This window comes from Dreissena polymorpha, chromosome 3 (assembly GCF_020536995.1).
Source record: "Dreissena polymorpha isolate Duluth1 chromosome 3, UMN_Dpol_1.0, whole genome shotgun sequence".
In the NCBI taxonomy this organism is placed as follows: Eukaryota; Metazoa; Mollusca; class Bivalvia; order Myida; family Dreissenidae; genus Dreissena; species Dreissena polymorpha.
In genome coordinates this window covers 62,729,726-62,801,814 of record NC_068357.1, presented here as the reverse complement: position 1 = coordinate 62,801,814, position 72,089 = coordinate 62,729,726, and the positions used below count along the sequence as shown (strand labels likewise).

Genomic DNA, 72,089 nt, shown 5'->3' with positions numbered 1-72,089 from the left:
TGTTTTTATTAACGCTAAAACAAATATGCATTTTTCTCTAGCACGTATTATACAACAATCAGCCAATTACGAGCCGCGCATGGCTTACGTCCGACACCCTGTATGTCGACGGCAAACCAGTGCAGTAGAAGTAACGTTTGTTGGAGAGTGCTTTTAAGATTCTTGTTAAGAACTGCGACGGTCTAACTAACGATAAATATACTGAACAAGAGCTTTTGGATTTGATTACAAGTGATACTGCTATTCTTTCTAAATAATGGACTAATAATTATTCCGAAATATATATTGATGATTATTTATGCCATCATTTATATCGCAAGTTTTGACACAGAAATAGTGGAGGCATTCTTGTTTTTATCAATAAAAAAATACACCGATTGTCTATCAAACGTAAAATATAATTTTGATACTATTGTTTGGCTTGAAATAGCCAAAACATTGTTCTTTTGTAATTCTTATAAACATATATCATAATGTGGGCTGTATTTACGGGCTGACGATTAACCTTTTGCCTATAACCTATTGTCGACAGCGACCTGTTTGGTGTTATATATAACGGTGTGTTTGATTACGAACAGTATGGTAAAGAACTAATTGAGGGTATTAGGAATGTTAGAATGTGTGATCACTATGATTATTTTCGATTCAAGGTTATCAGTAGTGTTATTGATAATGATTCTCAAACTCCAGATATTTCCAGTTACTGGGCATCAGAAGACTTTATTTGGAATTTTCAGGTAAATTTAATGTTCGATGTTTGCACAGCGGCCTCGCTACGCATAGCTTACTGTCAAATCGGCGATACCGGTTCGTTTATATATTTTAGTTAACAAACCTGTCGTAGAACATATCACGTGGTTTTTATTGAAAAGGATTGCTCGCTTATTCACATTATATAATGCTTTGCCATTAAACAACTTTGGTGACCATCCGCCATATTTAGAATTTATGCAAACTTGCTACACGTACATAATTTTTCAAACGTTACACCTGTAATAGGTTACGCATGCTCTAAATGGTCTGAAGAACATCAGCTAAAATCTAAACGGTGTACAATTTCAATATAACCTGAGTTTAACGGAATTATGTCTACCTGAGACATATTAGACGGCAAAGGTATTGATAAATTTGTATATAGTTTTGCACCACTAATTGAAAACTCGGCCAATCCATATTTGTGCCAAAGGCAAATACCGCAAGTTAAGTGTTTAATAAACAAGTACAAAGACAGGTTTGATTCTGAATGCGCGAACGCAAATTACCATTATTTGGTTGTTTTGAACACCTTCAATAAAAATAACGCCTGATCGAAAAGAATAGAAGTTAAACAAATTAATTCAGTTAAGGTACTTGTACGGAAAAAGAAAAACGCCAATTAAAACAAATAAGTCGCGCGAGTTATGAGATCTTCGAAAACACAAATAAAACAGTTCTGGAACAAGTCTCGATCGAAATGTAATACAGGATATAGCGGCAAATAACAAAACGAAACCCGAGAATATTTTCCCGTTTTTACGCTTCACGTTTAGATGATGTGGCAAGTGTTAACGTTGCGAATAATTTCAAAGTTAATAACCAAATGTTCCTATCCTTAAATGTTCTTATTACAACGGGTGAAGTTTTATGGGCACGTCAACGTTTCAAACGTAACGATTCTGTATGTAGAGTTGATACTGTACTCATAACATATTTTAGATGTCGGGGATACTAATCGCCCTGACAATTAAAGTGCAATACTTATGCATAGCCATTTTGGTAAACAATTTACCAGCCCACTTAAATGGAGATTGAAAACTTAAGCCGAATAAATTAAACGATGTAAAGTTTGGTTTTGATCCTGTTTGTGCCCTGTCGACGCCATTTGTTATAGTACATTCTTTTGTTGAATATATTCTATCCTACATGTATTCAACAGTTTGTCCAAATAATAAAATCTCCATTATATAGTTTGTATTCAGAAAATGTGGTTGCTTAAAAACGCATATTATACATCAAAGGATATAAGCCATAGTCATATAAGGTTTACACAATTTAAAAAGAGATTCAGTTTATCGACGTGTGAACAAATTCCTTTAAATAAAGTCTAAACGAATCCGTGCAAATATTTTTTACAGAAACCTAACCCCGACATCGACTCTTGTATTATATTAAATCAGAACTTTATATCGATACACAATTTAATAAGATTTACCGCCGCGCCTTGTCTCGCCTTCGATTATCAACGCATAGAAACGGGTCGATTGGGTTTTGAAAGACTTCCGAGAGAGAAGACATGCTAAATGTGCATGGTATTGGGGATGCATTGCACTTATTCACAAATTGTAACTGCAATACAGAATTACGCCTTCGCTTTTTGAAAAGGTATTTTTATAAAAGGCCGAGTATGTTTTTTATTCAGCTAATTTCAACTACCAGAGCATCTGAACTCGTCGGACAGCCTTATGTATATATATTAAGTAACAAATACGCATACAATTGACTATATTAATGTGAACTGGTTACATTACGTGTCTGGTGGATGTTGATCTTAATCGTCGATGTGCGAAAGTCATATGTTTTAAATAAAATTTCCGCAATTTAATTCCACTAATATTGTCAAATGTTATGTAGCGAATTCTAAAGATTGTTGTTGTCGTTCATTTATTTTTATAAAGAATTCTTAAATGTAATTTAGCAGTCGTAATATACTCAATTATCCAATGTGTTACTTAGGCTTCAAGTATTAAACTCATGTCGAATATGTCATTAATATTCTCCGTAAGTACACTAAATTATGTCAATGACATTCCCTTGGCATGCTTTTTCATTGAAATTTATGTTATATGAATATGAAATTTTAATGTGTCTGTAATTAATTCTTAACGGATAGTTTTCCATTTAGTGATTGTAGACTGGTAAATATGTTGTCTCTCTTGTGCTATTTATTTTGTCTAATTGATATAAACTTGACATATCACGAATTTTGAATTTTCTGTAGCCTTTCTGCTACGGTCTTATAGACGAATGTTAATTTATCTATCTTCCAGATCTTCTAGTCTTCTGATAATATCCTCGACATTCTCTGAAATTAATAGAGGATTTTTGTTTGCTTTCGGTGTAGTGCCGAACAATATTTGTACAGTAAAGTGAGACAATTTATTGACGACCGCATGCGAGTCTAAATGTGGAACATTTCTTACTTTCTGATGAATTATTTGAAGCTTTTACATCAAAAGTAAACATTTTCCTTCCATATAACGTTTTTCATTATTCTACTCAAATGTACTACATTTACACATGTACTTTTGTCAGAGTTACGTGTTTTTTTTAATTTCGAGCTCGACCGTGGACTTTGTTATGTACCGTAGATTACATATAGGACCATTTACTGAAACTACAAAAAGCCGCCTTAATCCGAGCTGAAGCGAGGCATAAATTAATCTTTACTGGACGGTATTTTACATGAAAACAAAGCCTTAAAAGGTCAGGGTCAGATAATAGAAACGCAGATATGTTTCCTACAACAAGTTATGCACATTGCAATATTATCCTTGATATCTAAAACTACCGAAAATGTACGAAAGAAGAAAATACTGAAAAGGATAACTGACAGATATTAAGATTTCTCTGCTCTGTTTATTCTGAAATGCCAACTTTATTATATTGGAAAGTAACAGAACATACGAAGAGCAGAGCAGGAAAACATAATTAATTTAAATTACAATGTATTTTAACAAAACGTTTGTACCGTGATAACCAGCTAAATGTCCCGTGGTTTTAAAAAGTACCTCAAAAACTGTCCGAATGTCAGTATGACCCAATACAACCCTTATCCAAGTGGATTTAAAATATACATCATTTAAAAAATAGACGTTGATGATTTCAAATCGATTATTAGATATGTCGAGCATGTGTGAGCAGAGATATTTTAAACATTTACTGCCGTTTGTAAACATTTTGTGTCATTTGTTGTGACAATTGGTGACCAGAAATAAAAACAAATTAATGAAACATGTATAAAGCAGTCATTTATCATGTTTTTGAGAAATCATTGTATGAATTTGTGCCTGTTTTTTTTCAATACTTGTTTCAAAATTATGTTAGTGTCGCCTTTCCGAGTGACCCACCGAAATTGCCCATACCAGATTTTTTCCGGATTCGGCGGTGGTAAAATATTTGTATTCTGATTATATTCAGATATTTAACAAAACGCCATTGTACACATCTACTAATTCTTGGTTCCCGGTGCGTGTTTACCACACACAAAAGCAGTGGCGCAAAAATAAACCTGTAGACAAGATAGAGGATTACGTCACAGTCTGCTAAGGGAAAGCATCGGGAGTCATCATACGAATTGAAACTGTTGATATTATCAAGGAAGCAGCCACTCGTTTGGGACTGAGAGGTCTTGTTAAGGAAGTTATTTGTTATGTTTTAGGGACTCAATATAAAAACCTGAAGTTTTTGTATAGGCTGTATTTTAGTTTATAGTTCCATATTCATCCTTACTTGCCAGAATTGTATCGTAATATATCGTACAATATTGTCCATTGAAAATCTAGCTATAGTACATGTACATAGCGTCTAGGAATTGAATCTTAATCATATGTAGTATATATTCATTTGAGTATTCAAGTACAAAATTTCAATGGAAAAAAAAACCTTCCTACCTACCCAGCCCAATTTTTAATGGGTCGGGTTAGGAAAACATACCTATTTTATTTTTGGCCTTAGAATTTGATAAATCGATCTTTAATGTGATCATATAACAAGTGTATTCAAATAATCAAATCAGACAACAGTAACTGCTTTGATATATATAGCATAATTCACAACAATATTTGATTAGAGTTTAATGGCTTGCGAATAATCTAGACGGACCTATTAAATAGAGGTTTCACAATACGCATAAACTGATATATTGGCCGTGCTCTGTGAAAATGGGGTTTAATGCATGTGCGAAAAGTCCGTCCCAGAATAGCCTGTCCAGTCCGCACAGGCTAATAAGTGAAGACACGTTCCGCTTTAATGATGTTTGGTTTTGATGTGAAAGTGTCCATTCTCCTAGCAGAGTTGTCGTTCGTGCCTCAACATACATAATGAACCGCAGAGTAAGAGAGTGGAAAGTGTCGTCCCTGATTAACTTGTGCGGACTCATATACCACTCTGGGAGGACACTTTACGCACATGCATTAAACCCCTTTTCACAGATCACGACTAATATATAAACTAATTTAAAGTCCAGATTGTTGGAAAAGTACACATGTTTAACCAGAAAGCAGCTCGTCTTACGTTAATAACATGCAGTAAACCTTGTAATTGCAAATAAGAAAATGCCTTCTATTAAAAGATGAATGCATACAAAATAAATGTGGTCGTAAAATCGATTAATATCTCCGTTAAAAGAATTGAATACAGATGTTCTTCTTTTCTTTTACTTAAATGTATGTGCTTTATTAACTTAAGTGCCTTGAAGCATTGTGATAAATATAAAATCTAGAAACAAGTACAGATAAAAATGTCTTCACATAAGAAAATCAATATAACTCCATGTACCAGATTGTCAACGTTTTTACATTCAAGGCTATTTAACGAGACTCACACTGCCCACAAATAGAGTGATATGTGAGTATTAAACACTACTTAAAAAATTCCACGGAGCACATATTAAGTGATTGATTAAGCAACGCAAGAGTGGGTCACGGAAACTTCACTGCTTTAATGTTGTATATTTCCCTTTAATCACTGAAGTATGGCATTATTTTCTATTCAATCAGTACGAAGCAAATATACACATGATGGTCTCGGAATAGAGATTTATAAATTGTAAATGAACTGATTGTAACAATGGAAACTGTTTCGTGTAATTCTTCACAACCATTGATTTAAGGACACACGATGTACATTTTGAACATCGCATGTGGTATTTATGTCGTCTTTCAAAATTTCTTATCAACTATATGAATTAATATGATACCACAATTACGTGTACATAATTTTCTTTTCTTATTAATCTTAAGGAAGTGTGTGTTAGAGTATAATTGTGATTTAATACTTTGCATTATGCGTAAAATAATTCAGCTTTGAAGTATATCTTAAATATCACATTGCATGTAATAAATATTCTAATTTTTCTTCGATGTAAATACTATACACGTTATTCCTAAATTCTTTAATTTGTATACGCTATATATTAATTGCATTTTTGTATGAAACATTACCAGTAAGTTCCTAACTTCGGTCCATAATCTACAGTTCCATTTAGTCCGTGCAAAGGCGCACGTTTTCCAAACAACATAATGTCAATAACACGTCATCACTTTGAAACATGAGAATGTGCGTAGGCATCGTAACAATATCAGCAAAGTCATGACATATGTTAAAAATGTTACTTAAAGGGACCCAAAGACTTTGGCGTGTATTGAAAATTGTCATTTAATGCTTTATATTATTAAATGTAAACATGGGATCTAAAACTCTCCAGTAAAAACGAACACTACAATTAAAGAAAGAAAAAAAGTACCCTCATCTGACCTCAAACCACTTACCCCTGAAATGAAAGTCTAACGCTTAAATCACTCGGCCATCCGTGCTCATAGAAAAAAATTATGTATGCCATACTTGATATAAGCAATCCTCGTAGTGTCATAAATGTAGCGACAGAAACAGAACTCTCCAAATTATTCAATCGTTTCGCGCTGCAACGCTTTATAATTTGCAGGTTTTTAAATCGTCAAAAGATGCATATAATGGATATTTTAGGGTTATTTAGTGATTCAGATTTTTTTTCAATTTCGTCAATTTACCAAAACGTGAAAAAGTCCCTTTAAGTTAATGGAGCATAGATTGTTTATGTTTAATAAAAGCATATTTATATAGTGAGGCAAAGAATCTGCTATATGTTTTTATACCAAGCAAATAAAGATGTCTGTATTCAACACTTTCCTCGTGTTATATTTATCTTATTTAAAAAAAGTGTTTATTTTTTAAAGTTAAAAACAAGAAAAGGAAAACAAAAGAGGTTTTGACGATGTGGCAAGTGTAAACGTTGCGAATGATTTCAAAGTAAATAACCCAACTGTCCTATCCTTAAATGTCCTTGTCACAACGGGTGAAGTTTATCGTTTAAAACGTTACCAATCTATATGTAAAATTGATATTTTACTGCTTAAATGCATTATTTAGATGTCGGAGATAAGAATCGCCCTAAAAAGTATCCATAACGCTAAAAAATCAACGAACATTTTGTAAAGTATTTCGTAAAATAAAGTTAACACCTAAACAATCAGTGTTCCTTATAGCAATAGCCACAATTTCAACGCTAGATGTGGTATGATTGAATAGGTTTTTGTAGATACAAAATGCTCGTCTTTATTTATTTGTGACCACAATAAATTCCATGTTAACTTCCTGTGTATATATCTATTGATACGACACACTAAAATGGTACCATGTTAAAACCATATTAAAAACGAGCATTTTGTATCTACAAACATCTATTTTACCAGACCACATCTAGCGTTGAAATTTCGACAATGGCCATAAGAAACAATGATTTTTAATTGTTTAGCTTTATTTTACGAAATATTATACGAAATTTTCGTTGATGTTGAGTAGTAATGTTACTTTAAAGGGGAATAATTATACTTAGCCATTTTGGTAAATTATTTACCAGCCCACTTAAAAGGCGATTGAAAACTAAAGCCGAATAAAATTAATTACATTTTGATGAACAGTTTTGTTTTGGTCCTGCTTTAGAACTGTCGACGCCATTTTTATATTACATTCTGTTGTTGAATATATTCTACCCTACATGTATGCAACAGTTTGTCCAAATACTATTAATAAAAGTCACATAACATTGTTTGTATTCGGAAAATATATATTGTTGCTTAAAAAGCATATTATACATCAATGGATAAAAGTCTTGGGCCTTTAGGTTTACACACTTTTAAAAGAGATTGGTTTTAGCGGCGTTTCGGCGTAACCTTTATATATAGCCTTAACAAATGTGTGCAAATATTTTAAAATTTTTCGCAGAAACCTAACCCCGACATCGACTCTTTTACTATATTAAGCTCGATACACAATCTAATAAGACTGACCGCCGAGCATTGTCTCTCCTTCGATTATCAACGCATTCTTCAAGGATAGAAACGGGTCGATACTGTTTTTAAAGACTTCCGAGAGAAAAGACATGCTAACTGTGCAACAACCCCAATGCATTGGGGATGCATTCCACTTAATCATGATTTGCAGCTGCAATACCGAATTGCGTCTTCGCTTATTGAAAAGGTATTTTTATAAGAGGCCGAGTATGTTTATGCAGCTTATTTCAACCACCAAAACAATTGGACTCGTCGGACTGTCTTACGTATATATTCAGTCAAAATAAGAATACAGCCGACTATATAAATATGAACTAGTAACATTATTGTTAGGTGGATTTTAATCTTAATCGTCAATTTACAAATGTCATGTGTTTTTGTAAAAATGCCTGCAATTTAATTCCGCTGATTTTATCATACGTTATGTAGCGTATTTTAAATATTGTTGTTGCTGTTTGTATCTTTTTTGCAAATGAATGCTTAAATGTAATTTATCAGTCGTAATATATATCCACTGTTACACTTATACTTAAGTTTCAAGTAACAAACTCACGTCGAACATAAAAAGAATATTTTGCGTAAGCACACTAAATTCTGTCAATCACATTCCCTTGGTATGCTATTTTATTGAAATATATGTTATATTTATATGACATTTTATTGTGTCTGGAATTAATTCTTAACGCGAATTTTTCAATTAAAGTCTTGTAGTGTTCTTAATATGTTGGCCCTCATGAGTTGTTACTTTTGTCTACTTTATATAAACTTGACATAATCCGAACTTTGAATTTGATGTTGCCTTTCTGTTTCATGAAACAACAGTTACGTTCTTCTAGACGAATGTCAATTTACAGCCTTTCAGACCTTATAGTCTTCTGATAATTTAATCGACATCAAAAAGAATTCCCGCAATTCCCTCTGAAATTAATAGAGGATCTGTGTATGCTTGCGGCGTGGTGCCAAACAATACTTTCGCAGTGAAGTGAGACCATTAATATTTTTACGAGCGCTTGCGCGAGTCTTAATGTTGAACATTTCTGTCTTTCTGAGGAAATATTTGAAGCTTTTACATCGAAAATGAACAGTTTTTCCTTCTATATAATGCTTTTCATTTTTCTACTTAAATGTGTTACTTTCACACCTGTACTTTTGTCAGAGTTGCGTTTTCATAATTATTCGAGCTCGACTTTGGATTGTTAATGTGCCGTGGATTATAAGCGTTACATGTAGGACATGTCACTTATTCTACCAATTGCCGCCTTAATCTGAGCTAAAACGAGGCATTAATTAACTGAACGGTAGTGTTTACGAAAAACCCTTAAAAGGTCAGGGTAAGAAAATAGAAACGCAGATATGTTTCCGTTAACAAGATATGCCCATTGCAATATTCTACTTGAAATGTAAAACTACCGAAGGTGTTCGATAGAGGCAAGTTCTGAAAAGTATAAATGACAGATATTAAGTTCTCTCTACTCTATTTATTTTAAACGTCAACTTTATTACATTGGAAAGTTGACACGGAACATACGAAGGGCAGAGAAATAAAAGAAACAAGCAAATTCGTTGACTTGATATCCCTCGCCAATATTCTTCTGGACACAAAAGTGTGATATTTGAAACTCAAAAAAGCATTTTTTTCAAGATACAAAAGGCCATAACTCTGTTATTAACAGATGGTGTACAATGCCATTTGGCGTGCATCATCCTCTTATCCATATATATACTCATACCAAGTTTCAATGAAATTCGCCAAAGCACTTCCAAGATATGGCTTCGGACGGACGGAAAGACGGACAGAAGGACGGAAAGTCGGACGGACAGAAGGACGGACAGACAACGCCAAAACAATATCCCTCCGCCTATGGCGGGGGATAATAATACTCCGTATTTAAACAAAACGTTTGTACCATGAAAACCAACTCAATGTCCAGTGGTTTTAAAGATTACCTCAAACATTGTCTGATAGTCAGCTTGACTCAATACGACCCTTATCCAAGTGAATTTCAAAATATAAGTAATTTAAAATAATTAAATTTTATTATTTTAGTACATGAATTTTGAATAACACAAAACTAAGTTAAATAATGTATAATTTCTTTATATTCCTTTCCTTAGAAAGCAATAACAAATGACTAGAAATATGGACTGGGTCAAATGATCAAACTTTTTCAATAAGTACAAAATTTGAGTTGGAGGTATTGAGCCACAATATCAAATACAGAAAAATATATATCAGGAATGCTTACTCAAATTGCCTTCCTGATTTTAAGTAACTGACAGTCAAAGCAAAATTATTATTATCGCAATGTTATTATCCAAATCCGCAAAGTTATGCAATATCCACATCCGCAAAGTTATGCAATATCCACATCCGCAAAGTTATGCAATATCCAAATCCGCAAAGGTATGCAATATCCAAATCCGCAAAGTTATGCAATATCCAAATCCGCAAATTGACTAACTATCCAGATAAAAGCCAAATAAGAGCTTGGAGTTACCAATGAATCCGAGCAAAACCCATCACCACAAAAAACTATTTTTTTAGAAAAAACTAATTTGAAAATTAATAGAAGGTATACCAATGTATAGATTTATACGCAGCCATGGTAAGACATACCTACGCAATAAATATTGATGTTGCGACCTTTATAGGCAAGAATATATCAATTTACACATGGGGAAAAAGCAAAGTTAATCAAAGGCATGATTATAATAACAATATTTGCAGCACAATAACTAACAAGCTTAAAATCAACATTAAAACTTACACATCAAGAATAACAAAAATGGATTGAAATCACCGGTTAAAGAACAATATTTGGAGCACAATAACTAACAAGGATGAAATGAACCATAACAGCTTTAAAAAGGAACAGACAAAATATAATAAATGTGCGTCTGCTTCAATATAATTATATAGGCCACAGTCCCCAGTGTAAAAGCGAACCAAGCAAAAGCAATTTTTTCACAGCAAAGTTAACAAAATTATGTGAATATTGAACATTAGACATGTAGCAAAATTACATCATTTCTAACAAACAGGGTGTGATGTTTGTTTTTTAAAAACACTTTAAAAAATTGCAAACTGCTCTCCGGCGCCGGAAAACAAAAGGAAGTGGAATAATTTTGTCGTTGTCAGCCAATTTGTTTACAGGTTACAGTTTAATAATATTCGTTTCATGCTTTGGTAAAGGATAAGGGGCGAACAGTTCGAAATTTCAACAAAATAACCAGTTTATTTTTAAACAAATAAACCACATTATTTCCAATCGATTGTTAAATATGTTTAGCATGCGTGAGCAGTAAAGATATTTTAAACATTTACTGCTATTTGTATACATTTAAATGATTTGTGGTAAAAAAACGCTGGCCAGAAATAACTCTAATAAAAAAATAATTATTGAAACATGTATTTGTCAGTTTATGACAAATTTTGGTATGATTATTTCCCTTATATTTTTCAATATATGCTTCAAAACTATGTTTGTGCTGTCTTTCCGAGTGACCCAGCGAAATTGCCAATATCAGATTTTTTCCGGATTCGGCGGTGGTAAAAAAAAATTCTGATTATATTCAGATATTGTAACAAAACGCCATTGTGCACATCTACTATTTCGTGGTTCCCGGTGCGTGTTTACCACACACAAAAGCAGTGGCGCAAAAAAAACTGTAAGCAAGATCGAGGATTACGCCACAGTTGCAGGTCCGCTAAGGGAAAGCATCGGGAGTCATCATCCAAATTGAAACTGTTGATATATCATGGAAGCGGCCACTCGTTTGGGACTGAAAGGTCTTTTTAAGGAAGTTATTTGTGATGTTTAGGTACTTAATATAAAAAAACATGAATTAAGTGTATAGTCCTTTCATAAAAAGTATTGTTACATATTCATCATTACTTGTCAGAATTGTATAGTTATATATTGTACAATATTGTTCTTTTTAAATCTAGCTATATTACATTTACATAGTGTCTAAGAATTGAATCTTAATCATATGTAGTTTATATTTATTTCAATATTCAAGTACAAAATTTCATTGGAAAAAGACTCTTCCTGCCTGTCCAGACCTATGTTAAATGGGTCGGGAAGGGGAAACGTACATATCGTATTTTGGCCTTAGCATTTGATAAAACTTAAATATGAGAATATAACAAGTATATTCCAATGAGCAATCAGACAGCTGTAACTGATTTGATATATAACATTATTCACATCAGTATTTGATTAGAGTTCAATGGCTTTCCAATACACATTTACTGTTTTATATTTAAACTGATTTGAAGTCCAGATTGTTGGAAATGTACACCTGTTAAACCAGAAGCAGTTCGTCTTACATTAATAGCATGCATTAAGGCTTGTAATTGCCAATAAGAAAGTGTCTTATATAAAAAGCTGAATGCATAAATAATAACTGTGGACGTAAAATAGATTAACGTCTCCGTTAAAATAATTTTATACAGATGTTCTTCTTTTCTTGTGATTTAATGTATTTGCTATATAAACTAAAGTGCTTTGAAATATTGTGATATTTATAAAATCTAGGAACAAATACAAATAAAAATATCTAAACATAAGAATATCAATATAACTCTTTGTACCAAATTGTCAACGTTTTTACAATCAATGCTATTGAACGAGAATCAAAATGCCCACAAATAGAGCGATATGTGAGTATTACACACTATTTTAAAAGATTCCACGGAGCACAAATTATCTGATTGATTAAGCAACGCAAGTGTCGGTCACAGAAACTTTACTGCCTTTAAGTTGTATATATCCCTTTAATCACGGAAGTATGAAGTAATTGCCATTATTTTCTACTCAATCAGTACGAAGCAAATATACACATGAGGGTCGTGGAATTGTAATTAACAAATTGTTAACAAACTGATAAATGAAATGTAGACTATTTCGTGTAATCCTCCACAACCTTTTTTGTAAGGACACAAGATGTACATATTGAACATTGCATCCATTATGTTAGGTCATCTTACCCAAAATCTTCTCATTTGAATTGATATGAAACCACAATTACGTCTATATCGATTTCTAATCTAATTACTCTTTAAAAAGTGTGTATTAGAGTATACTCGTCATTTAATTATATGCATTATGCGTAAATTAATTCAGCTTTGAAGTTTATTTTAAATATCAAATTGCGTGTAATAAAAATGCAAATTTTCTTTCAATGTTAAAACTATACACTTTAGTCTTAAATTGTTTTATTTGTATACGCTATAAATTTATTGTATTATTGTATGAAGCAGTACCAGTAAGTACCTAACTATGTGTCCCGTATTATTTTATATACTTGTACTTGAACTGTAATGTTGTTTCGTTTAAAAAATAGCACAAAATAAAGGGATGTGCCTCTAATTCAGTTTGTGAACTTATAGGTATGGATTTTAAAAACAAGAGATCGGATCTTCGAGAAAACCAATGTTCTTTTCTACTATATTTAATCTTGAAATAAACAGCACGACATGAAAACTAAAAATAATAGAATATCAAAATGCAACTCACCTTCGAAATATAATTTTGTTTCCAGTAGAATTTAATTTCTAATAAATTCGTGTAAATGTTCAGTCAGAGAATTAACACATGGGACAAGTCATGTGTTTGATTAAATAGCATATGTTTTTATTAAACATAATCGAACAGATAAGAAAATGAAAGCGTCAACACACACACATAACCACGCACAATTTAGAAGTATATTGTTCTGGTGAATTATTTTATAGTGTAGATGTATTTCTATAAGAATCCAGGCGGTTACTCAAAGTGTATATTTTTTATACTGTAAAATGGTAATATCAGTCCAAACATTTAAGGCACTATGTTATAACACGATATTATCCCATTGTCGAATTCTTATTCTTATTGGATTTATTGCACGTATAAGGACGTATATCCAGAGTGGCAAGAAATCTACCGATACACTAAATAAGACCGTTCAAGCCTTTATATGCACTGTTCAGAGAGCAGCATGCAATGCGACACGAATACATTTATTGGAAAAATATTACGATTAATACTTTTTATTAAATCTGGGATTTGTATAATATGATAAACACCCTATATCAATAACGGAAACCAATAAAAGCAGTCTGTAACAAATGGTATAAATGGATATGTACTGCCATTTTTCCAGAAATACAAACGGTATAAATACATCATGTATAAATGTCATTGTAATTGAGCTAGGAAAATATATTGTCAGCGATACCTTCGTTATATCATCCACGCTGGTGTATTTTGAAAGTAACATGAAATAAAATTGCCCCCACAAATCATTAAGATTCATATAGATTTGCTTCATATCATAAAAAGTTTGCGTACATACCTTGTTAAACTAAGGGCTTCTGACCACCCTTTGAGAATTCAAACGGGAAGATACACACGTAACCATATTCCTCGTAATGAACTGTCAATGTTGTGATCAAAGTGACATAGAAAATGAATTCCACTTAATATGTAAATGTCCATGTTTCCGTCAAATAAGGCAAAAATATATAAAACCTGTTTACTATGTGAATCCATCATTTTTTAAGTTCCATTCTTTATTGAACTTAACTTGTAAAATTGAAATTATAAATTTGTGTAAATATATGAAGGAAGCTCTTACCGTTAGATATTCTATCACAAATAATATTGCCAACGAAAACTAGCTTTTCCTTACTGCCTGTGAAATGATATTAAACAATGTAATATAAATTCGTATTACTTTGTTAATTATACTTTGTTTCTAATTGTAAGTTTACATTTTGTTTTAACCCATACGTTGTTATATATAGACACATGACAATATTTTGTATTATATTTCATGTATTTAGACGATGTACATTTGCATAAGTCTTAATAAACTGTCTGTTCTGTTCATAATTACCAATTTATGCCATTTGAAAATATAATATGTTGTATAAGTCTACATTTATTTACAAACGCAAGCGCCTGGAATTTATTGTTTTTTAGAGTAAGGCCTAGTATTAAGGTGGAAACCAGATTGAAGAAATATTTCTTCCAAATTAATAGCAACATAAATATATTTGCAACAATTCAGTTTCAGTCAGTCCGTGCAAACGGGCAAGTTTTCCAAACAACATTATGTCAATAACACGTCATCACTTTGAAACATGAGAATGTGCGTAGGCATCGTAAAAATATCAGCAAAGTCATGCAATATGTCAAAACTGTTACTTAAAGGGACCTTTTCAAAGATTTTTGCATGTATTGAAAATTGTCATTTAATGCTTTATATTGTGAATGTAAACATAAAATCGAAACAGCTCCTGTAAAAAAACACAAGAATAAAATTAAAGAAAGAAAAAAAGTAGCCTCAACTGGGCTCGAACCACTGATCCCTGCAATAAAAGTCTGACGCATAGACCACTCGGCCATCCGTGCTCATAGAAAAAAATGATGTTATACTTAATATAAGCAATCCTCGTAGCGTCACAAAATATAACGACAACAACAGAAATCTCCAAATTATTCAATCGTTTGTATGTATGTATGTATTGTGTGTATTTATTTTGACCTTGCAGTCAAGGATAACCCATGAAAGTGGAAGCACTTATTTCCAATGGGGGCCTTTGTTTTTTTCTGAAGAGGCAGCAAGCAGAAGAGACAGTATTGGGATACAAAGAATCCGGGTGCGATACCCTAGCTCTTTGCGTTCTTTTACGTGCTCAGTGTATAGCACCGATACACGCGAGAATTACCTTGGTTTCATACCAGTATATCTCTAGTTGGGTGGGAAATACTTGAAGCATTTCTCAAATGTCCAGTGCCCCGGCCGGGAATTGAACCGGGGACCTCTGGAATGGTAGACCAGAGTGTTATCACTCGACCACCGCCCCACCCCGCGTTGCAACGTTTTATAATTTTACGGTTTTTCAATCGTCAAAAGATGCTTATAATAGATATTTTAGAGCATGGTACATGTCCAGTATTACTGTTTTCTCACAAATACCATAACTACAACGAAAATTTGCGAATCTGAAACAATTTTTTAATTTTGTCAATTTACCAAAACGTGAATTTGTCTCTTTATGTTAAAAGAGCATAGAAGGTTTGTGTTGAAGAAAAGCATATGTTATATAGTGATGAAAAGAATCTGCTTTATGTTTTTTTTACAAGCATATAAATATATTCGTTATCAACACTTTCCTGGTGTTATATTTATCTCATCTTTAAAAATTCGAGAAAATTAAATTCGAACAAGTGACTTGTTAGCGCGTATTCGTATGTATTCCTGATTGAAAATAATGCACCATGTGTCGTCCGAAGGCAGATGACACTGTTTTCGGACCAAATACCTGAACAATAAAAAAATATGCACACATATCAGAACAACAACAAACAATATATTCATAATAACACGTTTACCAAGAATAGTAGAACGGAAAGCACATGAAATACCAGTTTTCAACAATCGAGACCAGTGTTGATGGCTCTGACACCCAACTAAGTTGTTCTATTTTTTAGCGATATTCAACATTCACGGACAATATGTGGACTAATTGTTGGGCAATGTGTTTTATGTTATGGTGGTAGGGTTCCTCTCCTGAAAGCGAATCGGACTTTCTTTTAGGAACTGCATGCAAACGATGAAAAAAAGAAGTACACCACAATTTAAGAGTCTGAAATTATACAAAGTTCAGAATATGGTTCGAATATTGTCAATATTTTACCCCAAAACATGTGCATCAATACATTTATATTGTTTACGCGACGCATTATTTTCAATCGTATTTAAGTCAAATTAAAGCCAGGTTCAGTGAAATTATTCACTACATAGCAATTAAATGTCATTGGAAAACAATGTCTATATTTATCAAGGTGGTGAAAATTGATGATTCGCATCAAAGTTTAAGCCAGATCAAAATATGTACGAAAGAAAATTTACCATATTTTGTTTATTGCTTTTAGTTTGTCCAAGTAAAGATCACACGAATACCAACAGTCGAATGTATAAAACGTATTTTTAAAATAATTATTGAACGTAATATAAAGTTGTCAGTGTGAAGTCATACAATTCCAGGCCCGTAGCCAGGGTTTTGAAAAGGGGGTGCGAATTTTCCCATCAACGAATGTTATTGAGCAACGAAGTTGCGAAGGGGTAGGTGCGGGAGGGGTTGTAACACCCTTGCAATCGGGGGTTTGAAGGTCCTCCCCCCTAGAAACATTTTGAAAATGAAACGTAAAACATTGCATTCTTGTGACTTTTTAACTGTATTTAGATACTGAAGTTATGGAGCATTTTTATATGAAATTTCCCTTTCATTGACCATACTCATTGACTGATCGACATGTATATGATATAACATACATGTATTTCCCATTACCGTTTTTCATTTACCACCTTTATTGACCTGTCACGGAAATACATTATATTACACGGCGTTTTACCCGACACTAGTATGCGCGCACATACTTTGTTTACATATGCATCAACACATTTATAAAGGGTAAAACCAACAATAAAAACGATATAAAATATCATTATTTATTGAAATCTTGATAAAATTAGTGTAATTTACCATTCCAAAATTTTACCATTCATAAGTCAAGCAAATTAAGAGGAAATATTTGACTTTTTTCAAAACAATTGTTTGTCTGCTACTATGGATAGTACCAGAGGCCTAACATTGCTCTAAACGTGCTAATAGTGTATTGTACAACAAACACTGTTTAACAAAACTGGGTCATCTCTAATTTGCATCAATACCAGGGTGCAGGATCACGTGACTTTGTTAATGGAAGTCAACACACCGACCGGTAAGAGCTGCTTTTTTCCAAATTACTTTGTAAAACAATTTTTCTTAAGAATTTCAACTAGTGCATACAAGATTTTTAGGCTGCGTATGTCAATGTGAAATACATCAGAATTTCTTTATATAATAAGAATGTGTTCTTTTTTCAAAAATTTCATTTTTACTGCACAAATATCCTTCACGCAAATTGAATTGTTGTCACTGATTTCAGACGTATTCTCAAGGATCGGCACAAACTGCAAGAACAACTGTCTGTTATGCACTTAAGATTTTTGCAAATGTATTTCAATAACGTGGCATATTTGTAAAAATAAAGTTCTGAACGGTGTGTTTACATTCTGTCCAGCCCGTGTGTAAATACCTGAAAATCAGGCTTATTCTGCACCCTGAATACTAAACAGAAACAAAATGGTATTACTGGTTACTTTTACTTTTGTCAACTATTTTTAACAAATTAGTTATCTGTTTCCTAAACGAATTTCAGAAACATATAAAACTTAAGGCTCCATAAAGACCGTATAACCACAAACTACTGGTCCTGTGGTCTCAAATTCCTTAACAGTGTATACCAGGACATTGAAAAAAGGACGTATTTGGCTATTGGCCCATTATGCTCAAGATCCGTCACACTTAATGAACATTAAACATTAATGTCCACCTGATCAAATGTTATAACGGTTTAAATCCATTAAATGAGCATAGACGTTCTCACATGTTGCTGTCAAAACTTCAGTTGATTTCAGCAATTCTGCGGTGAAAAATTGTAAATAAAAATCACGGTCTATCTTGGAAATTCGTAGAGAAATTTAATTATATGGTGACCTGTCGGTAGCCTATTGAATTCAACATTATTGTAACGCTTAAATACGAAAACTCACTGGATTCAGGGAAAAGATAAATAACCGTTTTTGCGTCGAATTAAGTTGGGTGCAACTTATAGTACACATTTTTTTTTACTTGCGAACGCACCCAACGCACCCCTCCCCCCCCCCACTGGCTACGGGTATGAATTCGATTGACGAGTAAGAGACACACATAAATCATCATATGGTTTAGTTCAATTATGATGTAAATATTCGCAGACTTTAACGTTTTATTTGATATACGCTTTTTATTTAATGCTTTCCGGTGGTTTATAGAGAAATATCAGTGAATTAAAACTGATAATTTCACTGTTTCAAACAGTGAAAATTATCAGTGAGAATTATCGATAATTTTCATTGTTTACTGTGAAGACGTCATTTTTTGGACGAAATGACGTCATTATCCCAGCAAAATTCGTTAGTTAAACTCTTGAACAATGTATATAAACTGTGAAAAATGCATTAAATAAAAAGAAAATTTGTTGGATTCGGTGGATTATCGACTTTAATTCACTCGTGATCATAGAAAACATATATTTTCACTCGTGGCTGCGCCACTCGTGAAAATATTATTTTCTATGATCACTCGTGAATTAAAATCGATAATTCACCGGATCCAACAAATATCCTCTATATTATGTACCACGTTTCAATTTTGATATAATTGCGCACACATTGAAGCGTAATTTGGCGACAGGTATTCATTAACGTCTAGTCGATATGTTTATATAAAACGCAAATATTTCACCAGAAATCAACTCCATCAATAAAGGCATCTGGAAATAAACCATGAAATGCTAGCAACAGGATCATTTGTGCCTTAAATTAAAGGGAAAAGCAGAGATTGTATCTGAGGACTGTATATTGATCAACATCTAATAAGACCCTGCCTTAATGCTGCTGGAGCGAGCGACAATTAAAACATAATGCATGCATTGCACATCATATGGAAAAAAACGTAATATGTATACTAAATTATCACGCGATCAAGTTCAGTTGACTCAATCCCGTTACAGTATTGTTTCAATAAGAAGATTGTTTACTTCATGTTAACGATAAACCATTGAAATGTTACCTAAATTTAAATTAAATTATCTTCTAATGTATAATTACTTAATGTTCGCGTATAACTATTGTCTTTTACAAACATTTAACAAAATTTGCGTAAAAAGTTTCCAATTCAAAGATCGTTTTTGTTATGTCGGTACTATTTAATAACAGGTTCACATTAAAGAAATTTTGATATTTTTGCAAAAACATTATTTTTAGGGGAAAACTAGATTTGCCTCTATATTTGACTGAAATGAATAACTACGTAATGAACAATATAATATTAACAACACTACTATTACATTTTACCTTGTTAATGATAAATTTGGTTCCAATATTATTTCGTGTAAATCCTTTTAAATTTCCTATCAGAGAATGAAACCATGCTACACATTACAGGTGTAATTAGTAATGAAAAAATACACATTATTTAACAAAAATGAATCCAAAATGGTCAGTAAATAAAAGTGTACACTTGAAAATAACTACACTCAATTAGGAAATATATTTTTTCCAAATATCAAAGCACTTTCTGATATAATTCAAATCGTCCATGCGTTAAACGCATTTTCTTCGTATTGGATTTATCCCCAATACAAGGCAAGATTCAAGTAAATCCATATTTCCCATAAGGTCTCATTTTGAAAATGTCAACGGACATCATTTTACTTGTCTTTAATCTATTTCTGATTGTGGAAGTCCGAAATATAAAAGGGTACTTTTATCAAGGTTCCAGATACTGGCAGAAAATATGAGCCTTGTTCTGAGAAAACTGGGCTTAATGCATGTGCGTAAAGTGTCATCCCAGATTAGCCTGTGCAGTCCGCACAGGCTAATCAGGGACGACACTTTCCGCCTAAACTTGATTTTCGGTAAGGAGGGACTTCCTTGAAACTAAAAATACCATAAAAGCGGAAAGTGTTGTCCCTGATTAGCCTGTGCGGACTGCACAGGCTAATCTGGGACGACACTTTACGCACATGCATTATGACCAATTTTCCCAGAACACGACTCATATGGTTCCTGCTATTAAACAACAACAATGCCCGCAACCTTAGTACGAAAACCCAAATCGTTAAACATTTGATATATTTTCAAAAGAAGTGTAGCAAAATGTAGCAGATACCTACAGAATAAATGAAAGTACAATGTACTAGAAAATACATGTCTGCCTTGCTGTATTCCTTTAAGACAGAAAAACAACTAAATAGAAAAATGTGCTATTTGAATCAACTGAAGAGTGATTCACAAGGATTAACTGTTCAGTAGTGTTTTCATGAACAGCTCAAAATTGTGTGATCTAAAAAAAAAACGCGTCTCCATCATTCTTCATCATTTCAGGTGTAATTCCGGCGTTTATTCCGTTTTACAAATCGAATTCGATGTCATTTATGAAAAAGAAAACAATATGAAATAAGTCGACGTTAATATATCTGATAAGTTACCCATGTGCTTAACCTTTCATTTTACTTCATCGTACATGGATCGAATAAGTGTTTACCGTCGATGCCCACATTAATCATTTTACCCCATAATTGATCGAGATTGATGACGGCATATGCCTTCCGGAAGTAAATATAGCAACAATTTAGTTTATTTGTATTACCAATTTCAATGATATTGTAGATTTTACCGTCAATAATTTCACGGAATTCTGTAATCATGCGCCGCTTACATTTAATCTCCGCACGAATAATGCGGTTTTTACAAGTAATAGTAATCCCATTGTTTAATTTAAATCTAAACCAGAGAACAGATGTGACTTTGTACGCGATCTATGTACATAATCTGGAAGAAACGCTCGCAAATAACTCAAACTCTGACCCTGATATTCTGGTGGAGAATTCTCAAAGTTAATTTAAATTTAAAGGGGGATATTTTAAGCGTATTATAAAACCTGAAAATAACCGATTTTTAGATTCAAATAAAAATAAACAAAAATGGTTTAATGAAGAGTGTAAAAAACCAAACAATCTCATCTAACAAGAGCTTTATACGAGTACAATCTGCATAAAAGTTAACTTTCGCGAGAACAAATGATTGCTATGTAGTATGAAGAAGGATTACAAGTATACATGTAGGAAAACGAAATTAAAATATAACAATGACCAAAGCGAACGAATGAATAATGAGACGGAAATCACCTCGTGAATTTTGAAAAAACTATTCAAGCGGATACATACAGCGCAAAACTTAGACACGATGACGTTAAAAGAATTTCGTGATTATTTCAGTAAATTAGCCGACGACGGCCATGTAAATTAAATTCGTTTGACGCCGATTTTTTTTAATGAATTTAAAAGTAGGCAAAACACACAACCGTTGTACCCCGAATCCTATATCGATAGAAGAAATAATAAAGGCATCAAAACGATTGAAAAACAATAAAGCGCATGCGCAGGACAATATGATATATGAATACTTTATTTTTACAGAAACAATACATGTGATTTCAAAGCCGTTAGAAATATTATTAAATTACATCGTCATCGTCAGACCGTTAGCAATATTGTTTAACTACATACTTGATAAAAAGCGTTTTCCTCGCAGCTGGGCATCCGGAATCATAGTACCAATACATAAACGGGGTGACATATCAGACCCAAACAACTATCGCGGAATTACCTTAATAAGTTGTTTTGCAAAATTGCTTACAAGCATATTAAATGAACGCCTTAAACAATGGGCAGAAACAAATGACATTCTGACGGATGCACAATTCGGCTTTAAACCAAATTGTAGCACGGTCGACGCAATATTTATTCTTAATGCACTTATAGAAAACAGTTTCAAATAAAGATAAACTATTCTGCTGTTATATTGATTACCAGAAGGCATATGACGTCATCAATCGCGGTCAATTATGGAGTAAAATGATAAATGTGGGCATCGACGGTAAACTTTTAACACTTATTCGATCAATGTACGATGAAGTTAAATTACAGGTCAAACACATGGGTAACTTATCAGACATATTCAATAGTAACGTCGGCCTTTTTCAGGGGGAGATAACGTCGCCCATATTGTTTTCTCTATTTATTAACGATATCGAATTCGACTTGCAAAATGGAATAAACGCCGGTATTACACTAGATCAAATATCAATTTATTTATTATTATTCGCTGACGACGCGGCTCTATTTTCTGAAACACCGGAGGGTTTTCAAGAATCATTAAACAATTTAGAAACCTACTGCGATAAGTGGAATTTAACGGTTAACATTGAAAAAACTAAGGTGATGGTATTCCGGAAAGGAGGTACAATCAGTAGAACATTGAAATGGACATACAAAGGTCAAGAACTAGAAATTGTGAATAATTTTAATTATCTGGGAATTGTCATGTCAAGCGGTGGATCTTTTGTACCCGCAACAAATACATTGTATGGCAAATCTTTAAAAGCGATGCATTCTTTGTTCAACTTAACAAAAGATATGGACGTACCTATAAATGTCATGTTAAATCTTTTTAACGCATATGTATCATCAATTCTTAACTATAATTGTGAGGTTTGGGGATTTATCAAAGCGGAAAACATTGAGCGCGTCCATCGTAAATTTTGTAAAAGAATATTAAATGTAAGATGTCAACAAACTCATTATCGCTATATGCCGAAGTTGGTCGATTCCCCTTGTATTAGACAGATATGTTAGAATCGTTCAATACTTTTTGAAATTATATACTGTAAAGCAGGGTAATTGTATTCTGAAACAAATTGTTATATCACAGAGATTAGACATTGACCACAAACATAACACAAACAATTGGTCATCAAAAGTACGGGACATTCTTAACCAAACCGGTTTTAACGATGTTTGGTTATTCCCCGAATCTGTGAACTCTAATCAATTTATCCCGTTACTTAAAACAGATTACGAGACCAGTATATCACTAACTGGAACGAAAGTGTCACATCATCTAGTTCAATCATTTTATATAAGGAATTAAAACCAGTATTCGAAAGATCGGCTTATATTGATATTGTTGAAAATAAAAAACATAGGAACATTATGGCTAAATATCGTTTGTCATCTCACAAATTATTTATTGAAACGGGTAGACACCAGAACATTGTTAGAGATCAACGTAAATGTGTTTTATGCAACCTTAATGATATTGAGGATGAATATCACTTTGTTCTTACATGTCCTTACTATGCCGATGTTAGGAAAACATTAATTCCAAAGTATTACAGATGTCGCCCAAATATGTTTTAGTTTATCGAATTACTTAATAGTTCAAATAAAAATGTGTTAAGAAAATTAGCCATGTTTTGTTTAAAAGGCTTTGAAATGCGAGAAAATGTCTTATATATGTGCACATGTTTCATTGTAATATATTTTATTTACTTGATTGTATTTGTAATTCATAGATGCACTTTGACTATACTGTGTTTACTTGTTTGTCAATGGTCAATTGCGTTTTGCCGATTTTTCCAACAAAAAACTTGAAACTTGCTATATGTTATATATCTTTCATAAAGCCACTAAGCGTATAAAAATTTAATACGTGTTGCAAGCATTAAACAACGTTTATACAGTATGTGGTCACCCAGTATTAACCTCTTCCATGTGACATTCTCACTTAAACATGTTGTATTTCATTCTTTTTTGAATCGATCTTCCTTCGAATGATGTATATTTTGTATTTAATTATAACGCATGCTGTTATTGCATATGTATGTTAACGACGATGAGCTGTATATGCTTAAGTCAAATAAACTATTCTGTTCTGTTCTGTTCTGCTCATAATGGATAAAAAGTGTTTTCCACGCAGCTGGGCGTCATAAGTGATCATACCAATACAGAAACGTGGCGACATACATGTAACAGACCCAAAAAAATATCGGGGAGATACATTAATTAGTTGTTCTGCCAAGCTGTTTACAAGTATATTAAATGAACGTCTTAAACAATTGGCGGAACCAAACTGTAGCACATTAGATGAAATATTTTTATTTTTATTTTTGTATCAAGTATTAAGTTAAACAATACCTCTAACGGCCTGACGACGGTAAGGATTGTATCAGTATATTATGCATATATTATATTGTCACGCGCATGAGCTTTATTATTTTTCAACCGTTATCGAGTTCAAGATACGAAGGTTCTGTGTTTAGCCACATATCTATAAATACACTTTTAACTTTAATATTTTCGCAGGTATTTAATAACAACACGCCATATTATTTAAAAGTACATATCCACCTTTGCCTAACACTGTATTGCTTCTTTATAAATACTCTATCATTTTAAAGGTCATATAAAAATGTACAAGTTAAGAAAACTTTTTGACTTTCACGTGCATAGTCTCAGAGATACTCATAGGCGAATCTTTGTTACATTTCAGGTCGATGCATATTTTATTATTGAAAAGAACATATCCGCCTTTTCCCTCAACGTTACTACACGTATTTCTAAATTAACATTTCATGTCTAAATTTTAGAGGTAATATAAAATGCCTATAACGAAAATAAATTAAAGTGAAGTAGTTCATAAGCTTTATACGAGTGGAGAAACTTTGAATGATTTCCAAGCTATGGCATACTTTGTATTTAATAGTTCAGTCTGCCTTTACAAAATGTAATTTTATGCTAAGTTTCTTAATCAAGTATAATCTTAAAATTAGATAATAAAAAATAACAGGCTGAATTAAAAAAGGAGGAATTTATATCAAACTGGTCCAGCGGATGTTCTCTATATTCCTAAACTGGATCATACTTCTTTATTAAATTGTATACAAAATAAAATGTAAAGTTTACACTATACTAATTAAACAGGAAACACATATATTGATTTGTGCCTTCACTTAGTATTGATAAATAATATAGCAAGAAAATAAACATTTCACAATACACAATCTGTGATAGAGGCGCAAACGCATCGTATACACCCGCTTATAAATTAAAAAATACCATAAATTGGTACGCGCAGTTAATACATAGTAATACTAATCCACTAGGCTTTCACCATTGTGTGTAAAGCAGAATATCTTACCGAGGTTATGATTACCAGAAAGATTACTATAGTGATGATTACGAAACAAATACAAATGTTAAAAATAAAGGAAATCAAAAAGTATGAACGTACACCTTTTTCAATCAAGTCATATTTTGTTATACTGTCAGGTCTATTGAAAAGCAAGATTATTAACGGCTTACTTGTAAATGCAATATTGATTGAAGTCTTAATGACGGCAGCGACTTAAGCAAGGATAATTATTAAATAATAACGACTTATCATAATTACCTTTGATCTTTTAACGCCGCGTGACAAACACATGACAAACTGTTGAGATGGTTGAGAAGCATGCGACTTCTTAGCACCCTAAAAGCTCAAACCGTATTATATACGACTTTTTACTTGCATGGTAAAAACCCTAGCATATTGTTCAAATCAATTTGAGATTTAAAATGAATTACAGGGTGCTGGAATTAAACTGATTACATTTGTCTTGTTTATTGTTTGTGAATTGTGCAACGCAGGTATTTCATTTTTTCTTAATGTTCGTATGTCCGCTGTCAACATGTTAAATATATGTTAAATGCCAGAAGACTATTGTATATAAATAACTTATATCATCTAGTGTTCATAGTTCAACAAATCGTTTGCGATTCAAGAAAAATAAATTACGACCATATTGTTGTACATTGTATATGATGAAATACTTAAAAATAATGCGATGAAATAAATTAATGAATCGGAAAAAAATCTTTTGACGAGTAACTAAAGGTGCATTAATTATTTTACAAATCCATAATAAAACAGATATGCTTTTATGCGCTGCTTATTGAAAGATACTCTTTAAATTAAAATATTTATGCACAACATATAGAGAAGAATATTTCATAACGCAGTATTATTTTACAATATTTGTGTGTTTATTGATGTACACACATATATTAAAATGGAATACAGTGACTGTTCGCACTTGTTCGGAAAGAACTCCTTATATTGTGTGATTATATTTATTTTACCAAGTTTAATGAATATTTTGTTAAATATACATATTTGTTATTAACGTGTAAACAAGTATATGGACAAATAAGACAGCTGTTATTGCCAGTGATGTAAACGCGCATAATTATTTTCAAAGCGCTATCACATATATATAATGAAAGATCATATTTCTTGCACCATTGAGCTCATTTTTGAGAATCATGAACAAATCTGTCTGTCCATGCCTTTGATGTAGTATTAACCTTCTAAATGAAGTTGGTAAAATATTATCGATGCATCATTTTTGTTCATTCTTCTGAACTCGAAACGAAAGTAAACAACGAAATAGTTAATCGTGATGTTTCTCTCATAGTAGGCACCCGATGCTTTCCTAACGGCACCATAGTGGTTCCTAACCATGGCGCTCTTTTCAACAAAGTGGATGTGACGTCAGAGACGTGTCGTCTGCGGGACACCGATCTGCACGAGGAGGTCTGGATCGACAACTGTCAAATGGTTGGTATATTTCAATGATGACAGAGCTGCATATTAAAACAATGCTTATTGGCTGTATTTAATGTGGCAACCTCAATCAGAAACAAAGTTTAACGAAGAATCTTATCTTTTAAAAACCAATATCTGTCCTGTACTAAACGAGTTTTATACTGTATGATATTAACATGATGTTTTAGATATGCAATGTTTTAATCTGAAAAAAATTTTTTTTTTAAACTATTTAAACTGTATACATGTATAAGTGCAAAGGTATTGTAACCTTCATGACAACAAAACAATCCTTAACTATGAACGAAATAAAACCCCACTACCATACACGATTCATAACAAAGCCCATAACAAAAAATTGCAAAACACAGAATAAGAAGAACTGTTATACAATGTTTATTTAAATTGTATGATTATTCAGGACGCTAATCACACGGTGACATTTTTGACACTTGAGGGACCGGGTATCATCACAAACGGTTTATCTCGGATTGTCGTCTGCAGACAGATCCCGGACGAGGGTGTCATTCGGAACGTCAGTGTAGGCATCACAGTCACGTGAGTACTGTCATGTCGTATCATTGGTTACAATAATGATTGCGTTTTGGCCATTGATGTGATACAGCATAAAGATTTGATTTTAAAATGCAATTCGCTAAAAAAATATCATATTTTGACGGACATTATTTAAATACCTTTATAATAATGTAACCTTAAAACCCTAACTGTTGTTGAAAATGAATTACTGTATATACAAAATCATTTAAAACGGAGAAAGAAAGAAAGCTTGTTAAGTGTGTTCTTAAAATCAATGTGAGTGTTCAGTAATTGTACTTTCCAGGGAGGACCCATCGGTACTCACAAAAGAGCAGGTGTTGGAAAACGGAGTCCGCATCATAACGCGTCTCGGGGAAAACGCATCCGGTGCAAAGGTTCCCGCGAAGACCGCGACGAATATTGTCTGGAACTTACAGATGGGTAAGCCAATAAACAAACACGCATTAATTGATCCTAAATGTTTTAAGAACTTAAAGTGATATTATGGGCATCCAACAGTTTATAGGTGTCTATCGCAACCGTTGTTTATTTTTGGTATTTTCACTTCATATACACTTATATTTGTTAATGCAGCATCAACATACTAAAACAATATCCCGGAAAGAGAAAAAGAATGCACTTGAATATCAGCCGTACTTTCGTTTGACAACCTATCACGCATGTACAATGTGAACATTTAGTTTTAGTGCAGATTCGTTTATACGACACAAATACACAATTTTGTTTTACGCATCATTTCGGCTTACAGGACTGGGTGAGGCGCGTAAAATATCGAATAAAAAATATATTTTTATAACAACTGGGAGCAAGATGAGTTGCAGATAATTGGTCAGTAACCACATTTTAACTTACTCTTTTGACCTGTTAATTCTTTTCAGCTCAATTCAACAGTGCAAAATGCCCATAATATCACTTTTAGTGAGAAAATGTTACCACTATTAGTATAATAGAAATGTAACATGCTTCCTAGGTTACGGCGCTGCTGTGAAAAACGTTATTATTTAAAAAGCGGTTTTCAAATTAATGTAATGAACCGTTCAATATTAAAAGCTTGTTTTCCATTTCAGCGGAATTCCGGATTATACCGGAAGTGTGCAGCTACATGTCGAAGAGCGGCCCAGTGATCCTGCTTCAGAACGGGTAAGATAAACCGGTTAAAAGAGAAGCGCACAATAAAGAGATTAAAACTAAAATCAATTATTAGATTATGATTAAGATTGAATAAACATAAATCTGGAGAAAAAATAGACTAGATACAGAGGGAAATAATTCAAATTTGCGGATTAATTGATCGTTATCGATGTTTTCAATAATATATTTTCATTGATTGCAACACAAGAACAATGTTACTTGGGATTTTAAATGAGGTCAGCTTAATCCGTGTTTTATTTGAGTATTTTTTAAAACTATTAAGCTTTGATCCGATTCTCTTTTTCCGTCTCACTTATGCTGTAGCTATGTTTTTATCTAGTCGCATACTAATAAATCACGTGTTTTTTTAACAGATGCAGTAAGGCGTCCGGTCAGGTGTCGAACTTTGTAACCGGTTCCGGCGGCGGCTTCCTGATGGTATTTCCGACAGGGTTCAGCGACCGAGCTTACAATGACGTCGCAATAGTGTGTTCCGTAAGGGTGTGTCTTTCCAGTGACGCAGATAGCTGTAATCCGGTATGTGGAAAAGGATATGTGTTTTGTGTGTTAAGTGGGTAATATAGATTGCCTTTTTTTGGGTAAATTTATTTGAATGTATTTCCGATGCTATGTCATTGACGTCTCCACTATTAAAAGCAATCGACACAACTTGTTGTTCTGTTGAAATGTTTATCCCTAACTTGCTAATTCGCGAAACAAGTACGCATTTTTCTTAACACTTTTTCACTGTTTTATGCAAATTTCCAATTCAACGTTTTTTATCGGTTTATTTGTGATTTTCAGAATTGCGGAGTTATCGGAAACACTAACCCGCGCCGACGCCGATATGCAGAAAAGCGTTCCACTCCCGGTATAAGGTCAGAGGTTGCTATCCTCACGATCCAATTCGACACGCGAGAAGTGACGTCATTGGCCAGAAATTCAAAGTGTCCGACGGCGAAACCGAGCGTGTGGATGGTTACGTCATTGATATTTCTTGTTCTGACTGTTCTGTAGCAATAATAAGACGATCCTGACTGACATGCGCACAAACTTGATTGAATAACGCATGCTAACTTTGCATATAACTTGTATTTATATTTTTTGTAAATAATGTACATAACAGGCTGCTTATTGCTATTGGACAATTCTCCTTATTTGTTTGTTTTTTAAGCTGTTTTATCTATAGTCATAATATAGCTGTTTGTAAATATATTATTTCATAAAGCTTGTAATTGAATTCCTTTTATTAAGCTGTTTATATTTTTAAAACCGAAAACAATTTCTAAAGTAGTGCATGGCATTGAATGGATTATTTTTTGTCTGCAATTTGCATTATTATAAAAGGGACAAAATAATTATATAAACCTTAAAATAACAATAAAATGTCAAACATAAACTTATATTTCAAGCGTCCACCAGCCAAGTCAGTTAAGGTGTGTTGCATGGGGAAATGGAGAGGTGTATCCCACACATTTCTCTGGAGTCGCCGCCATTTTATTAATGTGAAGGTAACAATACCTTTCAATCAAGGTCGCATATTTATATGACCGGTGAATGCCTTATGGAGTAAAATCAGTGTCTGAATTAAAAATGAACACGTTACCATGCTGGCAATATAAAAATTAAAATATTTGAAATATTTAAAAATTTTGTCATAAGAATATTTTTGGTTTTCGCATAAAGCCTTTATCATGTTCGTGGTTGCAGCATTGTAACACCTTTTTATCCTAGGCGAGACAAATGCAATCAGTCCACAAATGACATCACTAGGTTATTGTGACGTATTAGCTAATAATTGATAATAACCCTTTGATGTAACGCATGTTTCTGTAGTCTCCGTACCGTACAATAATATTTAAAACTAATCTGTAATTTCATAAAGTTTGTACAGTGATAACCAACTCAATTCCCAGTGGTTTTAAACAATACGTCCCAAATCAGATTGACTAAATGCGACCGTTTTCCGTGTGGATATTGATAATAATGTTATTAAAAATATCAATCCTTTTACAATAATAAAATGATGATTTCCAATTTATTATTATATATATTTAGCATATAGCAGTAACGTTTTATGTCAGTTGTCTCATTTTTTATGATTTGTTGTGACAAATTGTGACCAAGCAAACATTACAAATCAAATCAATCATTTGTTTTATAAATGAGTCCTTTGACAGATTATTGAGAACAATTATTTTGATTATTCCCTAACAATTTTCGATAATTGCTCACACACTTATGCTTGTGTCTTTTTCCGAATGACTCACTGAAATTTCTGAGATTCGATTTAATAGGATTAGGAAGTGGTAAAATATGTTTTCTGATTATATTAAGAAACTGATTATATTAACAAAACGCCATTTTAAAAAATCTGACATTTCGTTCAAAACGGTTCGTGGTATTGTAACGGAACTAATGTCTTATGTCTTAGGTACTTTATATACAGAACATAAATTTATGTGAAAGGCAGATTTTAAGTTCATTTATTAAAAGTATAGTTACAATTCTTGCATGTAAGAATCGTATAGCGATTTATTGTACAATCTGGTCAAATTTAAAGCGAATCTTAAGTGCATGTACATTCATGTAGTGTTTAAGCATTCAATCTTAACCACATGTAGTTCATATTCATAACATTAAAATTAAATTGAAAAAAAATCCATACCCACCATTGAATGGGTCGGGAAGGGAAAACATACATTTTTTATGTATGGCCTTAGCTTTTGATAAATCGAACTTTAATACGACTACATAAAAAAGCGTGTTTATATCGACAAACAAGACAAATGTCACTGTGTTTTATAAAGGATTATTTATAGCATAAATTGACTAGAATTCCATGTCATACATATATCGTAAGACCTATTACAGAGTGCAGGATCACGTGACTTTTTGGGGTTCCACATTTTAACTTTATTGGATTTATTGGACGGCAAGAGATGCTTTATTGCAAATAATTTTTTTCAAAAAGTTTTGTTAAGAATTTCATTTAGTCCATCAAAGACAGATTTTTATGCTGCTTATGGCAATGTGAAACACATCTGAATTACTTTATTTAATAAGCATGTGTTCTTTTTAAAAAATTCAATGTTTACTGAATTCATTTTACACGATAAAGTTTCATGCAACTTGAAATTTTGTCACCGATTTAAGACGTATTCAAGTATTTATTCTTACACCTTAAGATATCGACACAAACTGCATGAAAAAAACTGTCTTTTATGCACTATAGATTTTTACAAACGTATTTCAATAACATGGGATATTTGCAAAAATAAAGTTCTTAACGATGTGATTACACTCTGTCCAGCCCGTGTGTAAACCCCTGAAAACCCAGTTGATTCTGCACCCTGATTAAATAGATGTTTTCCAAAACTCATTTTCTTACAGATATAAAGTGATTTGAAGTCTGCATTCTTGGAAGTTTACATAAGTTCTGCTTTACCAAAATCAGCTCGTTTTATAACATATATATTGTAATATTTATAAAATCTAGGAAAAATAGAATTAAAAAAGGCTGCACATAAAAATCAAAACAATGCCGACTCAACATATTGTCCACGTTTTCATAATCGAGGTTATCAAACGAGACCCACAATACCCACAAAACATGGAAACGTGAATGTGCAAGCAAACATTAACACTACATCAAAGAAGTCCTCTAAGTACTAATTATGTGTTGATTTGTTTCCATAGAAACGCAACGTAAGTGTCACCCAAACTGAGTTTGTTAGAATTACTTAATCATTCAATTTGCAGCTATTGCCGTTATTTTCTATTGAACCAATGCTTACAAAATTTACACATGAGGGTCATGGAATTTTTTTAAATTATTTCATTGCAAATAAAATTATTTTTACAATGACGAAAGTGTATTTCTTTAAACATTGAATGTAAGGAAACACAATGCAAAAATTGAAAAGTGCATGTCTAAAACTGCTTATTGCCGCATCGACAATCACAATGCAAATATCACGAAAAAATTTCCTCTCAGATATTTGCAGTGTTTTGGTATCGAAATAAAGTGTACACAAAATGATCTAATTATCTTAAGCAAGTGTGTATTATAGAACACTCTTCATTTTATAGTCTGCTGTTTGTTTATTTAAATTCAGAGTTGCTGTTTATCTTAAATATCATATCACATATGATAAATATCTAAATTTTGATTCTATATGAAAATTATAATATTTAATCCTAAATTGTGTCTTTTGTATACATTATCTTTTAATTGTTTGATTGTATTAAACTGTCCCAGGAAGAGCCTTACCGTGTGCTTACATTGTTTTATAAAGTAGTGCGTGAAATGTCATGATTATTGATGTTCTAGCCCACATATAGATACGTACTTGTATTCTTGTTAATGAGCTAGGATTATAAGATGTTAGAAACAAGACATCCACATCAAACATACGAGAAGATAATATTTCTGTTCTACTTTATTTCAACTGAAAAATAACAACATTGATAAAATATTCTGGAATAACAAATTTCAAATTATATCTTAATAATTCAATGTGTTTCCAATAACACTCGAATTTGTTGTAAATTCTGGTCGATATTATTCCAAAGAATCAAGAAATGCTACACGTGACTGTTCATATGGTTAACAATATATTATATGTCTGTGGCTGTTCATATGGTTAACAATATATTATATGTTTAAATGAAATAAATCCCTAAAGATAAGAGATTTAAATCATCAAAATACAAAGATAATCACACACAAATATTAAATAGATTGTCCTGGTTATTTGTTTTAAAGGTAAGTTGTGTATTTGTAAAATTCGAGACGGTAACACAAACTCTATATTTGTACATGGTAACAAGGAACTATTCTTTTGCAAAATATTGTTTAATAACCCTGCTCCTCTTCATATTTGATTAAAAGAAGGTATAAGGAAGTTTTTTCAGCCTGGATGAATCAGCGAGATCGATGCACTAAATAAGACCGTTTATGGATTAATATGCACTGTTCAGAGAGCATTAGGCAACATGCGACAGGAACACATTGATTGAAAAATATTACGATTAATACTTTTTTTTATTAAATCTGGGATTTGGATAATATGATGAACACCCTATGTCAATAACGGAAACAAATTATAGCAGTCTGTAACACATGGTATAAATGTATATGTATTTCAATTGTGCTAGAAATACAAAAGGTATAAATATAAATGTATTGCCATTGACATCGGCTATAGTGTCGGTGATACTCCCGTACTATCGTCCCTTCTCATGTATTTGAATATAAATTTAAATGTTCCCATTACTCCTATATATTTGATATTTTTATTATGAACAATTGATGCCGTCTGAACATATATGGTGTATAAGTTAACTTTAATTTAAGAACATACGCAAGCGACTGGAAAATATAACCCTTTTGATAGTGAGGCTGTAATCTGTAATTATAAATATTTCAGCATAACGTTCGTTATACAAATAGTTTCCTTTGTTAAAACACATTTTGATCGTTGGCGCGACGTAATTGATTGTTTACATAGCATTTAAATCTTAATAAATCATATGAAAAAATTCTTAATTCCTTGAAATTGGAACAAAATGCCAGGTCTTTATTAAGGTGGTGAAATGATCATTAATCACGCGCATGAGCTTTATTATTTTTCAACCGTTATCGAGTTCAAGATACGAAGGTTCTGTGTTTAGCCACATATCTATAAATACACTTTTAACTTTAATATTTTCGCAGGTATTTAATAACAACACGCCATATTATTTAAAAGTACATATCCACCTTTGCCTAACACTGTATTGCTTCTTTATAAATACTCTATCATTTTAAAGGTCATATAAAAATGTACAAGTTAAGAAAACTTTTTTGACTTTCACGTGCATAGTCTCAGAGATACTCATAGGCGAATCTTTGTTACATTTCAGGTCGATGCATATTTTATTATTGAAAAGAACATATCCGCCTTTTCCCTCAACGTTACTACACGTATTTCTAAATTAACATTTCATGTCTAAATATTTAGAGGTAATATAAAATGCTATAACGAAAATAAATTAAAGTGAAGTAGTTCATAAGCTTTATACGAGTGGAGAAACTTTGAATGATTTCAAGCTATGGCATACTTTTTATTTAATAGTTCATGTCTGCCTTTACAAAATGTAATTTTATGTAAGTTTCTTAATCAAGTATCATCTTAAAATTAATATAAAAACTAACGGCTGAATTAAAAGGATGAATTTATATCAAACTGTTCCAGCGATGTTCTCTATATTTCCTAAACTGATCTACTTCTTTATTAAATGTTACAAAATAAAATGTAAATTTTACACTATACTTTAAACAGGAAACACATATATTGATTTTGCCTTCACTTATTATTGATAAATAATATTAGCAAGAAAATAAACATTTCAAATACACATCTGTGATAGAGGCGCAAACGCAGTCTATTCAAGGGACACCATGTTCTCATTGTGGATTATAAGCATTTACTGGTATGGCTGTGACACCACGTGCCTGCACGTGTGTAGAAGATTAGGACACGATAAGATGACGCGCGCCACTTTCCCAAGTGACTGAAATCTCGTCGCCGGGCGAATTTCTGTGAAAACCCGATAACGCTTATCTTTTTTTTCTCGAGAGATCTTTGGTTTAGCCTATTATCAAATTCATGTTAAAAACTAAAGGCATCAAACGAATTTATATTTACGTCACCTTCGTCTGCATATTTACTAAAATTATCTTGAAATTCGATTTCCGTTAAAATAATTTCCAAAACCTGAGGTGATTTCCGCCTCATATCATTCATTTGTTTGCTAAGATTTTAATTTTGTTTTCCTACACATATTATTGTAATACTTTTTTCTATGAAATCATTTGCATCTCTTCGTTAAATATTTGCTTATTTTCATCTATAAACCTTTACTTTCAGGTTTTACTATGTGCTTACAATAGTTTTCCCTTTTTTGAATTGAAATAGTTCGACAATTCTCTAAACACACCAAAGCAGGATCATAGTTATGATTACTCACGTTTAGGTCCGATGTCAGCACACCCTGGCATGAAAAGGCTCGTCTCTAGGTGCTTGGCCAACGCATGCTATCGTTCAAGGACTTTTGTTGAGTGTATATGTAGTTTTCGAAATACAACCTTCGCACACCCTTACGTGTCGTGATGAATTACATTTTTCTTATGAAATGAATCCATTTTCGTTCTACCATTTACGCTTATTATCATTCGCAGTTTGTTGTTTTCGGGAAAAATCATAAGTTTAAGAATGCTTTAAAGGGGCCTTTTTACAGATTTGGAAATGTATTGAAGTTTCTCATTTAATGCTTTACATTTATAAATGTGAACATTGGATCTTAAAAGCTGCAATTAAAAAAAAATCAAAAATAAAATTCAAGAAAGAAAAAGTAACCCTCAACTGGGCTCTTACCACTGACCCTGGAGTAAAAGTCTATCGCTTAGACCACTCGGTCATCCATGCTCGTACAATGAGTGATGTATTTTATACTTTATATAAGCAATCCGCGTAGTATCACAAAATATAACGACAACAAAAGAACTCTCCAAATTATTCAATCGTTTCGCGTTTCAACGATTTATAATTTTCAGGTTTTAAAACCGTCAAAAGATGCATATAATGGATATTTAAGATCATGGTATGTGTTCAGTATTACTGTTTCCTCACAAATACCATAACTACAACGAAAATCGGAAACATTTTTTTTCTCAATTGAACACACGTGAAAACGCCCCTTTAGTTACCTTTGATATACAACATGTATAACGTTAGTTAATCCACAATTAAATTTGTTTGATAACACTGTTTGTTGACGTGATTTATAAATTATATCTTTTACAAACCAATTAGCCTATTAGACTAATTTGTCCAACAAGGTTCTAACGGGCTCTATCAATTGACTTTAATCGGGTGCTGATTGTCCGAGTTTACAAATAAATCGGGTGCCAATTGTCCTGGTCGACATATTTACGGGGTGCCGATTATCCGGGAATGCAAAAAACAGGGTGTCGATTGTCCGGGTGACGTTTGTCCGGATACCAGTTTGAATGGGTGTGTTTTAGACTTTGAACATACCATACAAAGTCACATTTGTTCCCAGATTTCCATTTCAAAACAACATAGGATAAGTATTACTTGTTGAAACAGCGTTATTTGTGCGGAGATCAAATGTAAGAGGTACATGATAAGAGAATTCCAACACTCGTTAAATCGGGTATATACGATCTTGTCAACTATTTATTAATTAATATTAAATGTGTAAAAAACTTATTATACATATATTCCAATATAAACTAAAATAAAAGTTAACAAGAACATGTGTCGAAAAATGCTAAATAAGCCAGGTATTTAATTTTGAAATCGAAAAAGGCTGTACAGCCGATTTCGCCAGCATGTATATCATGCATGTACGATGTTAATCTAAATTTAGTTTAACGGTTCATTTGAAATTCCTGCAGCGATATCGATTCATACGACACACGAACACTTACTAAAAAGACGAATGCATCGGTTATTGTAGGAAAATAATTACGAATTATCTTCGTCACAATCGGCTCGAGGCGCTAATTTGTATTTGCTGTATTTTATGAAACTCGTCTTAAATGTATCATTTTTCTTGCGTATTGTGTGTTATTATAACATATTTGTATCAATATTTTACAATTCAGCACATATAAAAATCGTATATACCCGCTTATTAAATTAAAAATACCATTTAAATTGGTACGCGCAGTTAATACATAGTTAATACATAATCCACTAGGCTTTCACCATTGTGTGTAAAGCAGAATATCTTACCGAGGTTATGATTACCAGAAAGATTACTATAGTGATGATTACGAAACAAATACAAATGGAAAAATCAAGGAAATCATAAAAGTGTGAACGTACACCATTTTTCAATCAAGTCATATTTTGTTATACTGTCAGGTCTATTGAAAAGCAAGATTATTAACGGCTTACTTGTAAATGCAATATTGATTGAAGTCTTAATGACGGCAGCGACTTAAGCAAGGATAATTATTAAATAATAACGACTTATCATAATTACCTTTGATCTTTTAACGCCGCGTGACAAACACATGACAAACTGTTGAGATGGTTGAGAAGCATGCGACTTCTTAGCACCCTAAAAGCTCAAACCGTATATATACCGACTTTTTACTTGCATGGTAAAAACCCAATAGCATATTGTTCAAATCAATTTGAGATTTAAAAATGAATTACAGGGTGCTGGAATTAAACATGATTACATTTGTCTTGTTTATTGTTTGTGAATTGTGCAACGCAGGTATTTCATTTTTTCTTAATGTTCGTATGTCCGCTGTCAACATGTTAAATATATGTTAAATGCCAGAAGACTATTGTATATAAATGACTTATATCATCTAGTGTTCATAGTTCAACAAATCGTTTGCGATTCAAGAAAAATAAATTACGACCATATTGTTGTACATTGTATATGATGAAATACTTAAAAATAATGCGATGAAATAAATTAATGAATCGGAAAAAAATCTTTTGACGAGTTACTTAAGGTGCATTAATTATTTTACAAATCCATAATAAAACAGATATGCTTTTATGCGCTGCTTATTGAACGATACTCTTTAAATTAAAATATTTATGCACAACATATAGAGAAGAATATTTCATAACGCAGTGTTATTTTACAATATTTGTGTGTTTATTGATGTACACACATATATTAAAATGGAATACAGTGACTGTTCGCACTTGTTCGGAAAGAACTCCTTATATTGTGTGATTATATTTATTTTACCAAGTTTAATGAATATTTTGTTAAATATACATATTTGTTATTAACGTGTAAACAAGTATATGGACAAATAAGACAGCTGTTATTGCCAGTGATGTAAACGCGCATAATTATTTTCAAAGCGCTATCACATATATATAATGAAAGATCATATTTCTTGCACGATTGAGCTCATTTTTGAGAATCATGAACAAATCTGTCTGTCCATGCCTTTGATGTAGTATTAACCTTCTAAATGAAGTTGGTAAAATATTATCGATGCATCATTTTTGTTCATCCTTCTGAACTCGAAACGAAAGTAAACAACGAAATAGTTAATCGTGATGTTTCTCTCATAGTAGGCACCCGATGCTTTCCTAACGGCACCATAGTGGTTCCTAACCATGGCGCTCTTTTCAACAAAGTGAATGTGACGTCAGAGACGTGTCGTCTGCGAGAAACCGAGCTGCACGAGGAGGTCTGGCTCGACAACTGTCAAATGGTTGGTATATTTCAATGATGACAGAGCTGCATATTAAAACAATGCTTATTGGCTGTATTTAATGTGGCAACCTCAATCAGATACAAAGTTTAACGAAGAATCTTATCTTTTAAAAACCAATATCTGTCCTGTACTAAACGAGTTTTATACTGTATGATATTAACATGATGTTTTAGATATGCAATGTTTTAATCTGAAAAAAAATCTTTTTTTAAGAACTATTTAAACTGTATACATGTATAAGTGCAAAGGTATTGTAACCTTCATGACAACAAAACAATCCTTAACTATGAACGAAATAAAACCCCACTACCATACACGATTCATAACAAAGCCCATAACAAAAATTGCAAAACACAGAATAAGAAGAACTGTTATACAATGTTTATTTAAATTGTATGATTATACAGGACGCTAATCACACGGTGACATTTTTGACACTTGAGGGACCGGGTATCATCACAAACGGTTTATCTCGGATTGTCGTCTGCAGACAGATCCCGGACGAGGGTGTCATTCGGAACGTCAGTGTAGGCATCACAGTCACGTGAGTACTGTCATGTCGTATCATTGGTTACAATAATGATTGCGTTTTGGCCATTGATGTGATACAGCATAAAGATTTGATTTTAAAATGCAATTCGCTAAAAAAATATCATATTTTGACGGACATTATTTAAATACCTTTATAATAATGTAACCTTAAAACCCTAACTGTTGTTGAAAATGAATTACTGTATATACAAAATCATTTAAAACGGAGAAAGAAAGAAAGCTTGTTAAGTGTGTTCTTAAAATCAATGTGAGTGTTCAGTAATTGTACTTTCCAGGGAGGACCCATCGGTACTCACAAAAGAGCAGGTGTTGGAAAACGGAGTCCGCATCATAACGCGTCTCGGGGAAAACGCATCCGGTGCAAAGGTTCCCGCGAAGACCGCGACGAATATTGTCTGGAACTTACAGATGGGTAAGCCAATAAACAAACACGCATTAATTGATCCTAAATGTTTTAAGAACTTAAAGTGATATTATGGGCATCCAACAGTTTATAGGTGTCTATCGCAACCGTTGTTTATTTTTGGTATTTTCACTTCATATACACTTATATTTGTTAATGCAGCATCAACATACTAAAACAATATCCCGGAAAGAGAAAAAGAATGCACTTGAATATCAGCCGTACTTTCGTTTGACAACCTATCACGCATGTACAATGTGAACATTTAGTTTTAGTGCAGATTCGTTTATACGACACAAATACACAATTTTGTTTTACGCATCATTTCGGCTTACAGGACTGGGTGAGGCGCGTAAAATATCGAATAAAAAATATATTTTTATAAACAACTGGGAGCAAGATGAGTTGCAGATAATTGGTCAGTAACCACATTTTAACTTACTCTTTTGACCTGTTAATTCTTTTCAGCTCAATTCAACAGTGCAAAATGCCCATAATATCACTTTTAGTGAGAAAATGTTACCACTATTAGTATAATAGAAATGTAACATGCTTCCTAGGTTACGGCGCTGCTGTGAAAAACGTTATTATTTAAAAAGCGGTTTTCAAATTAATGTAATGAACCGTTCAATATTAAAAGCTTGTTTTCCATTTCAGCGGAATTCCGGATTATACCGGAAGTGTGCAGCTACATGTCGAAGAGCGGCCCAGTGATCCTGCTTCAGAACGGGTAAGATAAACCGGTTAAAAGAGAAGCGCACAATAAAGAGATTAAAACTAAAATCAATTATTAGATTATGATTAAGATTGAATAAACATAAATCTGGAGAAAAAATAGACTAGATACAGAGGGAAATAATTCAAATTTGCGGATTAATTGATCGTTATCGATGTTTTCAATAATATATTTTCATTGATTGCAACACAAGAACAATGTTACTTGGGATTTTAAATGAGGTCAGCTTAATCCGTGTTTTATTTGAGTATTTTTTAAAACTATTAAGCTTTGATCCGATTCTCTTTTTCCGTCTCACTTATGCTGTAGCTATGTTTTTATCTAGTCGCATACTAATAAATCACGTGTTTTTTAACAGATGCAGTAAGGCGTCCGGTCAGGTGTCGAACTTTGTAACCGGTTCCGGCGGCGGCTTCCTGATGGTATTTCCGACAGGGTTCAGCGACCGAGCTTACAATGACGTCGCAATAGTGTGTTCCGTAAGGGTGTGTCTTTCCAGTGACGCAGATAGCTGTAATCCGGTATGTGGAAAAGGATATGTGTTTTGTGTGTTAAGTGGGTAATATAGATTGCCTTTTTTTGGGTAAATTTATTTGAATGTATTTCCGATGCTATGTCATTGACGTCTCCACTATTAAAAGCAATCGACACAACTTGTTGTTCTGTTGAAATGTTTATCCCTAACTTGCTAATTCGCGAAACAAGTACGCATTTTTCTTAACACTTTTTCACTGTTTTATGCAAATTTCCAATTCAACGTTTTTTATCGGTTTATTTGTGATTTTCAGAATTGCGGAGTTATCGGAAACACTAACCCGCGCCGACGCCGATATGCAGAAAAGCGTTCCACTCCCGGTATAAGGTCAGAGGTTGCTATCCTCACGATCCAATTCGACACGCGAGAAGTGACGTCATTGGCCAGAAATTCAAAGTGTCCGACGGCGAAACCGAGCGTGTGGATGGTTACGTCATTGATATTTCTTGTTCTGACTGTTCTGTAGCAATAATAAGACGATCCTGACTGACATGCGCACAAACTTGATTGAATAACGCATGCTAACTTTGCATATAACTTGTATTTATATTTTTTGTAAATAATGTACATAACAGGCTGCTTATTGCTATTGGACAATTCTCCTTATTTGTTTGTTTTTTAAGCTGTTTTATCTATAGTCATAATATAGCTGTTTGTAAATATATTATTTCATAAAGCTTGTAATTGAATTCCTTTTATTAAGCTGTTTATATTTTTAAAACCGAAAACAATTTCTAAAGTAGTGCATGGCATTGAATGGATTATTTTTTGTCTGCAATTTGCATTATTATAAAAGGGACAAAATAATTATATAAACCTTAAAATAACAATAAAATGTCAAACATAAACTTATATTTCAAGCGTCCACCAGCCAAGTCAGTTAAGGTGTGTTGCATGGGGAAATGGAGAGGTGTATCCCACACATTTCTCTGGAGTCGCCGCCATTTTATTAATGTGAAGGTAACAATACCTTTCAATCAAGGTCGCATATTTATATGACCGGTGAATGCCTTATGGAGTAAAATCAGTGTCTGAATTAAAAATGAACACGTTACCATGCTGGCAATATAAAAATTAAAATATTTGAAATATTTAAAAATTTTGTCATAAGAATATTTTTGGTTTTCGCATAAAGCCTTTATCATGTTCGTGGTTGCAGCATTGTAACACCTTTTTATCCTAGGCGAGACAAATGCAATCAGTCCACAAATGACATCACTAGGTTATTGTGACGTATTAGCTAATAATTGATAATAACCCTTTGATGTAACGCATGTTTCTGTAGTCTCCGTACCGTACAATAATATTTAAAACTAATCTGTAATTTCATAAAGTTTGTACAGTGATAACCAGCTCAATTCCCAGTGGTTTTAAACAATACGTCCCAAATCAGATTGACTAAATGCGACCGTTTTCCGTGTGGATATTGATAATAATGTTATTAAAAATATCAATCCTTTTACAATAATAAAATGATGATTTCCAATTTATTATTATATATATTTAGCATATAGCAGTAACGTTTTATGTCAGTTGTCTCATTTTTTATGATTTGTTGTGACAAATTGTGACCAAACAAACATTACAAATCAAATCAATCATTTGTTTTATAAATGAGTCCTTTGACAGATTATTGAGAACAATTATTTTGATTATTCCCTAACAATTTTCGATAATTGCTCACACACTTATGCTTGTGTCTTTTTCCGAATGACTCACTGAAATTTCTGAGATTCGATTTTATAGGATTAGGAAGTGGTAAAATATGTTTTCTGATTATATTAAGAAACTGATTATATTAACAAAACGCCATTTTAAAAAATCTGACATTTCGTTCAAAACGGTTCGTGGTATTGTAACGGAACTAATGTCTTATGTCTTAGGTACTTTATATACAGAACATAAATTTATGTGAAAGGCAGATTTTAAGTTCATTTATTAAAAGTATAGTTACATATCAATTCTTGCATGTAAGAATCGTATAGCGATTTATTGTACAATCTGGTCAAATTTAAAGCGAATCTTAAGTGCATGTACATTCATGTAGTGTTTAAGCATTCAATCTTAACCACATGTAGTTCATATTCATAACATTAAAATTAAATTGAAAAAAAATCCATACCCACCATTGAATGGGTCGGGAAGGGAAAACATACATTTTTTATGTATGGCCTTAGCTTTTGATAAATCGAACTTTAATACGACTACATAAAAAAGCGTGTTTATATCGACAAACAAGACAAATGTCACTGTGTTTTATAAAGGATTATTTATAGCATAAATTGACTAGAATTCCATGTCATACATATATCGTAAGACCTATTACAGAGTGCAGGATCACGTGACTTTTTGGGGTTCCACATTTTAACTTTATTGGATTTATTGGACGGCAAGAGATGCTTTATTGCAAATAATTTTTTTTCAAAAAGTTTTGTTAAGAATTTCATTTAGTCCATCAAAGACAGATTTTTATGCTGCTTATGGCAATGTGAAACACATCTGAATTACTTTATTTAATAAGCATGTGTTCTTTTTAAAAAATTCAATGTTTACTGAATTCATTTTACACGATAAAGTTTCATGCAACTTGAAATTTTGTCACCGATTTAAGACGTATTCAAGTATTTATTCTTACACCTTAAGATATCGACACAAACTGCATGAAAAAAACTGTCTTTTATGCACTATAGATTTTTACAAACGTATTTCAATAACATGGGATATTTGCAAAAATAAAGTTCTTAACGATGTGATTACACTCTGTCCAGCCCGTGTGTAAACCCCTGAAAACCCAGTTGATTCTGCACCCTGATTAAATAGATGTTTTCCAAAACTCATTTTCTTACAGATATAAAGTGATTTGAAGTCTGCATTCTTGGAAGTTTACATAAGTTCTGCTTTACCAAAATCAGCTCGTTTTATAACATATATATTGTAATATTTATAAAATCTAGGAAAAATAGAATTAAAAAAGGCTGCACATAAAAATCAAAACAATGCCGACTCAACATATTGTCCACGTTTTCATAATCGAGGTTATCAAACGAGACCCACAATACCCACAAAACATGGAAACGTGAATGTGCAAGCAAACATTAACACTACATCAAAGAAGTCCTCTAAGTACTAATTATGTGTTGATTTGTTTCCATAGAAACGCAACGTAAGTGTCACCCAAACTGAGTTTGTTAGAATTACTTAATCATTCAATTTGCAGCTATTGCCGTTATTTTCTATTGAACCAATGCTTACAAAATTTACACATGAGGGTCATGGAATTTTTTTAAATTATTTCATTGCAAATAAAATTATTTTTACAATGACGAAAGTGTATTTCTTTAAACATTGAATGTAAGGAAACACAATGCAAAAATTGAAAAGTGCATGTCTAAAACTGCTTATTGCCGCATCGACAATCACAATGCAAATATCACGAAAAAATTTCCTCTCAGATATTTGCAGTGTTTTGGTATCGAAATAAAGTGTACACAAAATGATCTAATTATCTTAAGCAAGTGTGTATTATAGAACACTCTTCATTTTATAGTCTGCTGTTTGTTTATTTAAATTCAGAGTTGCTGTTTATCTTAAATATCATATCACATATGATAAATATCTAAATTTTGATTCTATATGAAAATTATAATATTTAATCCTAAATTGTGTCTTTTGTATACATTATCTTTTAATTGTTTGATTGTATTAAACTGTCCCAGGAAGAGCCTTACCGTGTGCTTACATTGTTTTATAAAGTAGTGCGTGAAATGTCATGATTATTGATGTTCTAGCCCACATATAGATACGTACTTGTATTCTTGTTAATGAGCTAGGATTATAAGATGTTAGAAACAAGACATCCACATCAAACATACGAGAAGATAATATTTCTGTTCTACTTTATTTCAACTGAAAAATAACAACATTGATAAAATATTCTGGAATAACAAATTTCAAATTATATCTTAATAATTCAATGTGTTTCCAATAACACTCGAATTTGTTGTAAATTCTGGTCGATATTATTCCAAAGAATCAAGAAATGCTACACGTGACTGTTCATATGGTTAACAATATATTATATGTCTGTGGCTGTTCATATGGTTAACAATATATTATATGTTTAAATGAAATAAATCCCTAAAGATAAGAGATTTAAATCATCAAAATACAAAGATAATCACACACAAATATTAAATAGATTGTCCTGGTTATTTGTTTTAAAGGTAAGTTGTGTATTTGTAAAATTCGAGACGGTAACACAAACTCTATATTTGTACATGGTAACAAGGAACTATTCTTTTGCAAAATATTGTTTAATAACCCTGCTCCTCTTCATATTTGATTAAAAGAAGGTATAAGGAAGTTTTTTCAGCCTGGATGAATCAGCGAGATCGATGCACTAAATAAGACCGTTTATGGATTAATATGCACTGTTCAGAGAGCATTAGGCAACATGCGACAGGAACACATTGATTGAAAAATATTACGATTAATACTTTTTTTTATTAAATCTGGGATTTGGATAATATGATGAACACCCTATGTCAATAACGGAAACAAATTATAGCAGTCTGTAACACATGGTATAAATGTATATGTATTTCAATTGTGCTAGAAATACAAAAGGTATAAATATAAATGTATTGCCATTGACATCGGCTATAGTGTCGGTGATACTCCCGTACTATCGTCCCTTCTCATGTATTTGAATATAAATTTAAATGTTCCCATTACTCCTATATATTTGATATTTTTATTATGAACAATTGATGCCGTCTGAACATATATGGTGTATAAGTTAACTTTAATTTAAGAACATACGCAAGCGACTGGAAAATATAACCCTTTTGATAGTGAGGCTGTAATCTGTAATTATAAATATTTCAGCATAACGTTCGTTATACAAATAGTTTCCTTTGTTAAAACACATTTTGATCGTTGGCGCGACGTAATTGATTGTTTACATAGCATTTAAATCTTAATAAATCATATGAAAAAATTCTTAATTCCTTGAAATTGGAACAAAATGCCAGGTCTTTATTAAGGTGGTGAAATGATCATTAATGAATTTTAATAAAGTTTAAGCCAGACCTCAATACTTTTGAACGAAATGCGACCATATTAATGGTTTTCAGTTTGTTCAATTTAAGCTCAGATGAGCGGGGTTTTTTTGTGTGTTGAAAATGGGTATTTCAGGCGCTGACCGTTATAATGTCATCTCATTCTTTAACACGTTGAAAAGGTGATCGTGGAAAACATATCTTTGAACGGAAAGTGAGCCAGTGTGAGGTAAAGCATTATAAGTAAAAAATCAAACAGAACTCATCATTACTAATTGTCCAAACCTTCATCTGGTTTAGTTTCGATGATAATGCAACTTTTCGCAGATATCAACGTTTTCATTTATATACGCATACATAATGTACAACTCTTTTCTTTAAATATAATTTCGCACACATCGACGTGCAATTCGTAGAGTTTCAATGGCATTTAAATATTCATATCCCCATATCTGTGAGCCATAACACAATATTGGCTTTACCATGCTATCAAAAAGTAAAAAGAGTTCTTTAATAGGGAAGTTTGCAAAAGTCGCTTTATAACTATAAATTGAATATTGCTTTTTGAGCTTGTGAACTTAGTTTTTCTTGCGACGCGCTCCACGATAATTTGGGTGTAAATAATAATCCTATGTATTTATAAGCGGAAGTGGTATTTAATTTCGTACCCCGATATGTACAGCGCTCGTAATTTCGTAAATGTCCGCCATTTCTAAAAACAATAACTTCAGTTTTATCTAAATTAATCTCCATTCCCGTGTTAATGCAACATTGATCAACAACGTTTAACTGTTGTTGAAGTTTAAAGGCCGTTTCCGCACAGCTAGCAATATCGTCTGCAAACATGAGACATAAAATGTCTGGTCTTGTCACCCTGAGGGGTACCAATATTACATCGAAAAAACTCTGATATAGTAATTTGACAATTGGTTCTATACTTCGACGCAGAATTAGTGTCGGTTGTATTATGTACGTTAACGCAGGAAAAGAGAGAGCTATACATATTTTTTAATACGTCAATGAATTTACCTTTAATTCCCTTTTTGGTAAGTGCTTGAAACATTACATTGTGGTTTATTTTATCGAATGCCTTTCTAAAGTCTATATATAAGCAATAGAATCTACTCCCCTTTTTTGACAAACATTTTTGAGCCATCGCTTGAAGGCAAAAAACATTATCTATAGCTGAATAGCCGGCCCGAAAACCTGCTTAAGATTCATCAAATTTATTGTTTCCTTCCGCCCATTCATATAATCAATTATATAATATACCGGCAAATATTGTGTACATTATATTAGTTAGAGAGATTCCACGGTAATTTCCAAGAATATGGGTAGGTCCAGATTTGTGTATTGGACATATTATACTCTGACCCCAAGTTTTAGGAAAATAACCAGAATCAAAAATTCGATTAAAAAGTAATACTAAGAAGGGTGTTAATGTCTAATGAATTTTTATAAAACTCAGCTGGTATTCCATCGATGCCACTGCTTTTATTATTTATTAAATTACGGATTTGAACTTTGACTTCTGCGAGTGTAAAGGGCTCATTTAACGAAATCACATCATCGTTTATGGCATCTGCGTTATTGTTTATAACAATGCACGGCGCTTGATCGCTGTATAATAAACTAAAAAAGTAGTCGTACCATTTATTGGCCTCAATACTAGTAGGAATGTTTTGTTGCGGTTTAGCTTGCTTAATTTTTTTCCACAAGAAATTCGGATTTTTTCGATTCTGGAGTAGTTCCGCTCTATTTTTCTTTGTAACTTAAACATTTTAGCATTGCAATAATTTTTAAATATATTTCTGCGATCCTTATACTCATTTAGATCAGATGGTAAATTTGAAGGTCGAAATTTTTGTAAATATGTGTATTTTTGTTTCTTAAGATTATCACATTGTTCATCTCACCAAAGTGGCTGTAATGATCGTTTGTAGTTAGGTAATAAAAGCATATTTTTGCCTGCCTCATAGTATACAGCGTTAATTTTGTAAATCGCCGCTTCAATATTTGTAGTAATGAGATTCATTATTATATTACAATTTTCATTTAAGAACGTATTTATATTAACGCGAAAGACATCAGCAAATCTGTCTTGCCATTTGTATTTATTTACGCGCGAAACTTCTTTTTTAATACCAAAATCATTGCGGTTGTTATTTATGTGTTCCAAGTTTATTCGACAGTTAATTGGAAAATGATCAGATTCTGAGCGGTCAAGTACTTTGAAGTCAATAATTCTCGAAAAAAAATTATTTTGAAGCAATCATGTAATCTTCAACACTTGCCCCTTCGTTTGAAACACATGTGAAATGGCCTTCCTTATCGTTCGCGAATCTTCCATTTAGAATATGTACATCAAACATGAACTGACTAACGATTTTCCAAAATTATTTCCCCTATTGCATATCAAAATCACTGCCTTCATAATCTATGTCTCCAAATATATAATATAAATCAAAGTAATCGTGCGTTCTAGAATTTAAGTCTCCTGATAAGAAAAATAGAGCATCGGGATATGTAAATTTTAGCTGTTCTAAGTTAGAAAACATACAATGTATACAATTCTTCTCATCTGTTAGTTTATATATTGATGACCCCTCTGGAGAGATATAAGTGTAATACATAATGACATCTTTTGACTAAAACAATTTAGAAAATTTACAGTACAACACGACACAATCATTAAAGTGAGTATTAATACGTGAGATTATATTTAACTTCTGTAAATGGTTAGAAATAAAAACACATATGCCTCCACTGTTACGTATACTGTTTGGATTTAACTCTCTAACATGATCATAACATATGTAGGATTCTAATAATGAATTAAATCCACCACAACAGTTTCCCAAAGTTTCACATAGACTAACAATATCAAAGGAAGATAAATAAGTTTTAAGTTCTAGTTTGGTTATGTGTTTACGTAAGCCTGCAATATTCCAGCTAGCGATATTTATATCGAGCAATTTCCTCATGCTGTAATTGTTTGTTGGGTTACGGCCAAATTCCAAGTCCATGAATGAAGTGTCGGATCGTACGTCATCCTCGTGAGAGCTTATATCGTCTCTGGTTGGCGGATTCCCATCATTGGGCGGGATGCGTTCACTTACGTCATCATTTACGTGGTTGATCCTGTTGTTACCTTCCAATCGGTGGTGTGCATCATTATTGTTGTCTGGGTGACCACGTGGTATACCACGTGCAGGACGTTGTCGAGTTGTAGGTCGCCGGGTGCCAATGGGAACAATTGACTGTGTAATGTCGTTGTATGTGTACACTTGGTCGTTCACAATTAATTTATCATAACGTATTACGGCATAGTTATCATTTCTTCTCTATTGTACCATACGCTTTCCGAGAATTTGTCTATGTTTACGTACTTTGTCTCTGAAGTCCTGCTAAACAAGGTGTGACCGTCCTAAAATCAGTTCACAGTCCTTGAACCGTGTAAACCGTACCATGATTGTACATTTGCTTGGGTCCCGAGATTTTATGTGATGTGCACGATCGATTTCGAACGTATCTGCTTCGTCCCCAAAATTCAATGTATCTTTTAGAAATGAGCGTCCTTTTCTTTCCGAAACATCCCAGTTTTCATTTATATATCCGTCTATAACGTTAAAGCGAAGATTGTTTCGTCGGGATTGATTTTCAATCTGATCCAACTTATTCTACATTTGTGACACTTCCTCCCGTAGTAATAAGTTATCACTCCTAAGCCGGTCATTGTCTTGCTTTAATTCGCCGATGGTTGAAAAAATTGAGTCAATCTTAGTATTTATACCGCCGATTTATGTGACTAAGCGTTCATTTTGTTTATCAAGGTCGATTTTCATATTTCTTAGAAAAGTAAACATTTCAGAATCATAACTGGAATCAATGGTTGACCTACTTTGGTGTTTTTTTAGTAGTCCCGCTGTTATTCAATGATATCATCTGGCAATAAAGCATGAAAAGGCTAACAACAGGTTCATCGATGCCTTAAATTAAAGACAGAAGTCAACTTATATGAGGAATGAACACTCTACATATCGGTCAATATCTAATAAGACCGTGCCTTGAGGCGAGAGGCAAGTAAACAAGGCATTATTTACAAACTCTTCATCAAATATCACTTTTTGCTGTAGACACATTTATTCGATGGGAACAATTATTTGCCTCTATATTTAAACTGAAGTTAATCACCACGTTATAAACAATAAAATGTAACAAAACTTCAATAACATAACTGAACCTTGTAAATACTTAATTTGGCTCCAATATAATATCGTTTAAATTCCGTGTAAACCTTGTTAGCGAATTTGATTGTAGTCTCCAAATAAATAAAACAAAATGATGAAATATATACAGAATACATGAAATTACTACGAAATACATGTCTGCTATTGCTAATTTCCTTTCTTACCGAGAAAACAAACTATTTAGAAAAGCGCTCTTTTAAGTAAAACATAATGTAGAATTACATTGCATTTCGACATGTTCACGTGCAAACAGATGAAACCATACATACGCCACGTGCTAAAACGTCCGGTCCTCAAGAATGGATGATTTTATCATGAACGTGAAATTTGAAATTAAAATTTTAACTAACTACTAAAATATTCAAGTCGGAAGAGTGTTGCGTTTGAAATGTCTCAAAGGGTATATGCTCACCGCTGAAAAGGCAATTGGATAATAAACATACAAACATAGCATAACAATACAATTTAATGCTAAAATGTTGTCTAATGGCAAAAACCTTCGCTAAAACTATTTGCAACGACTAGCACTACTCTTCTAAGTGTGTGAATAGATGTATGTTTGTAGAGTAGGGCCATAACGAAATAAATTGTCATACTTATACAATAGTTAATAGAGGCTTTAAGGCAGCTCCCGATAAACATTTCAACAAAATAAAAATACTTGGGAATAAATAAAGAACCTGCTAACTATTCGAAATAAAAAATTAATTTGTCCATTAATATTACAACATTTTACATGCTAGTTTACTAACGTATTTGAAAAAATTGTTTAAACAGTCGGGTGCCAAATTTTCATGGACACTTCCTTGGCCGATTATCTCAATAACATCGACACGTCTATTCCCGATTACTCGACACTTTTTACCAGATATAACGCACTCTTTTTAATTAGTCAGAAATGCAGCATTCGCTTTGGAATACCGTAAAATTAAGCAGGCAATAAAAAAAAATGTAGGTACTGATGTACATTTAAAACGAATTACCGAAACATTGTCGTTACCCTTTGAAAAAGTATTATGATTGTGTATAAATGTGAAAGATAAATGTGAAAGATAAATGTGAAACTTCGATAAGTCTGATGAGTTCAGTCTATATGACCATTACTTTTTTTATAGTATACGAGTCACTCAGCCGCCGAATCTTCGCATACTACACGAGATTAAACAATTTTGGGCCTGGGGCGAATCCCTAAGGCCATAGTAATGATACAAATTTCTGAGACAGTCAGAATTGGCTGGCTGCCAAACCCCACGAATGAATGAATTCATAAAAGTCCGATTTACCACCATGGCGCAATCAAAGACGTTATTCGAAAGAAGTTCTTCGCAGATCTCATAAACCCGCCTTGTAAATACAGAACACCACTATATAACATGACAGTGTCATAAAACGTGTAAAAATATTATTGAAGCAAAATAGCTAAGCACTGGCTACGACATAGTTTTATTATTGTTTGCGAGAATAAGTTCCTCACTTGACGGTCTAGGCCGAAAAGATACGAGTGTCAACGGAGACAGTAAGAAGATTTTTTTCTGATACGTTTTTTAAGGTATGAGCACTTTAATGAACTTCATGCAATGTCGCCTTATTTCGTACATATCCGTCACTCCGAACTGTTATCCGGGAATGTGCGGAAAACTACGAATATTCTATAAATACGCTATGAAATACTAAATGTAGGATTCGCAAGCTAAATAAAATGACAACAAATATGGCCGATATTGTACCTGACAGATTGGGTCGTTTAATAAAAAAGCAATTTGCTATATTGAAAGAGAAAGATTCATAAAAGTCTTATTATTGTTAATATAAATGTGACTCGAGTTAATGATAAACGTCAACTGATGCATGGCAGTGTTGATATTTATGAAGAAAACGATTCCTGGAAATACGAATGTCAAACGCTTGTCAAGAATAACGTTTAGAACCCGTGTCACTTACAAAATTGAATATTGTTGGTGAGCAGTAAAAGGGGATAAAGTGGATTTATGCTTGTGTGATGACTGTACCCATGTGAACGGGTTATCGTACGGCAAAACCCATCACGTAAAGAACATAGTTGCAATAATCCAACTCCAAGCTATTGACCCTCCGTGTCTGATCTGAACGTATGTACTTATAAAAGCTCAGAGCATTCAAGGACTACGTAAAGAAGAGTCTTCAACTTTTCAAGAAAGGAATGTCTTGTTTTGCTATCAACACAAAGCTCGGAACAGGAAGGTACATGGATTATGCAATATTTCTTTTTCAAGTATAACAGTTTAATTACTCACAATAAGAGTAAGGTAGATTTTGTAGGAAAAGTGCACCCTGTCAGTGATTTTTACCACATAATCAGGCTCATATTTGCTTTCATTTTGAGAAAGAAAATATGCCATGTAAGGAAAAAGTTTTGTTGAAAATGCATGGAAATCAAGGACAGCATATTTGAATTTTATGACCAAGTAATGATGTTTCCTCAAACAAACAACAAAAAAGTATATTATGTCTCAAATAATAAAATTATTATTTTGAAAATGATATGCCAATGACTGTTACTTGTGTGATCACCTAAATTATGTATTATGGTTATCCAAATTTCAAATGCTGCATAATTATAATCTTTTCAGCAATAATCAACAACATTGGTGGTCCAGGAACGGTTAATTACTTTTTATCAGCACTGTATGTTCCAATGATCATCTAAACTTAAAGAAAATGGAAATACATGCGGGAAGGACCATTCATCAAGTTTCAACTATCCTTTCGAGCAGACAGTCTTATAAGATGGATACGAAGTAGGTAAATCACAGATTTTTGTGATTGTTAATGTAAAACTAATGTTTTAAGTAATAAATAAAATGTAACGTTAATAGCCAGTTTCATATCCATTAGGGAAAAAACATGTATTTGGTATTAACATTTGGATGAAGAATGTATATATGTGGCGTTTACACTTACTTATTAATCCAGTTTAAAAGGGTGATTCATATAAAATACTAGTAATGACATGCTATGTCGTGAATGTCTGAATAAATAAAACCGATGACGCATATCATAATGGATTATATCACACTTCTCATGAAACACTAATGTCAGTTCTTACTCCTTTACAAGTGCTCGTGTATTTGACATCTGTATATGATTGTTTTGCTAAATCACATAGAGAAAATGTTGTCAATTTATAGAAACAACTTTGAGAAGGTTTATTAAAGCCACATAAATAAGAAAAGACCAAACATTTTTATTTTAATAAATAAAAATGGTTAAAATTATTCATACACAATTTGCAATTATGCATAATTTTCTTCGATTGAAACTTATTGAAGTTCTTATGAACCTGCCTGAATATAACTAGTAGTCAAATATCAACTTCAAAGGAACAATGGTGTTATCTTTTCAGTGATATACTGATTACTGTGCAGGAGGAAAATGAAACCAGACAGATTATGGACTCAAATTCAACCCAGAAGAAAGCGAGGAACTTGCAGTCACTGGGTGATCTTGTTTACAGTCATGTGTTCAATGCTGCAACAACATAAATATTAAAGCTGGCTCTGACTCAACCTTATGCATCTTTAAATGATCTTTGAACACAATGGTCTCAAGAACATTTTCATAATGAGTAACTCTTACGGTCAGCCCAGGGTCACCAATGCCAAGCGTCTTTTGGAGACACTTATTCCAACCTGTCGAAATTCTTCAAATAACTACCATGACAATCATGTATTTGTTATGCCCCCCCCCCCCTTCGAAGAAGAGGGAGTATATTGTTTTGCACATGTCAGTCGGTCCGTCGGTCCGTCCACCAGATGCTTTCCGGATGATAACTCAAGAACGCTTAGGCCTAGGATCAGAGCGTGTCTTAAAGCACAGGTCGAGATTTGTGTGCACTGTTTATCCTCATACATATTTATGCTATAGAGATAAATTAGACAAAATAACAACAATATTTCTCTTTTTCGCAATTGGTTGCTGCACTGGCAACCATCTTATGAATTGTGGTTGCCTTGCTAAAGAATAACAAGCCTAGAATCATGTACATGTTGTGTTATGTGTATCTAATACTTTATCTATTTTTTTTTATTATTGAGCAACAAGTTTGTCGATATGACAGACTGTTAATTCATCATGTCTTGTTGTGAGCCGCAATTAAATTATTTTCTAGTCCTAATTGATCCACATTCGCCAATTTGTATTCTATGTTTAATTGGATTGAGTTGTTTAAGCTTTTAAAAAGCTAGTTGCCCTGCTTTTTAGCCCAACTGTAACCAACTTTGACATTGAGTTTCCTAGGTTTAAATAAACTGGCCCCAGGCTAACAGGCACTGTAAGTAATTCATGATGTAAGTTCTGACAGTGTATTCAACTCATTCAATTTGCAAGTCTGAAAACATTAAAGGGACCTTTTCACGATTTTGGTAAATTGACAAAATTAAACGATTTAATAATTTGGAGATTTCTCTTTCTAATTTCTGTTGTTGTCGTTATATTTTTTCATACTACGATGATTGCTTATACATAAAAAGTATAAAATACATCTCTCATTGTATGAGCAAGGATGGCCGAATGGTTTAAACGACAGACTTTTATTCCAGGGGTCAGTGGTTCGAGCCCAGTTGAGGGTAGCTTTTGTTGTTTTTGTTTTTAATTTTATTGTTTTTTTATGGAGCTTTTAAGATCCAATGTTTAAATTTATCAATATTAAGCATTTAATGACAAAATTGTGAAAAGGTCCCTTTTAAGTGTTTACTAAAAATGCAACATGGTAAAAATTTAGAGCTCATTGGTTAATTATTTGATTTATAAGTGATTTTGTTTATTTGCCTTGTCAGCGAGATTCCTTTGAAGTTATTATCACTTTTATCTTTTTTCAAATTATAAATAAAAAAGATAATTTAAGCTTCATTTGGGGAAAACAGGGCTTCATGTTTATGCATTAATTGTCATCCCAGTATCAGAGACTTTCTTTAAACGAAAAACACCACAAAATCAGAAATGTCGTCCTTGATTAGCTTGTGTGCATGGCACAGGCTAATCATTGTGCACAGGTTAATCTTATTTGACATTCATTTAGCCCCGGCTTCCCTGAAAGCAACAAATATGTATAATGATAAACTGGCCAATGCCGTTGCACAAGCTTTTAAACACTAGACTGGCCAATGTCATCGCACTGGCTGTTAAACGCTTTTGATTTAATACACCCACTCTGTTGTCTACAGTGTACCAGTGGAGTATAAACAGGTAAATGCGGTGGTTATCGTTCCTAGCGTAGTTAACAGCAGAGTGACTTGCAAAACTCCACCTACATTAGTTGCTCGCTAGCGCGACCAACTAAAAAGCATTAGTTTAACGTATTTATTCATTTCGTAATCATACAATTCAATACATTGTTGCAAAGTATAAATTCATGGATTAGAAAACAAGCGTAACGCTTATATTATTTTTTTCCATGGTGGAGTTGACTCATATATGTTTTGCATTTAGGTGGCCACAAGAACATGGATGCGCTCACGTAAATGTTAGGATTGTGATTGGATCGGTTTCAAAGTTAAAACGGAATCATGGTAGTGTGGATATATGTCATACAAACGAAATAGATAGTTGATTAAGAAGGTACTGAGGCGTTATGTCACAGAGGCCCCTACTTTGGTCGGGTCAACGTCCACAGCAGCATCGTTCTACGAGTCAAATCGTTTAGTTGCTTCAATAAACTGCTGGACACGAAGAAATAATATAGTGTTTTCCTGATAGGTCAAATGTTCGCCACCATTTAGAAGGTTATTTACGGTTGTTGCGCATGGAAGATTAGTAAAACAATGTTGGCGTATGTGCTCATACCTTGGACAATAAAGCAAGGAGTGAGACGGAGTTTCGATGGCACCACATATGCAATCTTGTAAAGAAGTAAGGTTTCTACGATGGAGATCGTAGTTCAATGAGCTACAGCCAAGTCGAAGATGAGAATTATAGCTTTGTATTCTTCTATCACCAACGTTAAATAATGGACACGACTTTGTTTGACATTGAGTGATTTTTCTCTTAAATTCAAGAAGTGAATTGGAGTTTCCGACGTCAGGAGAAAGATTGTTCCAGTGGCGGATGGCGGAAGGGAGGAAGGAATTAGAATATAGTTGAGTATTTGCGTAAACTGGAGGTATGCCGTTTTGGGGATCGGAGGTCGTAGGCCTGGGTTGTGCGAACTGGGATCAGGTTGCATAGATAGAAGGGTGCAATATTATTCTGCATTTTGTATATTTGCATCATACTTTCTTCGTTGGGGCAGTGATATCTAATTTAAGTCTTTGAGAAGGCGGTCGATGTTGCAATATTTTGTAGCACCCGTCACGATCCTTGCGGCTTCAACTTGGACAGATTCAATGTCATTTTTTAGAGCTACAGAACAGTTGTTCCAAATGGTGTCGCCATACTCAAGAAGTGGTCTTATAAAGGTGATGTACATCTTTTCAAGATTTGACCTTGTCAATGTATATTTCAGGCTTTGACGTATACCGATTCTCTGCCAGGCTTTTGCAAGGATGAATGATATGTGGGAAGACCGCTTGGCGTCCTCAGAAAGAACCAAGCTTAGGTGGGTTTAAGTTTTGACTTGGGCAATCGAAGTTTGTTCCATTAAAAGATGTGGATGAGTAGGTTTGATGCGTTTTCTCGAAAAGAGCATACATTCGGTTGTTGAAGGATTAAATGAGACCAGCAATGATTTGGACAAGCTATTAAGATCTGGCTCGTTGATAATCGAGTCCCAGTTAATTGATTTGAGATTGTTTCTAAATTTTCTGTAGTCGCATTTGTTGCATAACCAGATGCGACGCTTGTAAGTTGGAGGCTTAGGTTTTACAGTGTTAAGAACAACGCTACTGGACAATGAAAGCGAATAGTATTAGGAACAAAAGGGTCAGTAACGAAGCTTAACTAAAAAGCATTACAAATACTCATCAGTTGACATGTTGTTAATGACTAGACCGAGTCACCCGCTCATATGTAGGAGATTAAATTATTTTTGTTCACAAAATGCCATTTATACCAGTATTTTGTTTATGATTGTGTGACTTTTTACTTCCTATTGAACCGTGCTAATCATGATATGGCTGTCCAGTAAGCGTAGTGTTCTGTACAAGCGCCCTCACATAGGCGACTTGAGTTAAATTTCTGCTCCCATGTGCATGTGAGCTGGGTTGATGGTCGCCATACCGGACAAATTGAGTGTCCACCCATTACTAAAGCATAAAACCACACCAAATACCATTTCTGCCAGTAAAAACTAAATAGCTGGACATTGCAACTATCATTCAAAATTACTTTTTGGGACAAATTAATAATTCTGGTAAGAAATATGTGAAACTCTATGATTCTTATCCTAATGCGGCGTCATTATGCGGAAGTACATCATATATGTTGAATAACACATATGAATGCATTGATGATTCACTGGTCATTTCCTGCTCTATGTATAGGAATAATTTAAGGCAGAACAAACTTAACGAAATTCGGCAAGCACGGCGACGAACTTATCTTAAAGGCCCGTTCTGCGTCATTACACACAACATTGATACTTCATATATATGAGTAGAAAATACTAGTGTTAAGCATATCTATCATTCTTAATAAGACATTCTGGACCATTACACTGCATCGTGAAGACGGATTAAGACTTCTGTTTCCTGTCCTATCCTAATGAGTACAGAGGACAAGAACTTGAGCTGACAATTCATGTTATTATCTACATTTCAACTGTAAGAAACATGTCTTGACCACATTCTGTCATGGCCATTTTTAATAATTGATATTTATTGATGACAATAACTATACTAACAGAAACAGTTAAGAAGTGGCAAACATAACCGTATGAAAATAATTATATTTTTTGTTTGCGTTCTTAATTTGAAAAGAAACAAGCAAAAACATACAAAATTATGCAAGTTGTTACTAATAAAGTATGAGAAATAAATAAACAACAAAGAAGTTACAGTTCCCTTAAAATACTTGTAATTGTTACATGGTAAATTTAAATATATGCCATCGATTTACCATCACATGGAGCGTCATGCTAAATATCGAAACACAATCCACCACGAGAGTAACTGCCATTGATATGGCTCCCTTTGGTGTGATACAATGGAGTTGCATGGATATTTCGTGCCACTAATGTCGTTATTTGGTAGCATTTTACAATCAAACATGTTTATGCTCGCCATTTCACCTACATCACATGCATTGTATTTATTTTACAATTCCCTTATGCAATACTTTTACGAAACTGGCTCAAAAGCCTCCATATTTAATCGTTGACGCTCAAGACAATTGCTTCATAGAGTATTTACTGCGAGAAGTCATGCATATTGTGCTTCACATTATTATGTTTTTGCTTTTTATTTTACGCTATTAAAACGCAAATTATAATGACAATTAACCGTTTAAAATTTCTCTTTTTATTTAAATAAGCATCGTTTTAAAAGGGCATCATTTAAAACTTTAACCAGGGCGAATGTTACTTTCACTTTGATGTCAAACAACGATGGGTATAATTTAAGTTACGCGTTTAGAACTGCCTTTATCGACATCACTGTTGTGAAAAAATATACATTCAAACACAAAGAAAGCATCATTAAAAAGATAGCAATACAAGTCATTGCAGACGGTTGTTCATTTTAAAAATTAGTTCTTTTATATGCAACAATGTATTGGTATCGCCTAGAATCCAAGGGTTTCAAAGATTGGTGTAGGTAAAGTTGAATAATATTCTGTTTTCGAAAACATCAACTTTGTTATACAATAAAAACACGGAGAATCGCGAATAAACATATGTGTAAGCGGTTGTTATACAAACGTATAACTAATATATGTATGTATACTGGTTAAAGCACACACAACTACATAAAGCAAACGATGTACACAAACATTGCGAGTAATTGAGTTAATGATTTATCTCGTTTGAGCTCCTATCCAGCCATAACAATAAATATAAACAACGTGTATTATGTTGACTTATGTATTTTAAATTAATGAATTTTAAGGACGCATATCTGTAGATAATTAAACTAAAATTACTAAAATAAAAATTACATGATTAAACTGCAAAAAATCATGATGCCCATCTCGTATTGAAGACTGTACAATTCAATACGATTTTAGTATTTCCGAACACCTTTTTATTAGGCGTAAAACATCTGAAGATAATACGTGTTTGACCACTGAAACGACGATGGATATGTCATTCATTTTTATTTTATTAAACATTTGAGGACAATTTTAGATAAAAATTATATTGATATAATTTAAAAAGAAGCATTAGTTTTCAGACAAAATTAAGTCATACATCTTAAACAGAAAAAAGTTACCATTCATAATCCAAAATAATTCGAACAATATTTGCATGCAGTTACAATATGTGATGTGTAATATGGATTATTTTGCAAGTCATTTATATTTTCACATACTAGTATAATGCATTCAATTGTCCTACGTAATGAAATTATTCATATCATGGCCAATAAGTTTTTTTTCCAATTACTGGTTGCATGGATGACAAAAACTGCACAAAATTAAATCTTTGATGGTGACTAATACATATTTTTGCATTTATTTCATGAAATAAAATGATTAAGATTATAGTGCCATGCTTATATGTATAACTCATATGTTATTGTTTCATTCTTTGAACATAATTTTACTAATTGTAAAGCCAGAAAGTTTCAATGAAAACCATACAAAGCTGTCTGTGGGCGAAAATTGCTTCCTCTACATCATAAATGGGAAACGCTTATTCGGGTTTTCATCCCAATGTTGGAAAACGCAATGGAATGTGTAATATTACATTTTGTGCACAAGAAACTGACATATGTGAATAATTCTACCCTTTAACTTTCGGGTTCATTGGCTGTCGAGACAAGTACTCGAGATAGCTTACAATGGAAAACGTAACGGCACATTACCGATTTAACTATTTCAGACACAAAGCAATGACGTTCAGAAATACTTGCATGAAAGCTGATCACAGACGAGAGAGCTTTCCAAGACAAGGTAGGGCGTTCAATACTTCAGGAAGCAATTACATTAATATCAATATCTCACGCGAACCTCTGCTTTTGCCATGTCAAATAACTATGATTAAATAAAACTGCTGCCACGAGAGACATGAGTGTCGTGTTTTACCTCAGCAAAAGTAATTCGTATAATAAATCAACACAATTATTCTACCAACTAAAATCATTTTAATAAAACATATTGCATAGCTTTCACATTCCGTTTTCTAACCATTTTAAAAGCATTTCGAACCAACTAAATTGTGAGAACTTGGTACTTAGTGTGCGCTTTTTATAGGTGAAATACTCAGATATTGTTGATAACGAAATACTTTATGTGTTGCTTGAGTAAATGAGTTGAACAGACACAATTTGAAGTTATGTGCTATTTTGAACATCAACACTCCCTACTTGAAACAAAATGTTCAAAAAACGTTAATATATTATGTTCGTCGTATAAAAATTCTTTCGTAGAATAACCATCTTGACTATGTAGACTAACAACATATTGAACACACGACTATATGATTAACGGGAAGATTTTAATGTCAATATCGTAAATTTCTCTTTCTTGGATGATTCGCATAGAATATGTTTACATGTAAGTATTAGTTATTCAACGACAAACATCAAGAAAAGTTTAAACACAATTTATTCTCTTGAAAGGTTTGGCATTAAAATATCAAAGCTGGGACGATTTGTAATAAAACACAGATTCCCCCGCGAACGGCGGGAAATAAAAGTTCAAAAAAGACAATCCCTGTGCCAAGCGGGTAGTGTGTTACAGTGCCAAAAAGGACCACGGCCGCAGGCAGTGGGCCTTCCGCCACGACTATCCCCCGTGACAAGCGGGAAGTGTGTTCGTGGAAACTTTGCCAAAAAAGGACCACGGCCGCAGGAAGTAGGCCTTCCGCCACACAGCGGCCATGAACACACGACAACCTTGACAAGCAATAACAATGAATTAAAATCGGTCTTAGAAAAACGAAACCTTGCTTAAATAAAAAGGCTATAGATTGCCCCAGACAGTGTTCAACATGATAACGATCCCAACTCGAACTTATGCGTGTAATCGGATTTAAAAAGGACTAGCGATTCAACAATGGCAGGGTATTTGATATAGCAACCTCCCGCATCTAAGAATAGTAACGCTATTCATGAATTCTATATTTGTTTTCTTATTTATTTATTTATGTTTACTATAAGCATGGCGTTAGTATATCTGCGGAAGGATTAAGGAGTAAACTTTGATCGCGTCAGATTAAAGCTATTGTAGGTAGCCCAATATGTATCGATAATCATGTAACATTGATCGGGGTCCGAATTCGTTACCACCATAATTGGTGATCAAATGTACAACATGCTGATTAAATGGCAATTGCGAATTATAGGATTATTATATGTGTTCCAGGCACATTCCGCCTTTTAAAACCCACGTGATGTTGATCCCTAAATATTGCAAACCTAGATCAGAACCGTCTGCCACGTCTACTGCCCTATGATAGGCATCCCATATCATCGATTATCCGATTATTTAACGTTCCTTACGTGACATTTAATACCCGATTAATATACAAGTTCCGACCACCATGAATTCGGCCGTTGCGTTTTAAACCTTAGAACAAAATGCCACGTGATACAGTTTTCAAATGCAAAAGTCAATGCCACGGCGAACTAATGTTATGAAATATAATAAAACAGTAAGTCATATATATGTTACGGTTGTATGTACGTGTGTCTTCGAGTAACTTGTACATGAATCGATAAAAGCAAACATTTTAAGTCGGGCTTTCAACCATAGACCACTTGGTTACTATAAACCAATTTATTATTTTTTTTTTTTTTAATATTTGATAAACAAGTATATGAAAACAATACGGCACTGCTAGCCAACTATATAGCATTTTAAAACGACCTTTGTTCTTCCGGTATCAAGTTCCAGTTCAGAAGAGGTCAGCGAATAACCTATTGATTTGTTTAATACATTAAATTTATCACCAGGATTTTCAACATAAGCCAAATGGCGATCGTTTTACCACAACTTGAAAACTAGATCTGCGGTTCTACCAAGAACCGGATATTTATTTATTTACTGCCAAAGATGATTAACGGGCAGTTTACCATAAGCCAGTTGTCATTCATGTATTCTCCGTTATTTCAGAAATATAGAAGCCCATTTATCGCTTCATCAACCAACCATGTACCATTATATATAACCACGTAAATGTTCTTCCGGGATTAAATCCCGGTTCAAGTAGAGACCCGGGAACGGCGTTATCTACCAAGAACTTGATATTTATTTAATATTTACTTATAGCCAAAAGTGATCACCGAGCTTTTTACCATAAGCCAAATTGGGCGATCGTTTCAACACCATAATTTTGAAAGTATATAAGCACATTTTAGTGCACCACCAACCAACCATGGACCATTATATATAACCACCACACAGTTCTTCCGGGATTAATTCCCGGTTCCAGTAGAGACCCGGGAACGGCGTTATCTACCAAGAACTTGATATTTATTTAATATTTACCTATAGCCAAAAGTGATCACCGAGCTTTTTACCATAAGCCGATTTGGGCGATCGTTTTAACACCATAATTTAAAAAATACATAAGCACATTTTAGTGCACCACCAACCAACCATATACCATTGTATATAACCACATTGTTTTTCTTTTGGGATTAAGTCCCTGTTCCAGTAGAGGCAATCGAACTGCTTATCTTCCAACAACCTTTTATTTGTGTTTATATAGCCAACGTTGATCATCATAAGCCTATTGGCAATCGTTTAATCACAATAATTTTGAAATTACAGAGACGCTTTTTGTGCACCATCAACATAACATATACCGAACCTATACCAATATAACCAGATTGTTAGATATCTCAGGACTGAGCCTCCATTCTATCATTTACTTAGAATCAAATTTGTTTATGTGTCTTTTAAACATAAGCCCATCGGTTATCATTTAAGCAAGTTCAAAAATTCACGAAGACGTACATTCAAACGAATGTATATGAATTTGTATTACCGCAGTTTGTTGTATATATATAAATATATATATATTATGCTATTGATGTGTTATATTTTGTTATTATTATCATCATTATATGTATTTATTATTATTATTAATTTTGTTTCATGGATTATATTACAAGTGCTGCAAGATACGCACCAAAGCATATCATTTAATATAGTATGCAGATACAATTGATCGCTGGGATTTTCGAATTAAGGCTGCGATTATATTTGTTGTTCGTTGATTTAGTCTTCGTTGCAATAGAGACCCGGAAAATGCGTTTCTACCAAAGTATAATAAGCAGTTTTGCTTTACAAATCGTATTGAGTATATTAACTTTAATAAATCAGGCTCCAAGTATAATGCCGACATGCATTAATATGGCTAGAAATAAACGTTTTTTTCTTTTTGTTCGATATATATAAATACACCCATGGAACCATACTGAAGAAAATACGTAATGTTCCGTTCGTGTTTATTTTATTAACGTCACACTATCTAATAGTTTTGACGATTGAGTACGTAGCGAGAACAAAAATATGCATTCATCGATTGTTGGCGCATAATAATATCCTCTAACGAATGTACAACTTTCATGCGTCAGATTTCCACCCATACTTTGTTTGTGGACCTAATCAACCAGACTAAAATATCATTGTTACGACGAAAGTCAGTTGGTCAAACTGAATGCAAACGAATAAACCATAACGGCATTGATCAGTTTTTGACGCACTGATGCATGCTATTACGCAAGTATATTCCATTATACTGAAACACGAAAAACATAATATTAACCTTTAAACAAACAGAGAATAAATAAATAAAATGATTTGAATTACGTCTACGCTCTACCCTACAAATCGGTGCACGTGGAAATCTTGATTTCCGCTCCATTGGACATGTATCACCTCACCGATAATAAATACATTTATATTCTTCGAGCAGCATTTAAACGGAGATATGGGACACGTGAGAATTTCTTCTGACGTGACTACGTGTTAAACCTTCCATAATTGTACGCACTATTCATGTTTGCGTATAGCCATGGAAGTTGTTTATTTTGTGTTGCCCTACTGCTGGATGAGCATATTGACGGATTATAAAAGTAATATATTCGGAAATCTTATTGACTGATATTTAATAATACAATATATTCGGGAATCGTATTCGAGATTTGAAAAAACTCCTCAAACATTTATTTTGAACGCTGATATGCTTTATGCGCTCGTACAGCTAGTCCGTAATTAATTTATTACATAATTAATGTGTTGACACGATTGGGAAATGGCGAGCGGCGCCCATTGTCTATTTAAAGTAAAGATCTCGACGTTCTCTGCACTACGAAGTTTGTACACAGTAATCAAGTATTAAAACCCACGCTTTCTGCAAGAAAGACGCGACCTTGTCTGTCGAATGACCCCCCCCCCCCCATTGTACTGATCATTTTTCGGTAGAATGTGTAGCAGCCGATACAAGCGTTTCAAATTCAACTCTCGAAATAAAAAGTTTGATGATCGGAATGATTCACATTATATCAATAATCGAGTCACATAGCTGTGTACGGCCAACTACTCAACAGGTCTGTTTGAAGAACGCGCGTACACACATTTGAAATATATATGCACGAGTCGCGTTTGAAGGGTTAACTTTAATGGGTTAACTTCACAGCGCATATATGTGTTTCATACATATAATTATATATTCACAAGAAATAAAGCATGAGAAATAAGCCACTAAAAACTGGCACAGAATCTCGTTTTTGATGTCAGTGTGATGCAGTTAGGAATTACGCTTTTAGACAGGGTAATGCGAACTTTGTTTTAACTGATTATCTTTCACCAAAACAAACCAACATGAAATGCCGTTGATCTTTGTGAAGATTTTTCTTGTTATTTCTTAGCGTGACTGCCCATAAACAAAATAGGATCTCCCCATTCCTAATTTGAACTTTTTGCTGAGATGTTTCCCTGAAATTTGGTAAAAGCGATCTCAAGTCAACAAATTCCCCGTTCCAAATGTTTTGTCTCGTCTGCAAAGCTACATGGGCGTACATGTTTAACCAACCTTGCTCACAACCTTGGGCGCTCGTACCCGGTTCGGACGCAATTTCGTGCTCTATTTCCGGCGCCGGCAGCTATGGTTCCGAAAGACCGGTGGTCGCTTCCTGTTCCGCGCCCATGGCTTTTAGCGACCGAGCAACTTCAACACGACGTCTCTGGCCCGTGGTGGAATTATAAAACCATAAAAATGGTCTTGTTAATAAAAACGAAAAGCGAACAATGTTATAGACAATAATTGTAAATTAAATATTCAATTGAATTCATTAACTCACGTTAACAATTTAACAACATGTAAGACAAAATTATTCACTAAAATACATGTTAGCTAAGTTGCCACAAAAATGTTGCTGTTATTTAAGCTTTGCTTAATAATACAAGTTAACTAAATAAACCACTAACAAGATAAACAGATCACCAGTGATACACGAACAGCTTTTAAAATGTCAGCCGCTTTCAAAATGTCACAAAACTGCACCACACCACAAATAGTTAAGGTAGACTTAAGTTGTGTATTTATAGATTCAAATTTCGATAATCATACATACACGTGGTCGATCTATCTTATACCAAATCTTATATTTAATCTTATATCTAAAATCCAAAATATAACTCTATTTCCCCGAAACTATATGTACTAAATGTTTATATAATAAATAACAGTACGAAAAACATTTTGAAATTATACATAAACATCGAAGTGCATTTAAATTATAATACTTCAGACAAATTGTTGGAGACAAAACGCGTGGTCTTGAATCTAAGAACTCAAAAATATATATAAATATGTAAACTTGTTTTGATACACTACAATTTACATGCGACAAAAACAATTTCAGAGTTGCTCATTTGAAAAGAGCTAAATAAAAATTACACAACCATTTAATATACTAAAATGTACATGCGGCAAAAACAATTATAGAGTTGCTTATTTGAAAAGAGTTCAATAAAAAGTTCACAACAACTTGCAAAAATTAAAAAAATCATAAATTTGTGACTTACTCAGATGACCGACCAGCACGTAAAAGACTGATCTAGGACAACCATGCGCTTTCACATAGTGGACGAGTCCAAGTGATGCAATAGACTGGCAAGTGATGGGTTATACCATATTGCATTAACAATGGGGTTTGGGAGTTTCGACGTGGAAAATAGCCTTTGCGTTGAATAAGATAGTTAATTCTTTAGCGAATAAACGTTATTTAATTGTGCAATAGTTGCTTTTATGTTAAAGCATTCAATTACACACTGTTACGAATAATTAAATAGAATGTTCGTATAAAACGAGCTTCTTAAAGGGCTTGATTAAGTCTATATACAAATTTATTTTAAAATTTATTATATTGAAAATAATGGTTATACTTACAATTGTGTTTGTTCAAATGTTTCGCACCAACATTATATCAATGACATTGAAATGCCAATTACGTGCGTGTTTGATACTTATATTCTATTTTTGTTTAATATTTGGTCATTTTAAGTGTATTAACTGTCCACATTCTAATTAAAAATAACAAATAATAATAAACCTTTTTCTGTTTAAAATAAATGAATGATTAGTGGCAAGGTACTTTAATGATGGTGTTTGTTCGTTAATTAATGAAAATATGATGTATTTCAACATTCGAATACTGTACAAGATCTTATATTGTAAGCCCTAAAAGTGACTTGTCAAGCTTGTAGGTGTCAAAGGTGCAACTGTTTGTGAAAATCAAATGTGTTATTAGCTTTATACTTGGACATATACAGAGCCAGTGTTCACACACAGTTTGACTATAAAGACGTTGTTTACATGTAGAAGTGTCAACACAGTCAAAAACTTACTTCACAAGAGGATTAAATTGATAATAAAACATTTAAATTACAATTTATCGAATAAATGATATTATTATAACAGGTGATTTTAACATAAATGCTCTAGCTGAACCGTCGGCACGAAAAAATAATGATTTATGTCATCAATATGAATTAACGCAAGTTATTAACGAACCAACTCATTATACTGAACACACGTCTTCTATTATTGATCGTATCTTTGTAAGTAATCGGAATAATGTACTACTATCTGGAATAGGCGAACCATTTTTAGACCAAACCGTTCGGTATCACTGCCCTATTTTTGTAACATTAAATTTTACAAAACCCAGATACAAAACGTTTTATCGCCATATTTGGCGCTACGACATTGGGGATTATTCAAAACTACGACAAATGATGTCGGGTACAAATTGGGATCTACATAAATCCGAAAATGTTGATATATATGCAGATAATTTAACTAAAAAAATATTGAACATTGCAAGTATATGTATTCCGAACAAAAATTGTTGTATCCGTATGCGCGATTTTCCATGAATAAACAATACCATAAAGAAAACAATTCGACAACGGAAGCGCCTTTACCGAAAAGCAAAACAATTTAAAAGTGATATTCACTGGTCAAACTTCCGTCATGTAAGGAATGAGATTGTTCTACTCTTGCGTAACTCGTAAATCGAATACTTTCGCAATATTGCTCAAAAACTAAAGTCATCAGACCTTTCCGCTAAAGACTGGTGGAAGACACTGCGAACATTTGTCCATTCTAAGTTCTAACACAACTAACACAATACCACCTCTTTACGATGAACAAACCAATAGTTTTGTAGCAGATGATACAAGTAAAGCGGATATGCTCAAAAAGTATTTCGCTAGCCAGTGTTCAGTTGATGAAACAAATCACGATCTTCCCCCAATGCACCATACACACACGAACAGTCTTCAGTCTATTCATATAACCCCAGAGGAAGTATTTGACTCAATTAAAATGTCTAAAGGTAGAAAAAAGCGTCCGGTCCTGATGGAATAGATAATAGAATCCTAAAAGAGGCAATGCATCAATTAAGTTACCCCTTGAGTGATTTGTTTAACTCTTGTTAAAATGCTTGCAAAATGCCTTCTTGTTGGAAACTTGCAAATGTTTGCACAGTTTGCAAAAAAGGCGATCCATCCTTAACGTCAAATGATCGACACATATCACTGCTAAATACATCCGAGAAGGTCTTTGAAAGAATATTGCATAAACACATTTTTAATTTTCTTCGTGCAAATTCATTTTTTGCACCGACTCAATCTGGCTTTTTGCCTGGTGACTCCACTGTCAATCGGCTGACATATATTTACAACACATTTTGTAAAGCACTAGATAATGGCCTTGAGGTCAGAGTTGTATTTTTTTTATATAAGTAAAGCTTTTGATAAAGTATGGCACAAAGGTATTTTATGTAAACTGCAACAAGCAGACATTCGAGAAAAACTATTAACGTTTTTGTCTAATTATCTTTCTGATCGTAAACAAACAGACATTTTACCGGTATCGTCCGGATCAAACCCTATTGAAATTCTCGCCGGAGTCCCTCAAGGTTCTATTTTAGGACCACTTATGTTTCTAGTATATATAAATGACATTATTGCTGACAGAAATGCACATACACATATGTTCGCTGATGATACCAGTCTTTTTATGGTCGTTAATTCGCGTAGTGAAACTGCAGCCGTACTGCAATCAGATATCGATAAAATTTCTAGCTGAGCTAACAAATGGATGGTTTGTTTTAACCCTTCAAAATCCGAATCAATGATTATTTCTCGCAAAATTAATAAACCAAATCATCCACCATTGACCATGCAGAACATTAATATTCCAATTAATGTCCATAAACATTTAGGTATTTTTATGTCAAATAACATGCGCATATATCCTTTATAAAGGAACAGGCATGGTCACGAGTTCATATAATGCGTAGATTAAAAACAATTCTTGATAGAAAAACTCTCGAGAAAAAATATTTTTCGGTTATTAGACCAATCATTGAGTACTCAGACGCTGTATTTGACAATTGCACGCAATACGAAAAAGATGAACAAGAGAAAATACAAACTGAAGCCGCGCGAATAATACGTCTAGTCTCAATAGAAGAACTTTATAATGAATTTGGATGGGAAACTCTCAGTCAACGATGACGTAAACATAAACTGACATTAATGTATACAATGAAATCAAACAATGCTCCGAACTACTTACAGTCCCTTGTTTCCGCAAAAGTTGGATCGCGTAGCAATTACTCATTACGAAATGCGTCATATCTTCAGCCAATTCAAGCGCGAACGTCACTGAATTCCAATTCGTTTTTACCGTCCACTGTATCCGAATGGAATAATCTTTCAGATGTCGCCAAAATCGCTGAATCGATTCTTTCCTTCAAACGGCTTATTAAAATTGATCGACCGATTCAAAATTCCATGTTCTCGTACGGAGAAAGACGCTCTCAAATATTACACACGCGCTTACGTACAAAGTGTAGCGCCTTTAATGGCCATCTTTTCAGACGTTATATTGCTACATCCCCATAATGTGTATGCGGACTTTAGAAAACGACGTCACATTATTTTCTCGAATGCACTCAGTATGCACATGCTCGCGGCGACCTTCTTAACACAAAATCAGTTTATTCCGTCCCCTGCATTGAAACTATTCTGTATGAAGACAACGCGCGTGATTAACTTACCAATATTAAAATTGCTGATGCGGTTCACAAATTTATTGTTAATAGTAAGCGATTTGATTCGTAAATAAGCTACAGAACGATTCTCAAACCTTTTCTGTTCTTTTCCCTTATCAAATATTTCAAAACTATTTTATCTTCTTCCGAGAACTCTACCACTCTATCCTTCACCTCCATATGTAAACTTAAAACTTGTTTTATGATTGAAACACTATACACGTAGTTTGTCTCATATTTAAACTGTTATTATTGTTTAATGATTAAAACATATAATTGTATTTGTATAGGGAGAAAAACTATATAAGACATTGTCTTTCGTTCTTATCCTATTCAAATATATTCATTGTATAAATGTTACATGTAATGCTATATGATAACAAATTGTATTGTTTGAAATAAATATGTTTTAACTAATTTATCAAGAAATTTGAATTTATTTTGTATACGTTTATTTTACATTTGTCATTTTTTATGGGAGGGAGCCTGTCAGATAAAGTTGATTGAGCTTTAATGTAACTGCCTACACGAGTGCAATTGTATTATACGCATCATATTTATCTCTGAACATGGTTTTATAGGCGGAGCACATGTTGGTGTTCACACAGATTTTGTCAACATCACATATTGCTAAAAGAGTTTGAGTATTTCTTTGATATCACACAACAAGTTCAAACAATGTAAACAGTTAAAGCCTTAACAGAGCTTTTATTATCATAGTTGTATGGTGATTCCCCTTATTCGTAGAAATTTATTTCCAATGTTACTGACATTTTCTGAGTATCAAGATATTTTCAACACTGTCAAAATCTGGATTGAGAATCACAATAAGGAAGCCTGAGAAAAAACACGACGAAGAAATAATCCCGTGTTATCCTTAAATACAAAAACATGCAAAACATACATATTCAATATGTTTTAAAATACCCTAGACTCTTTTTATCACGCTAAGTAACCCCTTACAAGTAATTTCCGCAGAACAGAAAATCTAAAATAATACCATTTGAAAGGCCACATAAGATCAGCCGGATAAAGAAGATCTATGGTTTCACGGATTCATTTTCCAGTACAAATAAGTTGGCAAGAGTTTCTATGTAATATAATTAAAATCTAGACAGGGGTTAGTATAACCTTCTTCTTTTGGCTTATAACATTGATTTATCCCGATTAAATCACGTTTTATTTGTGATTAATTCTGGAGTAAGTGTGTGATGCGGCTAGCCATCAAAACGATTTAATGCTGTGCATTAACCTTTCAAAGGCTGTGATCCCAGTTTTAACAATTTTATGTTTATTGATTGTGAATTATATACATCTTTCATTGATTAAAAGCATAATAAATACACATCATCAATATGATGTTTATGTCTTGACGAAATGACCGGTTTCAATGTTAGAGAATTATATATTCGAATTTGTCACAATAAGTCATCAGCAGCATTTTTATTTGGCTTCATGACTTTATACTTTATATTCTATCAGAAAGTGTTTGTACAAGTTATTCTCACCTCGATATTATTGCTTCAATTGCTCGGTTAATGCTCACCCTATCCGACAGGCGCAGTTTCTTCCCAGTACTTTTTTTCACAAGACCAAACACAATTTAAATGTCTTTCAGTACAAAAAATAGCTTAAACTTGCAGCTATCATTCAAAATAAGTACCACTCTTATGAACGTTAAGGTAAGCAGTCACATAAGCAGCCTTAGACGCACAAGTACCTCATAA

The 72,089-nt window shown here is 33.1% G+C and overlaps 1 long non-coding RNA gene across 2 annotated transcripts; it reads right to left on the bottom strand.

Moving 5' to 3' along the window:
- Positions 1 to 26,634: 26,634 nt before the first annotated feature.
- Positions 26,635 to 66,818, bottom strand: LOC127874444 (uncharacterized). Of its 2 annotated transcripts, none has more exons than XR_008046923.1 (3): positions 65,829 to 66,818; positions 28,081 to 28,185; positions 26,635 to 27,220 (listed from the first exon to the last, which is right to left on the bottom strand). It is a non-coding gene; the product is annotated as an uncharacterized LOC127874444 (long non-coding RNA). The 2 variants fall into 2 exon arrangements; XR_008046922.1 differs by lacking the exon at positions 28,081 to 28,185 and adding an exon at positions 40,029 to 40,133 and having other exon boundaries at positions 65,829 to 66,816.
- Positions 66,819 to 72,089: the final 5,271 nt, after the last annotated feature.